The sequence below is a fragment of the Nyctibius grandis genome, chromosome Z, assembly GCF_013368605.1.
Source record: "Nyctibius grandis isolate bNycGra1 chromosome Z, bNycGra1.pri, whole genome shotgun sequence".
Classification (NCBI taxonomy): domain Eukaryota; kingdom Metazoa; phylum Chordata; class Aves; order Nyctibiiformes; family Nyctibiidae; genus Nyctibius; species Nyctibius grandis.
In genome coordinates, this window is record NC_090695.1 from 32421348 (window position 1) to 32493436 (window position 72089).

Consider the following 72089-nt stretch of genomic DNA (forward strand, 5'->3'; position numbering starts at 1 on the left):
ACTGTTAGCATGAAAAGAACTAGTATCACCCAGTGAGACATAAACTCAGTATTAGCTGCTAAATGTTGTTTAATGTGAGATATAAGTTGATATTAAAAAAACACAAACAAAAAAAAAAACAACAACAAAACCCAAAAAAAGGAACCAAAGGACACTTCTCAAGAACAGACAGGTCTCTTCCCTTGCAAGAATCCATATAGAAGTTACACATCATACAGCGAATGGGACAAAGGCCACACTGGGGAGCATCTCACAGAAACACAGGACCACTTAGGTTGGAAGGGATCACTTGATATCATCTAGTCCAACTCCCCTACTCAAGGAAGGACAGCCAGAAGAGATTATTCAGTATCATATCCAGTCAAGTTTTAAACATCTTCAAGAATGGTGACTCCACAACTTCTCAGGCAACCTGTTCCAATGTTTGACCACCTTCACAGTTAAAAAAAAAATTGTGTTCAGAGGGAACTTCATGTGTTTCAGTTTGTGCTGTCTCTTGTCCAGTCAGTTGGGCATTAAGAAGAAGAGTCTGGCTTCCCGTTCTTCGAGGCTCAGATCCCCTTGAGCCTTCTCTTTTCCTGGCTGAAGAGAGCTTCCCCAGCTCTCTCAGCATGAAAGATACTCCAGTCCTTTAATCATCTTTGTAGCCCTGCATCACTCTAACTCCAGAACATCTGTAATGCTCTTGTTCAGGAGAGCCCAAAACTGGACACAGCACTCCAGATGTGTCATCACCAGTGCTGAGTAGAGGGTAAGGATCGTTTCCCTCAACCTGCTAGCAAAGGCCTGTGTCTAGCGGAGTCCCTCAAGGGTCAGTACTGGGACAAGTTCTATTCAATATATTCATTAATGACTTGGATGAGGGAATAGAGTGCACTGTCAGCAAGTTCGCTGATGACACAAAACTGGGAGGAGCGGCTGACACACTGGAAGGCTGCGCAGCCATTCAGAGAGACCTAGACAGGCTGGAGAGTTGGGTGGGGAGAAACTTAATGAAATATAACAAGGGCAAGTGTAGAGTCCTGCATCTGGGCAAGAACAACCCCATGTACCAGTACAAGTTGGGGACAGAGCTGTTGGAGAGCAGCGCAGGGGAAAGGGACCTGGGGGTCCTAGTGGACAACAGGATGACCATGAGCCAGCAGTGTGCCCTTGTGGCCAAGAAGGCCAATGGCATCCTGGGGTGTATTAGAAGCAGTGTGGTCAGCAGGTCGAGAGAGGTTCTCCTCCCCCTCTACTCTGCCCTGGTGAGGCCGCATCTGGAATATTGTGTCCAGTTCTGGGCCCCTCAGTTCAAGAAGGACAGGGAACTGCTAGAGAGAGTCCAGCGCAGAGCCACGAAGATGATCAAGTGAGTGGAACATCTCCCTTCTGAGGAGAGGCTGAGGGAGCTGGGTCTCTTTAGCTTAGAGAAGAGGAGACTGAGGGGTGACCTCATTAATGTTTATAAATATGGAAAGGGCAAGTGTCAAGAGGATGGAGCCAGGCTCTTCTCAGTGACATCCCTTGACAGGACAAGGGGCAATGGGTGCAAGCTGGAACACAGGAGGTTCCGCATAAAAATGAGGAAAAACTTCTTTACGGTGAGGGTGACTGAACACTGGAACAGGCTGCCCAGAGAGGTTGTGGCGTCTCCTTCTCTGGAGACATTCAAAACCCGCCTGGACGTGTTCCTATGTGATATGGTCTAGGTAATCCTGCTCCAGCAGGGGGATTGGACTAGATGATCTTTTGAGGTCCCTTCCAATCCCTAACATTCTGTGATTCTGTGATGCTTTGCCTCATGCAGGCCAGGATGCTATTAACTTTTTTTGAAGAAAGAGTGTATTGCTGCTTTGTGGTCAGCTTGTCCACCATGAACCCAAGGGCTTTCTCTGAAGAGCTGCTTTCTAGCTGGGTGGCCCCCTGCATGTTACTGGTGCATGAGGTTATTTGTCCCTGGGCATGCAGGTCTTTGCACTTCCCCTTGTTGAACTTCATGAGGTTCCCATCTGCCCCTTTCTCACTCTTGTCAAAGTCCCTCTGGATGGCAGCACAACCATCTGGTCTATCACCCACTCCTCCAGAGCACAATCTATCCCCTCATTCAGGTCATTAAGGTAGAGGATGAACTGGATTGGCCCCAGTATTGATCTGTAGGGTACAGCACTAGTGATTTGACTCACACTGGACTTTATGCTTTGACCCTCTGGGCCCAGTCATTTGGGCAGTTTTTAATCCACCCTTCCTGTTCAAATACCTAACACACACTTGTTCAGGTTTTCTGTGATGTTCACCTTTACTTAGTAAAACCTTTGACACAACATCTACTGCTTTCCACTATCCCCTGCTATATCTATTAATTTAACATTGCCATGACACAAGGTAAATGGGTAAACTTACCCAGTTCTAAATATTTTGTCTCTCTTCTAATCATTGTACTGCTCCTGCTAAACTAGAGAGTGTGATCTTTAAGAAGTCATAGGCTAGATTATAAATTGCAACAGCCTTTAGCATTAACTGCAGTTTCACACCATAGCAATACTTACTTCCTTCTCCACCCAAATAACCACTCCAGTGCAACTAAGAGTGCTGATAACTTCCTCAGAAGAGGAAGCTCCTGTTGCTCTGCCCCACAAGTTTTGTAATCTACACAATCACATTAAGCAGCAGAAACTGTAAACTACGATCTCACAGCCTAAGACAGAACAAGAGAAGCAAGTTTACCAGTTTACTAAAAGACATGCAGTATGGTAGCGATGATTAAGTGATTTGCTATACCCCAGACAGACCATGTCAGAGCTGGAAAATGAATTCACAGTTTTAGGCCATATTCCCAAACTTCATGGAAGACGTGTATTTAGTTCTTTCAAGGGAAGTTATCGACCTTGCTATGAGCCCATTTATCAGGAAACTATGTTATCAGGAGACATTCAGCCAAACAGATCAAGCATAAATTCATTTGTTGTATTCTGCCCCTTTCCTCCTCTGCCTCAAAAGCCATAAAAGGGTTTTCAGGAGGTATAGTCTATTTTATTTCTGCTTTATTTCCTGAATAGTTCTTTCTAAATAGTTAGAGGATCCTCTTCTTGAGTTGTATACTTAACCTCTACCTAGTTTAATAGCTGCATTTAAAGAACTAGATGAAACATGACCCATACACCACAGTCCTTTGCTGTAGCACTTGTTTAAAAATTTTGATGAAAGTCAATGAGTAGAGTCCATATAACCAGATGAAAAGGGCACACACTTATATGACTACATTCATCATAAGTGACATGCACAGCCAGTGCAACAGAAAGGAAAGCAAGTGCAGAGGATATGCTGCTCATTAAAAATTTCCAGTCAACACTGAATAATATTTCAGTAGCAGGCAATATAGTTTAACATCTGGTAAGAGTGACAAATTTGTATAGCACATCTGTTGTGCTATACAAATACAGTTTTAACAGAATGCAGTGTTATGTCAAAAGGAACAACTAAAGCTATATTTTACTACTTCTGATGCTTACATACATATTCCTTGCTAGCTTTCAGCATTGTGCTTCTTGGAGTTGAGAACCCTAGAACTCAGTCACTTAGAAAGAAATGACATAGCATACACAAGTAGTAAGAAAATATGTTTTATTTTCAAATTTTATAGAAAAATGTTAACAATGCCCAAAGAAAGCAGCTGGACAGCAACTTCCTGGATATATTCCAGATAGAAACTCAGGCACTTAAACATTTTGCTGTTACAAATCCAGCTGTACTATAGTAACTATTTACATTTTTCTACAAATACTAAAAAGTGAACTTATGCCATTAAATAACATGTAAAAATATTTTTAAAACATGTCAATACTTGCACATTCCATAGTATATCTATATTCAAAATCCCCAACTCAGGCATTAGCCCAGATTATGTGCACATCAAAATAAGCCCATTTCAAACATCCACAGTTCCCTTTAACATACCAAGGTACATGTTTTCACTCACTACAGTCTCACTTATAAGTAGGGGGATATGGGGCTCACAGTGCAGTTCAGCTCATCTTTCCTCTTTTTTTTGATCAGAGTATTCCATCTTCTTTCACTTAAGTTATAAATTAGACATTTAAAATTAGACTGCAAATTTAAGTGTCACTTCTTTGAATATACACAATGGAATACTAAAAAGTAGGTTTATCAAGTTAGAAAACACTACACATTCACAAATATTTTAAGTTGTTCAAGAATTGAATATGATCTTTTATATTTAGGTAATGGTGTAGAAGAACTTTGGTACAACTGTTGTAACAGTGCTTATTCTTACTGACTTCTTTTTCAAAAGCCCCCTATTTTCTCATTATTTATGTGTGTATAGCAGATACCATTTCTGAATCCTTTTGTGATAGGACTGCACTTGCTGGTGGAGGCTTATACAAACATACTGCCATGACCACAAAGATGATCGAGATGATTTTGCAAGCAGCACCTGAATGCAAAGAATAGAAGAGTGCTTGTTGCAGTCACCTTCAATAGTAGACAAGAGTATTTCAGTCATTTATAAAGTTTCACATGTTGAGTTACACTATAAGACTTTCAAATGGATGCTATGAATTTCAATGTATTTTACATGAACTGCAAAGGGCAGGTAAAGGCAGTCTGTTAGTTGTTGTTTGCAGCAGCTATTGCCATTACTTCAGTTCTCTATTTCTTCATCCCATTCTAGCCTGAAGCGCAAGTCTTCTTTATGTCTTGTTTCAGTGCTGTTCCTTGCATCAATATTCTCTTTGCCACAAACTAAAACTCCCCATGTACAAACCTGTTAAGTATTTTCTCCTCAGCTACCTTAAAACGTTGTTCCATTTACTCATTACGGGTATATAGTGGTGCTTGTGCAACTTGGGGGGTAAGGAGAGGTGGAAAAGAGGAGGGATTGTATTTTATCATGAATATGCCTGAGATACTGAAAACTGAAGTTGTGACTCCTGCTTTTTCAGTTTCAAGATTAGATGTTAGCAGTTCAGTTTATTCACTGTAAGTATCACAGTTACTAGAAGACAGGACAACAGCAGTTATCACAGATGCAAGCTTAGCCTGCCTTCCCTCCCCTAGACATACATACCTCACACACCTGAAGGGAACAGATTGTCAAAAAAGTTGGCAAAAAATTTGACTAGTGTTTAGAGATACTTTCAAGATCTTTATATTAATTTAGGGAAAAGAACTGAAATATGACAAGAGGAAGAAAGCTCCTCAGACCTTAATCTGCCAACAGACCAAGCCAGATAAGACTGAAATGTGTGTAAATCCCTTAAAATTCAGGAAATAAAGTGTGACAGTGAAGAAAGACCAAAGAACAAAACTATTTTGTACTATTGTTATTAAAAAAAAAGTTTTCTAGGTCATTTTTAAGAGCCCTTAATGTGGTCTTGCTCTTTCCATGATATTTTGCTTTTTAGTATTTATGAAAAAAATAATTTTTTTTTAAAAAAATACTGCTGCTAAAAAATAAAAGTTTAAGATTCTATTTTAAATTAATTCCCATCTAACAGTCAAGGTCAGTATATCTATTATCTTGTAAATGTAGTTAGTATGAAGAAGTCACTTACTTATGCCCATCAGTAGATATGCCATTCTTTCATTGTCATAAACCCAACAAGCTCCTTTAGTTTTACATTCATTAATATCCCACAGAGTACAACTGTTGTCTATAGCAACACCAAACAAAATTGGACCAGGAATAGTACCTAAAAACCACAGTAACATGTTAGAAACGTTTTGAGTTACTTGGAACAGTCTTACCTAGTCTTAATGCACACAGTGAAATGCCAAGCTGGTGGGGAAGATAAAATGGGATAGCTACACACTAGACATAACATTTTAATCAGTCATTGGGCTCATATTACATAGCAAATGCACTTTTTCCATTGCTCTTAATTAATAGGTAGGATGCATAGAGTGTCAGTTAATTTTTTATACAGCCCTCACTTTATCAAGCAAGAAGTTTGTTCAAAGACGAGCTTCTCTTAACTTCCTCAGTTTTCATTGCAAAATAAAAGCATTATTAAAATTACAGGGAAAAACAGCTAATCAAGGAAGCAGGATTTTAACTGAAGGAAAAGAAGTCCCTTTCCTCAGATCATATACACTAACCTGTTCCAAATGCAGAGAACTAAAATGTTATGATATTAACATGTTTAATTATACATTTTTTCCATCCCTTAGATGTAGCCAAGCTTCTAGGAAAAATTTCACATTAAGTGAGTAGTGTTTAAAGTTATTCTTGCAAAGAATTTATTAGATTTGTGTGATTTTTGTTATAACAGTGCTTTATAAAGCACAAGTGTTTTGCATCCAGGTATAGCCAATTTTATTATAAACACTCTAGGTACCTGACTGAATGTCTACCTAACCTACTCAAGGCCTGAACTGTTCTTAAGCTAAGAAGCAACTATGTCCTCACTACAGCTCTTCTATCTAGGATCTCTGTGTGATTCCTCAAGTCTACAGCATAAATATCTTGTTGGTAGTAATGCTGTTAGTTGCTGCCTTCTTCAGCCACAGTTAGTACAGGCAGTGCAAGAAGTTCTCCTACCCTCTGCTCCACAATGAAGTAAAGAGTTAAGACTCTGCCATAGATATCTTAACTTGGAGTAAAATGAAACAGAGAAGCCCTCATACAACACTTAATGCTACCTCCTAGCTCACTTCTACCTGCAAGGATGTTTACTCTTGTTATGCTTTATTGGTAGAATGTCTTAGATTAATTAGTTTCAATAGGTACAGCAAAGCAGAACTCACACTGCTAGATACTTGATCTCAAATGGCAGGGAATGGCTGCAGTACTAAATATTGACATAAAAGTCTACTCAGTAACTGAGCCTTGACCCAGGCTTGAATTACACATACCATTTAAAAAGTGTCTAAGATAAAAACAAGAGTTTAAAATATGTCTGAGAAAATTCAAATGAGTGGTTCAGAGAATACCTACATTTAGCTTTATATTCTATTTAAGGTGATTCACCTGTCTTACTGAGAACCTAGAGAAGCTTAGATTTAGAATTTAAGTAGATATTCCTACATAAACACTCAGTCATTTATGCAAGAGTGTCTACAATGTCAATAAAGGCTAAAATTAGTCAAAGGAATTGAAAGGGAAGGGAGAAGATGGAAGACTCCACCTACCCACTTTAAAATATACTGGCATGGCCAATAAGGGTACAACTGTATGAGACAGCATCACTTCCTTTTAACTTCTGGAACTTGAGATGGTTAACTACATGAAGCTGTTTTCTATTCATCACTTTCTTGTATCTCAACTTTCACAATAGGCCTCCTTCTGGGGGAAGTGACAGCAGGTGCCTTTTGTTGAAAGAATGACAGTTACCTGTATTTTGTTTGTGCCAATAAGAACAAGAAAGGCTAAAATGAGCACACATGCCCTATTTAAAGAGGAATTTGAACCCAGATGGCATCTGCCTTATAACAAGTATATTCTATAAAGCAATGACAAGTTGCTTCAATCTCCGCTGAAAGCTCTTAATCCATTATTTTTAAGTCTAGAAAAACATAAAATAAGTAGATCATTCAGAGGCAAGTGTTTCAACAACAAAGTCATACCTAGTAGTCGTAGAAACACTGACTGTACTCCAAGAGCAAATGAGCGCTGTTTATCCGGCACACACCTGTAAACAAGATTTGCAGTTTAAGACTTTCTAAACAGGTTTTAACTGTTCCATTTCTCTGCTTTGTCCCTCACTGAATATACTTTGTCTTTATATACTCTTTTAACCTGTTAATTGCAGAGGGTTTTAGAAATCCAGTATGCAGAAGTAACCTAAGAACTTCAAGAGATGTTTTGACAAAAGGTAGAATCATAGAATGGTTGGGGTTGGAAGGGACCTTAAAGATCATCTAGTTCCAATCCCCCCGCCACTGGCAGGGACACCTTTTCACCAGACCAGGATGCTCAAAGCCCCATCTAATCTGGCCTTAAACAATATCAGGGAGGGGGCATCCACAACTTCTCTGGGCAACCTGTTCCAATGCCTCACTACCCTCACAGGAAAAAACTTCTTCCTAATATCTAATCTAAATCTACCCTCTTTCAGTTTAAAACCACTACCACTCGTCCTATCACTACATGCCCTTGTAAAAAGTCCCTCTCCTGCTTTCCTGTAGGCCCCCTTCAGGTACTGGAATGCTGCTATGAGGTCTCCCCAGAGCCTTCTCTTCTCCAGGCTGAATAGCCCCAACTCTCTCAGCCTGTCTTCATAGGAGAGGTGCTCCAACCCTCTCACCATCTTCGTGGCCCTCCTCTGGACTCGCTCCAACAGCTCCATGTGCTTCTTATGTTGGGGCCCCCAGAGCTGGACACCGGGGGGGGGTCTCAGGAGAGCAGAGTAGAGGGGGACAATCACCTCCCTCAACCTGCTGGCCACACTCCTTTTGATGCGGCCCAGGATATGGTTGGCCTTCTGGGCTGCAAGCACACATTGCCAGCTCATGTTGAGCTGCTTGTCAACCATCCATGTCTTCATTCTTGTCAACCAAGAAGCAACTCCTATAGCTCAAAGAATTTTAGATTGAACTAGTCCAATGAAACAGCATAAATAAAAAGCTACCTTACCAGCAACACTGATATACTGTTCAACATTTTTTCACAGAACCAAGGGTTTAAGGACAGTGCTAGACTGCAATCCTGAGCTACTATTCCTAAAGCATCAATGCATGAATTGAGACTAGGCTTCAGCACAGCACAAGGTGTTGTACTTACCATAACCTTTACATATAGTCACCTGACCTTACAGTTAATCAGTTCTGGCCTATGCTCTACAAACCAATATATTGATTTAACAACTAGCAGAATTTACCTCTTTACCTCCTACTCATTTCTTTCAGATACTTCTCTAGCAACAAGCATTTTATCCTGACAGTGTCTTAGAGATACTACCATAGAGATTAAATACAACCTAACTTAATTTATACTATTTCATTTCAGCAGTGTTTTCTTTAATAAACTGTATCACTGAAGCACTGTCAGTGCTAAAAATTACAGTATTTAAATATTCAGGCATTATTCCCCGATTCTGAAGTACATATGAGGATTAGCCATAGAAAAACAGCAACATGAGCAGTTATCAGCAGTCACTGTTAGGATCTCCCTACCCATAAAGGCAAGTAGAAGGAGAGTGAGTTTTGCATAGTGGAGGTGCTTATTTCTAACACTAGGACACTGCCACGAACACGTGGGTTTATGCTTGAAGTTGCACAAAATAGGCCCGCTGAAAAGATATCAGGTTACACTGTAGTAGCTTACCTCACGTTTAGCTATTTAAATTAGTTTTTGCACATTCAAGCTGCCCTACAGTCCTCTCTTCCATAAAAAACTGTTTCACCATTTCAGTTGAAGTGTACAAAGATTCGAAATTACAAATGTTATTGCTTAGAATTATTTAAGTAAAACTGTGTCAGCTCAGTTTTGAAGATAACTCAACACTTGACATTATTCTGCTCCCACACTAATATGACAAACTGTTAGTTACAGATTTACATCAACCCTGAACAGGAGGCTACTACAAAGCACTGTTACAGCACATCACTCCCCTCCTCAACACCCTGCCTAGAAAGTCAGAAAAAGAGCATCTAACCACACCCTCCCAAAGCATCATGTGTATAGTGCATGTATGCCCATGCATCATGGAACATTTTTCCTGTAGAAGTATTAGATGTACAAGTCAGATTTCAACATAAAGTGAAACAGCTCTACTTTCAGAATGAGGACCACGTATTAAAAAAATATATGCATGAAAGCTATATATATATATAAGTTTCAGTGATTTGAAAGACAGTCAAACCACTGGTTAACAGCCACATACATGCTGTCACATTTTATAATAATAACTACCGTACATAAAACATCAATATCACTTGAAAGGTAGTATGCAGTTCTTGACAGACTACAATTTTGCATGTCAGAACTCTGAACTGAGACAGAAGTTAAAGGCTGAGAATGAGACTGATTGCTGTTTTGCTCTTTTCTTGGTACAAATTGAAATCCTGGCACTAGCAATACACAGGCTAGTTGAGTATTTTCTTCATCCAAGCATACGACACATTTATTCCTTCTTGCTTTGACTAAACTAATGAGGAGTGCTCCCATAAATGAGGGAGTTTGCTACAAGTATGAAAGATTATTTTTTAATAGATTCAAACAGTAACCAAATGTAATTACAGACACAGTGAAGAGTGGTATGACTGTCCTCTGCTTCAAGTACTGCCTGCTTACCACAAAGCACTACAACAGGAAATCCCTTGCACATTGGTTTAAGTCCACATTCTAAAGCAAAACAAATTAGAGTATTTCACTAACCTGAGTTTTCACACGAATGCTACCTACTTCTCAGCCCAAAAAGCATACCTGAGAATGGCGACAGTTGTTGGAGTAACAGCCATAAATGTAAAAACAATAGCAAAAAAGAAGAAGGTCAGGAATAAAGGTAAAAATTTGCACTGTGTTGGACATTTCCCATGGACAGCTTCATAGAGAAAGTCTTCTGAACCATTTTCTCTTTTTGGTTTCCCAATACAGGAACAGTTGTGGTACACCTACAAATAATTTATAAAACAAAATTTAGCTCTAAGAATGACACTAATATGATAGATGTTCATTGGGTCTTCATCACACTGAATATAAGAATAAACCCTGACTTCACACTATGGGAAACTGTCCATTTCCAGATGATCATATGACACTGTAACCCTCATTTTTAAAACTGGTTCAGCAGAACTTGACTGATCCAGCTGACCTGAACAAAAATTATTTTTGTTTTTGTGATCTAAAGAGACAGTGATAGTCTTCATTTGTGTGGAGCAAATTTTTAAGTATAAGCATAAACTTAAAAGTAAAAAAGATCTTAGAGTTAGAGGAACAACCATATGCAGTACATAATATCATACAAAACCACCAACTGAGTAAGCCTTGAAATACTAACTTTGGCACTCAAATGTTATAAAGAATCAATAAAAATAACACCACTTACTGTATACAATTAAGAAAGGGCAAGCTACAGTGTTCAAAACAAGATTTTTTTTTAATATCTATATATAGATATAAAAAATTCTGAAGAGATGTAATTTTCAAACAAATCACCTCTCTGAAAACATTCAACACCATGGAGGGTGTCAAGGGTTGGAGGAAGGGAGGAAATGTCCCTTTTGTCTTTCCCCATGAGACTGGTTTCATTTGCAAAGTGTAACTTCTGAACAAAGTGTGGCCAAAAACTTCAGTTCCCTTACAGCAGAAGATACCTTGCATGGTTCTCAAAAGTCATTTTTCCAATACTGAAATAAGCTCATGTTAACTGTTACCTAGTTTATTAACCAAAACTGCTAATTATTTCTGTACAATTCAAAAGTTACACTCTGAAGAACTTTAACTGTCTTTACTGCTAAAAACTGTTACTTGAATAGGGTTCATTCTTTAGATTCACATCTGCTTGTGTCACTATTCCTCAAGCCTTATTCTTCAAGCTTATATAATACATATCCAGTTACAGCAGCAGCAGAACAAACTGGAAACCACAACAGTTCACATTCTTCAGAGATGTTGGCATGTCCCAGATCACCTAACTTGACACTCTTGGATATAAACAGGATGGTTCTTACACTGGGTTGTACTTGACAGGAAGAAAGGTGAGCTCTACTCACTTAAGCAGGAAAGACTTAAGCAGGAAAGAACAGAAGCAATGTTGGACTTCTTTTGTAAGCAGGTGAACAAATAAAATAGTTTTATGCTCTTCATTTAAATCCACCCAAGTTTGTTTTCAAAGAAAAAAATATCAGTGAAGTGTGAATTTTTCACAGCAAGAAGTAGTCAGCCTCCTACATTTTCTTCTAGATAACACCTCCTCTCATTTACCATTGTCCCTTTCTGATATATAAAGTCCCCAAAGGCACCTCCTGGTTCAGTTTGTCTACCTTTAGGATCTTCTTACACTCCTCCTACATCCCTGCTCAAGAGTTTGTGGTACTAGTAGAGACAAGCACAGAAAGTCTCTCAGTTCTGGGAAGGCTTGATAACAAACAGCCAGTTTCATGGCTTACCACTTCTACATCAGGGGCAACCGACATTCAAGGTTTAGAAACTCACAGAAGCAGGCTGCCATGCATACAAACATTCAATCATGCTTAAAGATCTAGATAACTGCAGTTTAATGTCAAAGCAGTTGCTGATTTCTACTTTTCTGATTGTCAATCCTATTTAAAGTGCATACAGGTGTAGTGTATTGTCAGCATTATAAAGTTTAGTAGAAGTAGCATTTGCAACGTGACACTGCAGAAGCGAGAAACATACTGTGACTGACGAACAAACCCCTATAATGGAAGAAGGCTCAGACGAGATGCGGGCTCACAGAACAACACAGGCTGTGAGTGACCTCCGCTGTTGCAAAGAAAGCTATGCAGAAAAGAAACAGCTGTGTCAGCTGAGTGGATCAACTGGTGGCATACATATTTCTCCCCAAGTTCATTAAGACAGTGTAAAAGTCTCCCTAAGTTAGCCAGACCAGCATGGGGTGGAGTGTGGCTCAGCTCAACAGAGTATAAAAAGCCAGACAACTATCAGAAGAATTTCAAAGACAGCAATAGGCTTGAGCTGGCTTCAACCTACGTATACCTTCCCAGGAACTGGCAAGGCCCAGCATCATGATGGTTAGCATGTTACAGAGACCAGTAATGGGAATCACACTGGTATTGTGATTGAACTGTGCGTATTGCAATTGCTCTATTTCGCTAAGCATAACTTACATTTGCATTGTGTTTTCAGTATATTTTGTTACTCTCTGGTAGATCAGAAATCTTGTGTAATATCAACTGTCATCAAATAAGTAAATTTGATATTAAACACTATATCCTCCACAAGCAGAATATCTAAAAGCACCTGGTCAGAGAGTATTGGACTCTGACGCGTACCAACATTCATCCTCCTTAGACGTGTGCTTCCAATCCACACCAATTTTTGCTGTAGTAAGTACCACTTAGATTCGGAAATACTGCGATTTCCTGTCATAGTAAGGGAAGGATATTTTTGATATAGAATGCATTTTGTAGGAAAACAGAACAGACCATGCCAGCTATCTTCATAGCATAAAGTTACCTTTTTCATGTTGTTAAAAAGATGTGATGCACATCCTGCGAAACAGGGAGAAAAGTACTGGACTTCATCTCTGCCACAAACTGGGTAGTACATAGAGCGCAAACATCTGCAATCAGCATTGCATGGAGCTGTTAAGTTGTATAGTGTGCCTGTTCTGAAAGGCAAAAATTAATAGGCTTTTAATAAGGTAATTTAAAAACAGCAGACATGTAAATAAGTAACACAGTATTTACAGGATAATAAATCTCACAATATTTAATTCAGGTGATTTATGCACTTAATTGTTTAAAAATAAGCCACATTCCTAGTAGTTACAACTCTAGAGGGAATTCCCATTTATTCTGTACCTAGCTATTTTTGTGCTATGATTACTTCCATAGGTTATTTCTCTAACTTCTATTCACAAAACAGATGAAATTCTGTGACCCAACCCAATTCTTATCTTAAATCATCTCCTCTCTCCCACACACTTATACACTTGAATTTGTTCAATTTACAGTTTTAAGAAAAAAATGCAATAAGATTAAAAGCAGTGTTTGGTGTTGTTTATTCTACTGATCACATTCTAAGGAATTTTTCTGTTTTGGAGTCAAGTCCAGTTGCAAAGCCACTGCATTTTTACTACTTCTAACACTGCTATACAGACATCTAGATTGTTCCAGCACCAAGACGACTGCACATGCTAAATGCAGAGTGCCATGACATACAAAGTCTTATTACACCCAAAAGGACATTAAAGATTTTCTCTGGCTGTTTAGGGAATAAATTAAACTCTGTTCCTCCTTAGTTAACTCTTGCTTACTATAACTACTCTCAATTTAGGCATTTACTTCCAGTATAGCCATAGTATAGCTGTATTTGAAGTAGTCTCACTATATTATTAGTACAAAAAATCAGTTTGAGATGTAAGGGGACCTTCTTAAGATAGAATTGGGGAGAATAAAACCATCCTTTGATTTTTTTAATAGTAGTGCATGTAATAAGTAAAGAAGCTTCACAGGTTAAGAGTTCAGTCAGCTGAAACTAGGATACGGTAGTATGCTAGTATAGCAGTAGTTTAAATATTGTACTGTAAACTGGAAGTTCCAGATTCATTACCTAAAGGGCAGGTTTCTTCAAGAGAATTTAAGATGGTCACAAATACTAAGAGGAGAAATTATTTATCTAGGAATTAAGCTGATCACTTATATAGAATTCAAACTGCACGTAGAATATTAGGGACATCATAACTACCTACATATTTCATTTGTTTGTAGTACAGTTGAACCCTACTGAGTTACATTAGCTCATTCTTGATACATAGAAGAATCAAAGTTAGTTTGCTCTGACTTAAAGCACTACACTGCACCACAAGCAAATCCACTAATCACAGCTTTGTTCATACAGTGCCTTGTTAGTCCATGAGGCATGTCAAGCCTGGAAGTGTTTAATCAATTCAATAGCAACATTTGTCCTGTTTACATGTGCAGGCAATGTCTCTCTTCCCTGGCCTACAAAGAGGGACTGAACTTTTAGTTACACATGGTCAGAGAAATATTAAAATACAGAAGAAATACAGTTTAGTGTACATAGGTTCTTAAGAAATGGATCTTCTTGTTCTAACATCACTTTTCTAAAGAAGCCTAGTAGACCAGGCCATTACATGGTCTTTAAAAGCTCTACAGGTTAGGAATTTTTTCACAGCAAAACAAAAGGAGTCTGAGACTTGTGGGAATGAACAGAACTACAGAAATCATTACTGCATTTCTGTTCCTTCAAGTTTTCAAGGAAATACTGGGCAAAAGATTTTGGCAAAAACAATTCTTTAAAGTGTTTACTATGTGAAGTAAACCACATTAGTTCTGCTTATAGCCCAATTTAGTAATTAACAGAGTTACTACAAACAATATACTTTGTTCATTAACATATGAACTCAAAAGTGATCCTGTACTCCTGTGGTTCTGGTACTAAACTTACAAAAGCTTTCCCCACCCCACCACATCCAGGTTATTTTTCAATAGAAAGAGAATGTTTGCCATGAAGGATTTCTTCAAAATCTCCACAAAAATGAATCTGCACCAATTTCCAAGTCAACTCTGAGAGCACTCTCACAATTTATTCTTTCAGAAGCATTTGTTCAATAGCATAAGCAGGAGTCACACTTTGCTGTTCTTCCACAAGCTTATAAATTTGTTAAAGCTACTAGTACATATTTTAATTGCTTATTCCTTCATGGAAAGCAGTTTCAGGACAGGCACTATATTAGTGCCACTAACTATTCTGATGCAAGTCACATGTCCAACAAACTACAGTCCAGCATGTAACAATGAATTAGATAAAGCTAAACCATTTTTTATAACAGATAACTGGTTGGAGAGTGTTATTTCAGGAGTGGTTAACTCCAAATTGTTGTAGATAAGAGGTCTTCAGCAAAAGTTAAACTCCACAACTGTCAAAGTTACACAAAACTTTTAAATAAAAGTTAACTGCATTTAACTTAGGATGAAAATCAATTCAGCTGTGCCTTTTGTCAGCTGCTCATTATCATAGGACCTGGTATAGAAATATGAACATCTTCACATACTATTTTCTATACAACCTCTTCAGTATTCAATTACTACATACTGATTCTCTTGCTCAATATGTAACCACAATCAAAGTCTGCATCCTAGTTTTCACAGTTCTGAAGTGTCCACAGTAATCTTACAGCTAGCATTTTTTTCAGACACTGAAGCAGTGCCATGGTATGAGTGTCAAATGTCAACACTGGACTTTGAATATATTGTCAATTGATACAGCAAGTTGTAAAGATGGAATCAGAATGAGTGGTAACTTGAGCTTTAAGGATTTTTTTTTTTTTCCAGTCAGCAGTGTATGAAATTTGGTTTATTCATTTTGTATGCCTTCTGGAAAAGGAAATACAAATGAATGGTTAAGGTATCATGGCATTAAATTTCTACACTGTTAGCGAACTGGAAGCCTGACTGCCTTCAATCACTACTGTCCCCAAGCCCTCTGAATTTCTGTCCCGTTAACCTAACGTTATCTATTTTGTTGTTTTCACATCTACCTAAATGAGAGACCTGAAAAATATCTGGTTAGTCTTTCATGTCACTCTTTGCATTTTTGGGAAAACTTTGTAATATTTGTCAGTTATGTTTATGTCAATGATTCCCTTAAAGGACCTAGGAAAATTAGTAGCCTTCGTATTCTGTGGTATTTGTACACTTAGTTGCCTCCATGAGGAGGACGTGATTTTTCTGCATTCTTCTACTTGTGATATGTTCATTTTAAGTCAGTCAAAAAGCATGATAAATATCAAGTGAAGAAACCATATAAGCCTAACTGTTGATTAGATGTTTATCATTTTTTCCTAGAAGTATTACCAACTTGCATGTGCATTAGAGGCTACAAAATCAATTTCCCCCCAACCCATCTTCTGCATTGTCATGGTGCACTTCATGCTGTTGTGTCAGTAAAGTGCAAAGATTCTCTTCCCCATCCTATTTAGGTTCAAATGCCTTTTTATGCATTGGAGCATAACTTACAAATTCTGCTTTCATACCAGAGAGTGGTACCCAACCCTTTTCTAAAGTGAGGGATTTGGGGAAAACAAAAAAGTATTGATAAATTATTCACCCACTTGCATAGCATGCTGCTCATGCTTATGATTTTTTCAAATGGCAGCTAGCAGTCCCTAGCTATCAGCCTACTAGAGTTATTTTGCGCAACAGCATCTGACTCTCTGGCAGACCCTCCAACAGCTGGAGTTGCCCCTAGCTCTGTCAATTCATGACAGAGTAACCAGCTACTTGAAAGCATGATTTTGGCACAGCTAGCTGCTCTCCTTCTGCTTTTAAACACTGCTCATGCTACAGAAATGTATACTACCTAAAGCTATAAGAATTGAAATATTATAATCTTATAGTTAATTCCTTAGTATTGATTGGACATTTTACACAACATAATGCCTCTGCTGGTGATTTGATCACATACACTCAATGCTGAAGTTTTAAAAGTGGATCTGGAAATCCATTCTCTAAAGACTGCTTATCCTTGCAGATATTTATTTTTAATCTTGCTTTTACTGTCACTTTTCTGACTTTTTTCTTCACTGCTGTATGGGTTTCCAGAGTAAGTTTTGTTCACAGCAACAGGAAGAACATTCATCTTAGAATTTTTATTACAATTACTATAAATACCTAAAAACTGTGATAAACTGTATTGTTTAAGAGAAAGAAAAGTCATATTGTTTAGGGAAGTCTTTCCTATACATGTTAACCAAAATATTTTGAATTATGTTTCAGTTAACCACAGTACTCTACACATTTTATTCTTCAACTTGGGTCACTGAGCTATGCTCTCTTTGAATTAAATTTCTACCTCTATCAGCCATTTTACCAGCAAAAAAGAAAGCCTCCTTTGTAGATGGAGGCTAGTTGTGCTAGAACCTGGTGCTACACTAATGTCTTTGTTTTTTCTAGGGAAAAATCTGCAGTTTAAGTTGCAGTGCACCTCAGTGCTCTTGCATGAAATTGTTGCAAATGGCAGACTCCTTCCAAGAACAAACTGCCCAGATTGTCAAGAGTTGGTTAATAAAACAAGATACAAAATACATGCTACTTCTACAAAGATACAAAATTAGCTGTAGGCAATACCATGGCTGCTACATCTAGAATGGTTACAGAAGCTGGGATTTTTTTTGTCAAAGAGGTCCAGTCTGCTCAGAACATTTTGCAGGCAATGTATCATTATATTTTCTTAATCGCCTATTACAATGATTCCAAAAACAAGGTTTTAGAGTTCCATAAAACATTTCGGTTTCCTAGGCATCAAGGAAAAAGGCAAAATATGACATTTTGCCTTTACATCAAGGCAAAATATGACATTTTAAAATGTTTTGTATTCTGTGATGCTACTTATTCATTTTAAACATCAACATCAAACCCGAGAGCATTAAAATATATTTACCCATTATATGTTTCTGAGACACCTGCGAAAGGTTCATTCCCACATTTAGCAAATAAAAACACTGTGTTTAACAGCAGGGCCACTGAACAAGTGCCTATCATGAACTTGATTATGCTTTTGCAATCCATTTCGCACTTGGAAACCAAGATGCCACTTATGATTTGGCCTAGTGCTGCTGCTGGAATTAATACAAGCCCTAGAGAAAAACAAGACACCAGCAATTACACAAAAATGCAAGATATAATTAGTGAAGTAATTCAGAGCACAATTTTATGTTAAGAAAAAAAAAAAATCACAGTTACATGGATCTTATGATGCAGTCCATGTGATGTCACTTTCAAACCATCGTACCAGAATCTGTTGGCATGAGTAATTTATTCTACCCTTACATTATCTTTAGCCTTTCCAGAAGTTCAGGTTGACTGCGTAAGTTCCACACAGCAAAATTAGACTATTCAAGAGTACTCATACTGGGCAGGAATCTCTGAACACCAGTAGGCCACCTCATGAAAACAGAAAATGCTCTTTCATTGCTTCAGTGGTTTTGTTTTTGTTTGTTTGTTTGTTTTTTGTTTTGTTTTGTTTTTTCCACATGTCCATGTTTTGTTATACAGTTGCATTGTGAACTTTTTTTAATAAGAGACCATAATCACTATTATACAAGAGACAGCACAAGATACAGTAAGGCATCTACAGAAAGATTAAAAAAGTCTAGAACAGTGGGTCAGTTTTGCTGTCATAGTCCATAACGATTTATCCTCTTTGCACTATGAGGACTCCAGATACATAAGTGAGTATTCTTATATGGCTAATCTACAACACAACACAGAACTCACTGTAACTTGCACTGACCCAAGACAGATAACTTTAAAGCTGGTTTAGGTACAGTGGCAGAACTGCACAGGCTGCAGATGCCCACAATCAAAGGTAGTTTAAATAGTTAACATTGTCATTGGTAACACTTAGACTAGCTAGCTCAACATTAGTTCCGGTACAGCGATCTTTCAACATTAGTGTAGGCATTTCTTTAAAGCTGTTTCATTTGATTAACTCTACCCATATTTTCAACTCAATGAGAAATTCTGACAAGGTTTAGAGATAAAAAAGGAACGTTCAGTTTTCCACTTCACTGCTGATTACTGTTCAACAATTAGACATACATTGGAATACATGCTCACGTAAAACTTGCAGATACTTTGTTTTGAAGCAATGACATCTGAATAGTGATAGTACTTTCTAGTTATCCAGGGGAGTAAGTCATTCAGAAAGTCTCTCCCAAACATGTTTCAGTTGGAGAAAGAACACTTCACCTAGCCTATGCTTATATTGCAGAACTATACAGCTGAAGTAATTTCGCAAGACATGTTCCAGAAATATTGTCTGCCACATTGCAAGCATGTGTTGTGTCAGAGTTAATCATGTGACCCTACCTAAAGCAGCTCTTGCATCAGATTTTTTTATTTGTTTCTCCAATACTCAGCTTTTCACAGCCTTCCCCTGTTCCACCTACTATTTTGGAGTATCAGATAATAGGAATAAGTTAACAGTAAGCCAACTGTAGAAGCAGTTACACAATAGTTTTATAATATATCCTGATCAGTCGTTTTATTGTAAGCTATCTCACTGTAACGTTACAGTGGAATTGAAGAAGGGAAAGGCCAAGTCAACCCCTTACTTGCAGTAAGCACTGCTTTTTTTCCAGCTGCCATTCTTCTTCTTTCTTCAGTCGGGATTAAGGCTTAATGTTCCTTCAGCTAATTTTAAATGAGGAAAATTAAATCTTTTTCACCAAGAAAAAGAAAGGAATAAATTACAGCTTCAGCAGCGCACAAAATTCTCATTCTACTTTGAATATGAGTATCAAATCTTCCGAACTTACAGACAACAAGTAGCTTTGCACCCTTCATTAATTAAGTACCAGAGTTTTAATAGGGCAGGCAAGAATAACAAAAATACTGTTTCTGCTGTAAGAACTGCATTTCATGGAAGAACATTCACAAATATGTCAGACAAACACAAGATGCCTATATAAGCTTCCACCTATAATGTTAATGAGGTGTTCAGCACAATATATTTAAGATTTAAAAATGAAAAGCCATATTACCTCCAAGAGTTGCTGAAAAACTCGATGTCTTTCCAAACTGATTTTCTATAAACTTTGGTAGAAATGTGGCAAAGCCAGTGGCAACTAAAGCTTCTGAAGAACTGGCTATTATTAGACTCATAAGCACTGGATTCTTCAACAGTATCTATGGGGGGAAATTAGCATAACACTCAGGAAATTATTTCGTTGTAGTACCATGTAAGCTAGAAGTCACTATACTTTAAAGTAGATACACTCACATGGAACTTCACTAATATGCTTTTCTTGCTTTAAGAATCTTAAGCATCAACAAAATTAATATGCATTAAATTATCAGTAGCACTGGAGACTTCCCTATCATAACACGATAAAGAAGCAATTACCTTTCTAAACATTTATGTATTACCTGAAAAATAATTTAATTTCTCAGAATATATCAGTTTTAGTAAATTCAAGTTTTCCTTACCAGGAGAGCCACAGGAAAGTCTTTAAAACTTTTTCCAATATTCTTGGTCTCAAGAAGTGCCTCACTTCCATCATTATGAGTTTCAGAGATTTTTTCAGCCTGTATTTTTGCTGTTCCTACAAGTGGGCATATTTATTGACAATGAAAACATTGAACACCTGTACTCTTGAAGTCAGAAAAAGCATCAAAATAAGTGTTTCCTTTCCTTGGGAAAACTAGCTCAGACATTCTAATTCTTCAGCATTCTATTAGTACAGAACCATAAAAAGACCAATAATGTATTGCTGCGGAAAGAAGAATTTGGCTGAAAGCATCATGCTTCCATTGGAAGGCCTTGGCTATAAGAAGATACTATCAGGGATATCTAAGAATTTCAGACTATCCTGAAACCCATTCAATTTTTAATTTTTTTAAAATTGTCCTCACATTCTCCCCAGGTCCCTACTTCATTGTTTCTTTTCCTCCATCATTCCTCTTTTCAGATAAGCATAGTAAGTTCCTTTAGATGCTCTTCCAAGGGACCCCTAGATATCTGCCTGAACAGAAATGATATTAAAATTATTCTTTTTAGAAGACTGCTCTGGGATACTTTGATTCATGCTTTATTATTCCACCCAAAATAATACGGCAATAGAGTCAAAGACAACAATGCATAAGTTAAGTCAATAGAATTTCCTTATGGTTCTTGCTGGGTAACATAGCAGCTTTAAATACAGTCCTGGGTGGTTAGCTGAAGGCATCTTCCAAACTTTGACCATCAGTTTCCATGCTCTACCTGTTTCCAGTCCTACCATACATCATTATGTACACAAGATCCACACTCTAGCCCATTCTCCTTGTTTGAAAGGCTGCATATTGGAAACAAGGTATTTATCATCAGGTTTTAGCCAAAGACAGTTAGTTAACTGAGAATCAAAGAGGAACCACCCACTCTGACCAGCAGTCTATAACCCACAAGTATAAACAAATCTCTCTTCCAAAGTAGCTCATTATTGTTAAACGTTTACCTGGTAGGTGTTTCGGAAAGCATGAAAAAGGTATTATAAGAAGCCAAACTGCAAAAAAGCATGCAAGAAATGCGATCCACCAAGCCCCAAGCCAACGTGGGTCATCTTGATCCATCTTTGTACTGGAAAAATCATTTGGAAAAAGCAGGTTTACCATTCATGAATTAAAATCGACAATTATTTTTTTTTTAATATTGATTTAACAGAAAGCCTTTGAATATCGTCATTTTCTTGTTTTCTACATGTATTAAATTTATTGTTTGCTTGTTTAAAGCACATTCATCAGGTCTATTATAATAATATTGCATTCTATTAAACATAGCTTTCTACTTATTAGTGAAATTCATTCTGATTTAAAGGCCACTATTTGTCCCTGATTTCAAGATCTAGCATTATTAAGATACTGAAAAAGCTGGTTTTAGAAAGAATCTTCATAACCAATGAGTTATGTGAAAGCCAATACAGAAGTTCAGAATGCCACTGCATTGATCTGAAGTCCCTAAAACACAGGAAGTAAGAGTGTAAATGAAATTGTTGGTTTGGACAGTAGTATAATTCATAACATTATTTTCTGAATAGTAGACTATTACTCAACTTCTGTATTTTCTAGCAAGCTCTTCCTCAGGAAGTTAAGAGGCAGTATCCTATCCCTCATATCCCACTTCAGGGAAGCTTTTTGCACAAGAAATCAATAGTTGCATTCTAACCCTGAATGAGCAACTAATCAAGAGACAAAGCATTTTTTGTTAATCAGCTTTAAAATAGCTAATATCTCAAAAAGCTAGAACTAAGTATTTGCACTACAGATAAACTTTCACACACAATGGAGTGACTACTCAGTGACGGAAGTAACTCACTTGCTACAAGCCCTTGTGAATGCAACTTGTTACAAGTTAAAGAAGTTTTGAAAATGCAGTATTTTCCAAACAAAAATACTCTTCACAATTTCTACCCCCTACATGGAGAAAAGCTGAAGATTTTAATAAGAATTATTAGGAAAAGAAAATAGAAAGCAAAAGACTAAGTTGTATCTTGCCTTTCTGGGATCTGGATATCAATATAAATATTAAGTAGCTGCCCTCCTAAGACATAGCCAATAGCAGGACCCAGTAGTGACATGGCATAGCCAATTCCTAGAAGAGAAAATATATCAAGTTCACCATATCTTTTTAAAGTTTTCTTCTAAAAAAAATCCTAAAATGACTTCAGACCAAATGGATTCTATAATTCAACCTGTTCTTTCACTATCATTACTTTGACTATAGCACGTAAAAGACAAAATTTGTACTTGTCCCTCACAAGAAAATTCGCAGCTCTCGTTAAAAGTGCAACTCAGAGGTTCAGCAAAACACTTCACTGACAGCATCTTTATGCATTATTAGATTGACTTTTGCATATATTGTGCCTACAAACATGAGCTAGCTTGTGAAAAAGTTTCTGAAGTGAGGTTGTTACAAGCATGTTGGTGATAGTACATGCCCACAATCTTTAAGAACCTACATATTTATGAGTCTTAAGTTGGTTTTTAGATCTGCCAAGACCAGAAGTCAGTGTTTCGTTAAAACTTTTGACTGGAGTAATATCTGCCACTTGTGTTCATTGGGAAATCAATCATATGCACTTCCACTTATTGATACAAGCCTTAAAATACAAAGCCAGGGCTCTTAACAGCTGCTGAAAGTTCTAAAAAAAAAAATATCCTACTGAAGAGCACTCTTAGGTCTATCCATTTTTTTTTGGCCTTAGGACAAGATTTTCTCAATGTTATAAGAGTCTCCCTGGCCTACCAGCCAGATTTCTGTGGCACTAGCACTGCGGGCAGGAGCACTGTCTCTGCAGATAAAGGCTTGCAACTAATAGTAACTAGATCTGTCTAAATAATTTGTAAGATATGCATCCTTACTGCTGATATTCTATGCTTTTCCCCAGCTTGAAGAATCTGGATTTCTCATTTGTTTCCAAAGTGCCTGGATCCTGAGTATTTACTATTATTTCACTCTCTTTAGACAGCAAGAAGGAATGATGGGGGGTGGGGTGTGCAAGAGGGAGAAGGGACACCAAAGGCGACATTCAAGTATCACTTAAGTCAAAATAAATATTGAGTTGATGTATCCCAGGTTTTCCTGTATTTTGGAAATAATTACATGCTCATAGGATCTTTGAGTTAATTCCACATTCATCCTACAGAACTTCAAACCTAGCTTAGAAGGTGCCTATTTCCTCCTACAGACCATTCTGTTTAAATTATCATTTGCAATTGCTTAACTTTTCATTGGCTTTAGATGTAGATGCCTCAGTTCAGCAAGAGAACAGTCCTCATGAAAACACACTCAGTTTCAGAAGAGAAAGAAACTACCAGCTTATGAGTTCAACCTCATAGTCTAAGATGCTAGCAGCTATTTACAGACACTAGCAGAAAGCTTTAGGGCTTTTTTGCTGCCTTGCACAAGTCTTCCTGCATTACGCAAAGCAATGCAATATATTTTAAATCCTCAATACATTGCATTGGACATGTTGTATTGGTCTGTTATGTTTTAAGTAGGAACACTGACACCATTCTCCTGAGTTTTCAGGCCACTTCTTTATCCCCCAGTCATGCAGACAGCCCTAATTCTGCTCTATTTATTTCACTGGCCTCAGAGAAAAGTGTAATAATCTTCTCTCTCAGTATAAAGAAACAGCAAAAATAAAAGCTGCCTTTGTTATTTAACATATGCAACTATTCTATTTGTTGGCATCAAATGAAGTGGCTTGCCTGGAACAATTAAGCAAGAATTGTATGCAAATAGATGATTATTTCAATTTTACCCCCTAAAATATTGATTTAGTCTGGAAAATAGTCCAGGAAGCTAAGATGCTTTGAATTCTTCCTGCAAGTTACCAGTATAGCCAACATGCTTTTATCAGTTTACACCTAAAATGGGGAAACATCTCCATACCCATAGAAAACATACTTAGACTGCAATGAACTTGGCAGTAAAAATGCACATGACCCAGAGACCGCTGACTAGAAAGATTAAGAACTACTGTTAAGAATTAGTATTCCTTAGCTTTCAAACAGCCCCACAGTAAGACAAACACATTCTCCATGTTTCTAGGCAATCCCTCTACTTTCAACTAAGGAAAGATACTTCCAGTATTTCCTCCTGAAGTGCCAAATTTGTACGTGGCTAGAGCACTGCACTGATCACATGATGCACAGGAGTATCCCTGCACTGAGAGAACAGCCTACTGTTAGAAGGTAAATAAAACAAACTGTTCAAGGATACAGTAAGGTGCGGCTACTGACCTGATATACGGTAGTTTTCAACACTTGTGACAGTAAAAAGCAAATTTTTGCTACAACTTATTCTGTTGTTAACAGACAGGCTATATTAACCACTTAATTACTTTCAGTTACTGACACGAAAAAACAGCACAAGAGGTGCACAAAGTAGCCTTACCATGCTCTGCAAAATAACTATTGAAAATACTTGACACATAGCAGACTAATACCTAACTTGCACAGTAACTGATATAGAAACACTTTATGCACATTAGTAAACAATTACAAGATTGGTTTAATTAGAGGAATTCATAAAAGCATGTGTAAGGCATTGCAGTCTATGATCTATCCAGACAATGTGTTATAAAGTTTTAAAAGTTACCTATATAAAGAGAAGACTTGTGTTTTGGGACACTATCATCAATAAAAGATGTCCCCAAAGTATATAGTGGAGTTCCTCCAACTCCCAGCAGCAGCTGTCCCAGGATGAAGACATACAGATAGTTGGGAAGTGAAGACTTTGTGCTGGCACTGCAAGTGAAGTTAGTATAGCTTGTTCCTGGAATTTCACACGTGTCTGAAAGACAGAGACAGCAAGACTTTAAAATTCTGTTACACAGCTCACAGTCCAACTGAAGAAAAACCTGTACTGGAAGCTAAACTACATATGGAGTGCTGTTAGTGCCAGGCTCCCATTTTAATTTTCAGGCCTACTACTATATCCTATATGAAAGTGCCCTAACCTTCTATGATATCATATCCCCCAAAAGAAATATTATCATAGCTTGGTTTTTGTTTCCTTACCAGGAAGCAAAGACAGACGAAATAGCCTTATTAAAATGTTTTGGCTTGTTGAAAGCATTATTGACCAGATTTATGCAAAAAACTGTCAAACTGTAAAAGGTTAGTGAATTCTCCTAGGTAACACAGACTTCATTTTGTTCTTGTACCTTACCATGATTCTGTAGAGCACTAACAACAACTTCCATTCCTAAGTGACAAAGCAGCCTGAACAACCTGAGGAAAGCTGGACTTCTAGAGAGGAAAGCACCGTGGTCAGAGTCACAAGCAAAGATAATCCTCCCTTATAATATACTGTTTTGAGAAGCATTCCCCTAAAAAGTAACTTTAAAAACCACACTACTCTCTCTCATAGAGCACACGCTGCCATATCTCCAGAATGAGAAGTTAATGTAAAGCCTCTCTACTTGTCCACACACACACACACACACAGAGGAAAGCAGAGGTAGGACAGACTAAGGTTGTGCCTGCTCCTGTAATTTTTGGCACTGTGAGGAATTAAGAGAAAAGAGGAAGTGACGACAGGGAATATGTTTTCTCTTCTCCTTCCTCTTGCTATCATTGCATTTTTAGTAACAGACAGTCCCAAGTTCAAAAAGAGGAGCATGGTTCTTCACAGGTTTTTCAACAGAAGGACATACAACCCTAAGGGAGAAGATAAACCCATCAGTTTGGTGGAACAAGCCATGCTGAGCAAATACATGAAAACATCCTTCAGATCAGATGAGTAAACTGATTAACTCTCAATACTTCGCTACAAAATTATTACATCATTTTTCTCAGGCCCTTTTACATTTGAGAACACTTTTTTCTTAAGTAAACAAAGGGCAACCCTGTCCACACTTTGGGCTCACAGGACACAAAACACAAGGAAGTGCTTGCCACACAGTTGATATTTAAAGAGAACTATCTACACTGGTGTCATCATAAATGCATCCCTGGGTTTTATCCCGCCTTTCTCCAGAAGGAATGGCACCATAATGGTGGTGGAGTCATGTAGCACACAACAGGTGATTCAGTGCTGTTGCACAGAAACCAGCCAACACAGAATGATGGGAAAACTTCACTTGAAGAGGAGAAGTCATTGAAATTTTCCTTCCTTTCCACTTTGGAACAATCCTCATTTTAATGCTATACTGAAGCCATGTAGGGAACATTTTATTATGAATAAAGTATATCTTCCATTTATTGTCTATCTGCTTTCTTCAGCAATATTCCTCTTCTCTGCAGGAAATTAAGTCTTAAGTCAGGTTAACTTTGTACTATTTACATGCACAGCATCTAAGACTGACTACAGAAGACACCATGTCCTACAATATCTTGTTAAGTATACATACTCACGTATAGCACATATATAGAATATACCTGCAGTTATAAGTTAGCCTCTAATATCTATTGGGCAAGTCTAAACAGCATTTAGCTAGTTATTTTACATAATACACAAATAATAGTATCTTGTTAAAATATACACATCAGAAAACAAGTAATGCAGAGCAAGAAAATGCCATGAACTATGTTAAATGCCAAAAGTATAGCCTAATTTGAGATTTAGAAATAGCTTCATGAAGTAAGCAGATTACAATGGTAATGACAATCAAACTCTGATAGGCTGTGGTTCTTCATGAATCCCTGTCCCCACTCCCAATATCTCAGTTCATCTCAATCCAAAAGCCTGTTCCATTGTGTAATTAACTGATTACAGCCCCTCTCCTTCAGTTTTCTAGCTATTCTGTTTATATGCCCAAGGAAATTCATCCCAACACGGAGATGAGAAAAGCTTATCATACTAGTTTGTTTTCAGAAACACATAATCAGGTCTGACTACAAAATTAAGAGAACCATCAATATGCACTTTAATACAATTATAATCCTTTTATTTGCATCAGCTATCAGAACTTTTTTTTTCTTAAGTCAGCAAGTACACATGCACTTGCTGAGTGAAGTCATGGACGATATTTCATGTTTCCATGAAACAGTTTAAAAGCAAAGACAATTTACCACAAAACTATGAGACTGGTTTAAAGCAGCACAAGTCAAAACTGCCACGAAACAATAGTTTACTCACTCTACCTCACCATTCATGTCATCCCCTTCTTACATCAGTCCAAGGTTTAAGCAGATTGGTACAGCAACACAGGTTAAATCTAACATGAATTAGATCCACAAGCCTGTTCACTGCTGCTGTAAGAATGGTGTAGAGAGAAGGCACTGGCTTTTACACAATCAAGAAAGTCTAACTGAGATAAGCCAAGCTCTGGGAGAAGTTTAAGATGTGTGGTGGACCATTTTTAACCACCTTTCCTCATTAAACTTGTTTTCCCTTCTAAAAGTCAGTGGATTAGACTTGCATTTTAAAGAGCAGACCTGCATTAAAGGCAAAGCCATTCAACACAATTAGCCATTATAAACCTTCTTGCATGCTTTAATCTACCACATCTACTTGAATCCAAGCTATGTAAAGGCCAAAATATTCCCAAATATCTAAAGCAACATACTAGCCAAGAAGGCAGAACAAACCGCGAGATGCTTTAGCAATTATGTTAATTAGAAGACAGGTCAAGACTAGTTTTACTTACATCTTAAACTGCAGCCAGTAGGTGTAGGGGGTTTTTGTCTTTTTGGGGGCAGGGAATAGTTTAAAGAGAGTTGTGAGGAGTAAGAAATAAAACAACAGCTTGGTTTCTATTCCTTTTCATACTTAAAAATCTGTCTCCTCTAGTTCTTGAATGGGAAAGTCACCCAAAGCTTCAATCACAGAATAACATGTTGGAAGGGACCTCAAGGATCATCTGGTCCAACCTTTCTTGGCAAACGCATGGTCTAGACAAGATGGCCCAGCACCCTGTCCAGCTGAATCTTAAGGAGTGTCCAGTGTTGAGGAATCCACCACTTCCCTGGGAAGATTATTTCAATGGCTGATTGTTCTCATTGTGAAAAACTTTCCTCTTGTGTTCAATCAATTAGAATCTCCCCAGGAGTAACTTGTACCCATTACTCTCTTTTCCATGTGAAACCTTGTAAAAAGAGAATCTCCATCTTTGTAGTCACTCTAAGTACTGGAACATGGTGATAAAGTCTCCCCTAATCCTTCTTTTCTCAAGTCTGAACAAACCCAATTCTCATAGCCTTTCCTCATGTGGCAGGCTTCCCAGTCCTTTGATTATCTTAGTGGCCCTTCTCTGGACCCTCTCCAGCCTGTCCACATCTTTTAATGACAAACATGCTGAATGAAGACTAAGTTCTTCCTTTCTAAAGGCAGATGTTACAGTATTACAGAATATCTAAGTGGTATAGAGAAATATATCAATTACTGTAGAGAACAGCAGCACTATCCATTATTCTACTAATCAGACAGTCTCTTCAGAGAGCAATACCAACAGAAAAACCACAGACATACTGATGGTGCAAGACAAAACAGTGAAATTAGAGGCTAGCATCACACATTCTGTTGCCATTAGTACCCAAATGCCACAGTCTTCAATCTTTAATTGTCCTTGGCATGTTTTGGGAAGGAAGATTAATTAATACGCTTCTGAGAAGATTCACTAACTCTCAGACCCTAAATGATTTATCTACCACCTGAGTTTCCAGTAGGACATAGAAATGAAGAAAGGTGTTCAAGTCATTCTCCCTCTTCTCAAATCACACCACACACATTTCAACTCAAATGGCTAAGACTTGTTACTAACAAAGATATTTCTTTTTTCCAGAGACATCACTCATATCATGTTATTGAAGAGACTCATGGAATAACTCAGGTTGGTAGAGGAATCAGGGAGTCATGTAGTCCAGCCTCCTAATCCAAACAGTGTCAAAACTGAATGCAGACCAAGTTGCTCAGGACTCTACTCAGCAGGGTCTTCAAAGCCCCCAGAGATATAGACTGCATAGTCTTCCCAGGTAATCTGTTCCAGTGCTTGACTGTCCTCACAATAGTTATCTTCCTTGTCTCAAACGAAGATCTACATTTCACATTTGCTGTGACAGATATCTTTTACAAATGTAAACATGGTCCAATAAGAACTGAGATGGAAGTTTAAAAGTACATTGCTTATATCATATGCAGTTTTTACAGTTCTCTGTACTGTCTAAGGGTAATCAAATACAGAATGGTTTCATTACAGACAAACCACTAGATGGAGCTCCTGACTGCAAATATCAGAGCCAGCTGACACACTGAAGACCCTATGTAACCCAAAACAGCTATCAGAACAAACAGCTGGTTTCATCTAGGTTACAAATTTGAGTCTGAAGCCCTTCTGGAGATTTGACAAGACATGTTTTCTGTGCTTCAAAATTTCTGTAAATAGGTATACCTATTGGTTAGCTACTCTTTCAATATAAAATGGATTAAACTGTTTCTAAAGAGTGTTATTATGATAAATATTTCCAGTGGAACAGTTTTGTAGAGTAGGATATGTATACACACAAAGTAAATTAATATCTCAAGGTAAAACAGTAAGTTCCAGGAAGTCTGTAAGCCTTAAACTGGAGGCTAGATGTATTTTGTATTCCAGACTAGATCTATTAACCTGGCAGCCATATGAAACATTGCACTCAACTATACATTGAAGTTGCCCTGCAGATGAAACTCACTGTACTTACATATAACAGATGAACATAAATAATCAAGTAACCAACTAGGAACGTTCAAAAGTAAATTAGATGGTAGATTTTAATACCAAGCATCAAATAAAAGACTTTACACCCGATACATTAAAATCCCTATAAACTACTCATCCAAACAAATAAGCAGCAAGGAAGGTTTTTTGGGGTGTGGTGCTACTAAATTCTGCAACTAAATGTATAGTTAAGATGCTTCATCAACATCAGAACTTGCTAAACCACACATCCTACACAATCACGTACCATGGTTAACTTACTGTTCAAGGATGTTGCACAGCACCTGCAGATTAACATAGAGTCTGTCACAGTGCAGACATTCCCTGCACTCTGTAGTCATTTATATTTGATAGTGGTTTTTTTTTAAGTCAGCTTAAATCCTTAAATCTGCTCGCTACAGTCACAGCATAGGTACCTGCATTACAGCAGTCAAAATTGCATGAATTCAGTCAGCTTACAGTGCCATGGAGAAGAAAGCACACATTCCATTTAAAATTTTCCCTACAGCTTTTAGATTTCAAAAGTCCATGTAGAACATGAGCCCTAATAAGGTATCAACACCTACAGCATCTTTAATGGCAGATGAAGTTGCAGGCATTTGATGAAATAGGAACAGATTCTTTGAGATTTCAACCAAAATTGGTAGGAGGGGAGAGATCAGTTGCAATAGTTGGCCATCTCCCTTCACACTCCCACCCTGTCAGTATCTTGTTTCAATTAAAAAAAAAACCCTACAATCAGGTTGGAACTTTCTTTGTATTAAATTCAGCTTCCTTTCTATACTAGTGAAGTAGGGAGGGTAATAACTGAAACAGAAATTGTAGAGAAACAGGACTGTAATAGAGCCAGGAGCAAGTAAGTTGTTGCCCCTCTAACTAAGGGGTAACAAGTAATGATCTGCTCATAACCTCTTGTCACGGTTTAAAGCTGGGCTGGCGATTAAACCTGCAGCAGACGCTCTCTGTTAACCCTCCCCCCCCACCCGAAGGGAAAGGGAAAAGGGAGAGAGACTTACGGGTTGGAAAGTTAAAACAGTTTTAATAAACCTATAATAATGAAAAAGAGTATAATAATAATATTGGAATAATCAAATATATACAAATATATATACAAAACCAAGATCGAGCTCCCCCGATGTCGGCAACGTCACCACCGGCACTGCAGGGCAGGCTCCGGGAAGGCCCAGGCTGGGCCTAGCGACGGTCGAGAGCTGGATTCAGGGATGCACAGATCGGGATCGGGGGCAGCAGGAAAAACAGTCGGAGTCCTCCTTGGACACCGGCCATAGCAGAAAGAGCAAGAGCGAGCAAGCGCGAGACCCTCGTGATCCCCCCGCTTTATACCGAGAATGACGTGTGTGGGATGGAATACCCTCGTTGGTCAATTTTGGGTCACCTGCCCTGTCTGCTCCCCCCTGCAGCTGCGACCCCCCTTCGGCTTTTCACTTGTAAGCAGTGAGGAATTCAGCGGTGACCTTGGTTTCTCTAAGAAAAAAGTACAGCAAGAGCCTTACTGCACAACATCCCTACCGGTGCCTCAGCAATAACTACAAACTTCGAGCGTTATCAGTCCTGGAAGCAGACACTGTCTGCAAAAACATGCAGTTAGTTTCAGAAAGTGCAGTTATTTAGAGGAGACTTAGCTGAAAGTAAAAATCACTGAAAGGAAAATCGGCCTGGTTTAGGCCAAACCAGGACACCTCTTCAGTGTTTGGAGGCTTTCTTTTTGGCCTTGTTCAGTTAAAAGTTCAATTAAATTCTGCCTCAGATCCTCATTTATTAGATGGGGAACAATAGCTTACCAAAGCTATTTAACTAATGGTCCATGTCTGGAGAGCTCATGGAAGTGTGTGACATGATTAACACTTAAAAGCTAATTTGAGAATCAACAACCAGGAGACTGAGAACCTTCCATCAGATTGCTTAATAGCTACTGATTATTTTTTTTTTTTTTTAGTGAGCACTCTAATACGCTTAGTCATTGAAGGCATAAATCTGATTTAACACTGCAATTAAAACTAAGACAATCCTAAAAGATTAAGTCATCCTGCTTTAAAGATATCTGGATGTTTCTTTATTAGTTACAGGTGTGCCATTAAGTTAAGATGCAAATAGTTGGCATTAAGCACACTGCACTTAAAGTCTTGTTTTATGAGAAAAGATATGAGATCTGGAGCTTGCGATTTCAGTACTGCTTTGTTCAGTATAGTTCAGTACTGCTTGTTCCCTCTTTATTTCAAAAAAGCCCACAAGCTTTAATGAACATTTTAGAAGAACTTAGTGAAACTTGTTAATGAATTACTCAATATACCTTTAATAGTTCAAAACCTGAGAACTGCAACATGAAGTTACCCTTCAGCAAGAAGACAGTAGAGTCTAGCAACTTTCCTTTAACATTTATTCTACATGACTGACCTAACTTGCATTGCTATTCACAAAGAAATGCCAGATCATTTTTTTTGCTCAAAGTGAATTTTAATTGCATTCATCAATGCAAGTCAAAAAAGCATTTCATTCAAATGTTGCTTATGAACAAGAACTGATATTGATATTCAATCTGCTGAAAAAGAAAGTTCACTGTGCAGAGAGACAGCTCTTGAACTTACAGATTTCACAGAATCATTTTATTTTCAGTGTTAGATATAATAACCTATTTTCAGGACTTTGACAGAGATTAACTATGTTGTACCAAATTAAGAGTTGCACCAAGTCGCTACAGAGAACTTTTTTTTAAATAATTTTCAAAACATAAGGATAAACTTACCTTCAAGTTTAGCTCCATACTGGTATTTTCCACTACTGAAGTGTGGTAAGGAAAATACAAGTGAGCCCAATCCTAGCATAAATGCTGAGAAAGCAAGCCATCGTGGTTTGTGCCCTCTTTCTCCAAAGAAAGATACAAACAGTGACAATACACAAAAAGCAATGTCATAGCTTGCAGAGATTAAGCCAGTGAGGGAACTGTTCAACTCGTAACGCTTCTCAATTGTTGAAATACTAACGTTAATCAGGCCATTTACCACAATACCTACAAAAAAAAAAAAAGATTAGTCAAAGATACTTTACTTTGGTAGGGTTGCAAGGGTAAACTTACCATGTGATGGAAGAGTTAAAATGCATATATTTACAAAGCTACATTGTAAGGTATTTATTAGCTTTAAAATCCAGGTAGATAGTGGACTGATACAGTGCCAACTTAAGCCAGCCAAACTGCACAGGACCTATTCAATTTTCTTCTCTCCTGTGGATATTAAAGAATCAACACTCAAGCATTCAAGTATTAAGCCAGCAAAATACCATGCCTCAAACTCTCAACTAATGTATTAAGATTCCAGATTCAGTTTGACACACAGATTACAAACAGAATGCATTACAGTGTCAAAAGATAGTGTACAAACTAAAAGGAAATTAGTCAAGGCTGTGATTTGCGTTAGAATACAGGCTATGACTGAAGAAAGTTCAGGACATAGATTTCAAATCATGACTGCCAAACAAATATCATTTCCTCTCTGCCATCATGAAGTGAAGATACAAGAAGGCTTTTGAACAGACACCCTTCCCTATACTACAAAGAAGTGTAAAGCTATTTAAAAATACTTTGCAACTCTTTCAGAGCAACTGAGGTGATTTATTTTAACTGAGAGAAAAAGTTTGCCCTCTGTATCTTGAAAGTTCCCTGAAGCAGAAGTGTTAGACAACCTGGAGAAAAGGCCTTGCACAAGTTGCTGCAATCACCAGTGCATGCTATACACACTGTCCATTTTTACAAGTGTTGTTTGTAGTTACTAACTTGAATTTCCCATCCTGCCTCACATTCTGTTTGTATGTGAAACACCAAGTAGTCTAACCTACAGGAGCTTACTTTTAACAGTCCCAGAATAGGATTCTGTTACGAGTGAGATGAACAGCTGTACTTCATAACAGTGTCAGATAACTTCATGGTAGTCTAATTAAACTGTGCCCATAATAAAATATATACCCTGGAAAAAAGTTAGGAAGTCTTGGAGTCACAGTTGCAAATAAGATTAAGAGCTCTGTAACTTCACAGATGACTGATGAGCATCTCTTATGACACAGGCCCTACAGTTATCCTTCCCCTTTCTAAAATTCAAATTCTCTACTGTCATTCCAAGAACAGAACAGAAGGACAGATATCTGGGGACAGCAACGGATTTAAGTTAGTTTTCAACAAGCACCGAACCATCCAGAAATACAACCATACAGGCTGAACTTCAACAGATCTGCCTGAGAGTGCTCTACATATTAAAAAAATATTACTCCGAATCTGTGACCAACCAGCTGTTTTCTTATCAGCACAATCCCCACCATAACTAAACACTTCAGCTTTTTATAAGGAGGCAGCTCTTGGCACAGTCTTAATGTTCTAATACCCTACTATGGCCTCTTTATTAAGGATGACAACTTCACCTGTCATTCTGACCACCACACTTAAATTGGTATGGGATTAACAGCAGTATTCAGGTGTTACTCCACTGCCATTATTTACACACTTGGCAGCTTTCTTCTTTTCTTCTTAAGGAGCATTGACCAAAGAACAATACTAGCATGAAGGAATGAACAAACAAGTTTTTCCCATTTGCTAGCATTTCAAACATTTACTAAGGCCTTAAAACATTCACATGAAGTAGCTGTGCTATGCGGCAAGTTGGTTATAGAAATAGAAGATATTATCTTTTACTTGTAGTTTAAGTTGCCACCTTTAATTTACAACCTAAAAGCCATAAAACCATGCAGTTAATTTTATCGGATAATTAGATTTATCTGTAATAATGTAGATGTGATAAACGGCAGCATAACTTCTCCAATGCCATCGTCTAGGGATTAATCACTGAAGTCTCTTCAGGAAAGATGGAACCTGGCTGATACTAACTTGATCTGAAAAAAGAAATTCTACAAGGACATCTCAACACTTAAATACCAGTACAGAAATCATTTTTTAACTATTCTCATCCAAAACCTTGTTGTCCTGCCACATCTGTTAGACATTTAGGTACAGTGTGTACTGACCCACAAAATCCAGTTTAATCATAAACCGACTTCATTTGCTCTAACAAAAACAAAAAGTATTTTTTCTTCATTCATCTAAAAAAATGTGCTCTGGAGTTGTTCTAAGTATGGTGGCTTTGTTTGCAGACACCCAATTAAAAAAAAAAAGCCAAAAATAATTCAAAAGTCCTTCCAGTAACAAATCTCATCAGGGTAGTTCTATCCAAAGTTTTCAGACAGATTAGACTAGACCATTCTTTAACAGTGGTTCTGCTGTTTTGTTTAATAAAATCATTACTGACATGAGGAATAAATAGTCCTTGTACTTAAAATAGCAAGATAACTTCTACCTTGTTTGCTACTAGAGCTATGAACTGCAGTATATCTGGTTATTGTATTACAAGATGCAATTATATATTTATGCAACTCTAAGTGCCATACAGAAAGTAGGTATTAGTCACCTAACCGTGCTTTACGCAAAGAAGTGTTTCTATTCTGGAAATACAGGTTTCACATGTACTTGAAACAGAAACAGCCAGAAATGAAAAGTTTCACCTGGAATCTTCTGAGAAGATGAAATACAGCAAATCAGGTGCTAATGATAACAATAATCTCTTTTCTACGGCAGCTAGAAAATAACCTAATACATACATGCCTTCAGTTACACACACACAAAAATCTGCACACATGTAGCAAGTAACTGCAGATAACAATCTACCAAGTTCACCCATTGTGTAAAACGTCTTGTATAACAACTTATATACATCAAAAGTGTGTTAAGGATTACTTCATTATTCTTCAGCACATTAGGAAATAAACTTTCCCAGAAGTACACTAGCAAGTTTTATAGATGTATTTTATCTTCCTCAGCAATGGTTTCTGAAATTTGGAGGGTAAATTAAATAATTAGACCCAAAGCTAGAGTAAAGCAGAGTAAAGCAGAGTAAAGCAGAGTAAAGCAGAGTAAAGCAGAGTAAAGCAGAGTAAAGCAGAGTAAAGCAGAGTAAAGCAGAGTAAAGCAGAGTAAAGCAGAGTAAAGCAGAGTAAAGCAGAGTAAAGCAGCTCACAACTTCAAAATCCCAGTTGTGTTTCATATGATTTTATCTAAACTCTGAAGCTGGAAGACTTGAGTATTTTTGCAAAGTTTCACATGCAGCACTGATTTCTTGTCTGAAAATGATTCTTGTTTTTTCTGCTTCTCAAAAAGACTTGCAACTTGAATCTTCAGTGCCCCATTTCCTTTCTACAATCTAGCCAAAGGAAAGCTACTTGTTCAGAAAACCTGGGTAACATATCATTAAGAACGCCACAAGGTCTATAATAGCCATGCCTACATCAGCTTTCAAAAGAAGCATCAGAAGTTTCCTTACATTAAGGCCCTAAATCTGAACTCGATTAGATAGGTGCCTCTGTGAGGTCTGGCACACATCTAACATTAAGTAACAGGACCAAGACCTGGATAGGTGGCATAACCAACACCCACAGCATCCTAAAGGGACAGATTCTTATGATACAAGACCTTTTTATGATTGGGAACCTATCCACACTACTAATAAAAGATAAATTTTAAGTGACACTGAATTTATTATTCAGCTGAGCAGATGATCAGGTAAGCATGGCAAACTGGATTCTAAGAAATATTGCTATAGCAAATTTAGAAATGCTGTAAATATCCAATGTGCTTTGTCTAGTGTAATACAATCTGAAACTTTTCAGTATCACAATCAGGGCATTTTTTGTTGTCTGTCCATATTCTTAAGCTACAAAAATATAGATGCACGATCTAAAAGTCTTCTACTACTCAGCTGCCATTAAAATCTGCTATGTAAGAAGTTCTTCCACCCCTGCCTTTCTTTTTACTATGTTAGGAAAATAAATTTCAGCTAACAGCAGGATAACTGCAACAGTAATCACCTCCTACCAGCTGTAGCATGACCTTTCAAATACAAGCAAGGAACAACAGGGTCTGCCCAAAACTCTCTAGGTACTTCTTTTCTAGCATAACACTTGTATGCTCAGAAAAGATCAGATTCTAAACAGGTTGAAATCACGAGTTCGTGGAAACACATATTGGGAGACACTGGTTCTTCTAAGGATTTTCCAAGCAACACAAGTAGCAGACAAATCCTTTGGTTTTAAGCAGAACCTCCTGCTCAGTTCTATTCAGCCCATCCCAGTTATCTCTGTGTAGTTCCAGGCAGGAACACAGCCATCCATATCCCACAGCTCTTTGGCATATGCCACCTGCTCTTCTAGCACTGAATCTCTTCTTCAACTCTCCGCACCTCTCTACAGCACTCCCATTCTTTATAAGCAAAAAGGATGACCTTTAAAGACTCATAATTTTTCAGGAAACAGTTCTCTTTTCTAGCTAGTCCAATAAGGTTGAAGAGTTCTGAACATTAATCCAATAGCTCCATTTGATGGACAAATATCTAAGCTTTACAAACCTCAAGTTTGTACATTTGATACACTAATGCTTGCCTTCCCTTCAGCCATTATTACTACTTTCTAAGCCTAAGGCTTGCCAAGGCCCTAACAAATCTTGTTACAGAAAACCAAAAATATGGACAAGAATATCTGAAGCTGAACAGCAGAAATTAAGAGCAACCTAAACTTCACATTCCCCCCAATGCTAAATTAAGCTGTTAATTGTTAGAAAGATAGCTGCACTCGGATCCACAGAACAAAAACAGATTTTTTTAAATCCATCTTAATTACCCGAAGTCCCATCCAACCATGCCAAGGTACTTTTTTAATTGGCAGGCAGGTAACAAAATACATGCTAGGGCACTACAGTTTTGTCTATTAGTTTATATCGTGTGTTTCATTCTTTGGCTCATATGTCTCAACCTGTGAGGCACATACAAAACACTACTTCCCTGTGAGCAACAGGGTTGCAGTACAGACAAGCACGAAGCACAGAGCTGAGACCATGAACTCAGCAGCAGTCAAAGAGGTAGGCAGGAAGAGAAGAAAAGGAGGAACAGAGAGAAATACAGAGTAATACTGTGTGAGCAACTTCCCTATCCAGGGCACTAGGGTACTTTCTTCCCCTAGTGAAGCCACTACGGTCACTCTTCAGAAACAGCACCGGAGTCGGGCAGCTGGAGGAACCCTGCCTCCCCTCACCCGCCGCCCAAATCACCACCACTCTTCCCCTGCCTTCCCTAGCCCAGGCTCCCGCCTGGCTTCCCCCGCAGCTTCAGGTTGGGGAGCATGATGTGCCCAGGGCAGCATAACGCCTGCAGGGACCTGCAGGGAAGGTGGAAAGGAGGGCAACAGGCCTGTGGCTCAGGGCAAGGTGGTGGGGACGGGTTACCTTGGAAGATGGCCAGGAGGCTGTAGGCAGCCAGGTAGCCCTCAGGGTTGTTGCAGAGCTGCAGAGCCTTAGGGGTGCAGCGGCCCCACCCGCAGGGCCCCTCCCCAGCCTCTGCCGCAGGAACGCCGGCACCTGCCCCGGCGGGGCTCGCCTGGCGCTGCCGGCCGACGTCGGGGCTGGGTGGCTCAAACACCGGGTTCTCGATACCACCGCCCTTCATGGCGCTAAGAAGCCGCTGCTCGGCCCCAGCTGCAAGCGACACCCAGGCGCAACGCTTCTCTAAATACTACGAGGGCAGGCCGGCCCCCACGGGGGCAGGTGGCGGCGCTCTCCCCCTCCTCCCGAGGAGGGCGGCCCGGCCCGGCCCGGCCCGGCCCGGCCCCGCCCCGCCGCTACCGGGCCGCGGAGGGCCGTGTCCAGCCGCTCCCGCCGCCGGACGAGACCCCTGCGTCGGTGGTGTCGCCGCTGAGCCCACGCCGGGGAAGGGGCTGCAGCGGCCGCTGCCGCTGTCTCGCCGCCCGCCCCCCTCACCTGCCCCTCGGCCGCTCGGTGGAACGGCCTCTAGCCCCGCCGGGCCGTGGCCCACGTCTCTGCCAGCCGGGACAGTCCGCGTCGGCGCCGCGCTCTCTGTGAACGAACAAGCCCCGCAGCGGGCGCCACGTAACGTTAATAGCAACAATTAACGTCGGCCGGATCAGCCCGGGGTGCAGTGCGGGCTGGGCTGTGTTTTGTTTCAAGTTCATGCGTCCAGATCAAGTTTAGCTTTAAACTTGCAGCTAGCGACGGGTGGAAGCGTGCAGAGCCCCGCACGGCCGGCGAGGGGAGGTAGTGGGGTGGCGGTCAGCGGGCGCGAGCGGCACGTACCCAGCAGCGGCAGCAAAAACGGCGCACCGATTTTATCTAGCAACATTCGCTCTAAAGAAAGTAAAAAATAAAAAGTCAAGCACCTGAAAAAAGTCCTCAGGGATGTTTCTTCTGAGAAGCCAAAAAATTCAAAATGTCCTGTGTAAGTGTTGCCAAAAGGGATGTTTTTCCAGATACAGTACTTTCCCACTTCAGTCAAGTGAGTTGGCACGTGACCCACTGGAGTGTGGAAACCCATCTCCAACAAAAAAAAACCCTGGACATTTGCAAATGTCATCCTTTGGAAATATTACTCCCCTACTGTACCACAGAAAGTTTCCACCTGCAGGAGCTTCCAGTCATTGAACAAGTTATTCAGTTGCAGACATCGACCATGTGAATTTGTCAAGTGTACAAGGAAGTACCAAGGTTGTTTACATATAGTGGGAATTATTTCACTCATCTGCACAAGAACAACTGGGAAGGAGTCCAGGGATCAATTAACCGTCACCACTGGCGTTAATCTCTGGGCAGTACTGGTTTGTCCTGAAGAGTCCTTCCCCTTTCAAGAGTCAAAAACATTTTGGAGACAAGTGAAATAAGACTGAAACTGGAGACATCAGCAGTGAATTTGGTTTCACAGTGAAAGCCAGGGCACCCTCCTTAATTCCCAACCATCCTCTCTTCCGCTGGTGTCACAGCTTTTCAGAGAGAAGCACACATTTTCAAGTATTCATTAGCAGAACAGAAACTACGTGGAAATGACATTCTGGAAAAAAAAAACAAAACAAAACAGTAGGTTAGAGAAGAGAATATGTGTCTATATATTTGTATAGATAAATCCTGCTGCTGCTGCAGCTTGCAGGGGCGGTGGGTGATGGCTGGAGCTGTAGGTCCATGGGCCTCCCTGGCAGTTGGGCCTCCCTGGCAGTTGGGCCTTCCCCACCCTCCAGCTCGGCCACCTCGGGGACCCTCCTAGGCACTGCCCCAACCCCACAGCCAGCAGTGACCTTCCCAAGCCCGCAGGAACTCAGATAGCTGCTTCCCAGTGAAGCGTTCCTCTGATGATCACTGATGGCTCTCCAAACCCTGAAATTAGCTTATTATTATTTCAGGCTATAGTCTGGAATGTTTTTTCCTCAACTGGTTATCAAGATATATCTCAGTTAACAGTCTCATGAGAGGTCTTGGGGTGTGCCTAAACCAACTGGCATAATAAACTGTTTCAGAATAGCATGTTAGTAAAGTCTTCTTTTGCCTGTGTTTGTTTGCTTTTTATTGATTTCTTTTTTCTTCCCCATAATTAAAACTAAGTAGGACATATCTTTTGAAATAATATCCTGATTTTCACTAGAGTGCCTCATACTAGAGTAGTAAGAATAATCAACAAAATTGCTAAATTATTATCCTGCTAGTGAGACATAAAAACCTCCTTTGATCTGCCAGGTCAGCTAAGTCTGTTGTTATCTTCATTTAGTTGTCACCCTCCCAACTGATGGTTTTGGTTTTATCATCACAGGAAGGTGACAGAAGGGAAGGGAAAAAGAGAAGTGGGTGGAGCTCACTATGAAAAAATAGTGTGTTCAGCTGAAGCCAACAACATTTTTAAGAAAATTGAGGAGGGTAGCATTGTGGTGTCTGGTCTAGGCTTGGTTTGGGAATTAAATAGGGAATTGAATAATCTAGGGAATTAAATAGGAGTGAACTCTGGAGAGTTTATACCGTGCTAGAGGAATACAGATTTCAGGAGATGGCCACAAAGATAGGGAGAGAGAGAGGGAATACAATATGATGTATTTTTGCACTGGTTGTGTTGCCTGAGTGACACTGTTGTTCCTCAACAAGCAATTTGCAGAGAAATGCAGTAGATCCAACCAGCTTTTATATATGGCTTTAATATGAGACATTACTTAAAGCTATTAAAGAGGTTTAAATTCCTGACTTTCAAGACTGGATACACAACCTTCCTGAAAATGACAAAATACAACTGGTTTCTAGGAAAGTATCTAAAATGGTCAAATAAAAATGGTAATAGACTGTGAGGTGAATAATCTGTTGGACTAGATGGAGGTTGCTCATGGAGAAGGCAAATGTGACCTTCAATTTATGCTAGTATTGCTATTAGAGCTAATGGAGACCTGCTAAAGTTGTTCTACAAGCTTCTATCTGCCATACTGTGTACCATTTGAATCCTCAGCTTCCCAGAAATCACTTTTAAAGAAGAAAATATGCAGAAAGATTACTAGAGAAGTTTATTTTCCAACAGAGAATTCAAAGAAACAGGCTTATTCAGTCAAGCAAAGTGAAGTGCTCCATGGAATAATAAGCAACCGTAAGAAGGACAAAAGGCAACAGAAAATTTTAGAACAAATGAGCAAGCTGACCATAATTAGTTTTCTCTTAGAAGTTAGAAGGCTTTTAATCTTCAGTAGAGGAGAGTTTTGGAACAAACTTCTAATGGATTTAGTGAATTCTAAAACTTTGGATGGAGCTTGATCAAATTATGACTAGAATAAGGACATGACAACTGATTAACTAAGGAGGTCTTTTTCTGATGCAAAGATCCTGTGAAGTGGGAACAGGAAATTGTGTTCTAGGAAAAAAATGATGGTTAACTCAGAAGAATATAATAAAATTCATAGTGGAATACCTTGCAGAGAGACAAACAAGTATTTTAAAGAAAAAATTGCTAAATTTGTGGAAGGATTATAAAATGTAGCTGCCTTCTAACTTCACAGTATTTTATCTGATCAGCTGCAGCTTCTGCAGTCTCACAAGTCATAGGAGTTCTCCTGTTGCATGGTATCACGGTGTGTCACGTTTTTGATCAGACACAAACCAACCATAGAAATGCTAGATAAGAACTGTGGAATTTTTTTGAGAAATAGAGTTGCGTTTTAAAAAATCTGAGAACCGTCATTCTCTGAATTGCAAAAGTGATTGAGTTTTTGCCACCAGATAAGGCAGATAAGGCAAAAAAATGCATACTTAAAACATTTTTTTCCAAGGATCTCAAAGCCATCCCCTCCTATTTAAAGGCCAAGTGGTGCACAGACCCACTCTCACCTTGTGAAAAGATTATCTCCCAGAAACATGGCACAGCATTTTGCCAGTACAATAGTCCCTTTGACTCTACCACCTATAAAATCAAATGCAAAGCAGATTACCTGGGTTCCTTACAATACATTTTCCAGGCAGCTTTTCAGTGTTTGCTGAGTGCTTCAGATGTCAGATTTCTCCACAACTTTATTTCTGATACTTTGGCACTCTGAATAAAATACTCCTCCTCTGTGGATTATTTTACCTCTACTGTGTTAGCGCTCTCCACATCATTTTCTGTTATTAGGCCTAGGTCAGAATTCACTCAAAGGAAGTTCTGAAAAAACAGTGTTCCTTTTTTAATGAAGAATCTTCCTTTGTGTCTGCTTTTTTCTCCAGTGAAGAAAAGCCTTGGGTCTTGAATTTTCATTTACTTTATAGTATTTAAAGATGCAGTTAACATCTCTACCACATACATTTCCCTGCTTTGAAGAGGCATGTGGATTGGGATATATTAGCAGCCAGAGAGAGTCATAATAGAGCAGAAATTACCTGCCTGCTTGATTTGCAGAACCAGAAATCTAATACATTAGTTGCCTTTTCTCTTGACTATATTCATTATTTCATATTTCTAGTAAAATCTTAATTCCATTTAAGTGCTGATGATGTGTTTATTTTGGAAACAATGTAAAATCAGCATTTTGCTTGTCTGTGTGTAGTTTTCTAGTTATTTACGCAAAAATGGTCTGATTTTGTTTCTTTTTGAACACATTTATTCTTTTGAAAGTGAACAAAACAAACCTACAGCAGTGTGCTTTTCTGCTGTAGGATCTGAACTAGCTCAAGGTATCTCCAAATTACATTCTGCCTCAGGGCAGTCATATGCTTCTGCCAACACTGCATTAACGTCTCTGCTTGTGTGGGGTCTTGTATCTATGTTAGTTAAGGTAATGTAGCTCTTAATCTGCCCTGCGTCTAATTCTGCCACCAGTATAGGCCCAAAGAAGCAACATCAACTTTGTCCCTATTTTAAATATATGGGAAAAGAAACATTTCCTGGAATTATTATCTTTATTAAGACATTAGCAATGGATCTTCTATTCTTACTTTTGTGCCATTTTCATCCTTTGGAAGTCCAACCAACTTATCCTGCAGTGAAATACATTTAAGTGTATGCAGGTTTGTTTACTAGGTTAGTGATAGTAAAGGGGCAAACTACAATTAATTAATTAGTTATTAATTACAATAACTAATTCCTATAATTCCTATTAATGCCTATAATTCCTATTAATTCCTACAATTAATTCCTATAGTTAGTCCCATCATTTGTTAAACTAATGACTATGCCTCAATGTGAAAACTCAAGGCATCTCCCGTTTTTATTGCAATGCTGTAATCTTTTACCTCTAACCAAACCTTGCCTGTTTTCTGTAAACTTCATTTGACCTACAAACATATTCAGAGCTAATGTGACAAATCCCTTACCACAGTCATTGATTTTTCACATAGTAAGTTCCACGGGTTCTTTGCTACCCTTGGAATCTAATCAGTAGATGAATAGAGAAGAACTAATTATTTAATTTCTTTTCAGAAACATGAGTTTCGGTGTTTTCTAGAACTGGGCAGTCTCTTCTGTTTTCTTTCTGCCTGGTTCCCAGTTTGAACAAAAACAAAGGAAATTTGATCTGCCTCATAGTTTGTTTCATCAGCAAATACCTGACCTCTAGTGGCAGGCAGTTAGTAGTGATTTATGCTGTATGATGTAAAGTACATTCTGCATATACAGAGCAGGAACAGGTAAATCTGGAAAATTTCTCCTTAAATGCTATGCTTACCATGATGGCAACTCCTTTTTTTAGCAATGAATTTAATCTATTTGTAACATTCATATGGCAGGTGAAAATGCACACCCCCTCTGCTTCACTGGCTTCATCCTCAGATCCCTTCTACTCAGCACTGGTGAGGCCACAGCTAGAGTAGTGTGACCAGTTCTCCTCAGAACAAGAGAGAAATGGAGCTAATGGAGAGTCCAGCAAAGGGCCAGTATGATGATGAAGGGACTGGAGCACCTCTCCTATGAGGAAAGGCTGGGAGAGCTGGGACTGTTCAGCCTGGAGAAGTGCAGACTCTGGGGGCTGGGGGGATCTCATTAATGTCTATAAATACCTGAAGGAAGGGTGCAAAGAAGACAAAGCCAGGCTCTTTTTAGTGGCACCCAGTGACAGGATCAGAGGCAACGGACACAAACTGAAACACAGGAGGTGCCATCAGAACATCAGGAAACAATTCTTCACTGTGAGGGTGATCGAGCTCTGGGACAGGTTACCCAGAGAGGTTGTGGATTCTCTATCCTTGGCCATATTCGAGAGCCACCTGGATATGGTCTTGGGCACCTGGCTGTAGGTGGTGCTTGAGCAGGAGGTTAGACCAGATGACTTCCAGAGGACCCTGCCAACCTTGAGCACTATGTGATTCTGTGATCTGCCACAAAAAAAGATTTCAGCAGCAGAAAAAAAGTGCCTTTTTTGGGGTGGGATGGTATAATTCTCTCATGTCACAGTTTTAGTTACTATTGAATTTTCATCTTTACTAACAGAGAATGCTGCTATGAATGTGCATCTAGAAAGAGATTATATCAAGACTCTCCATTTTGGGCTTTTAAAAAAATCCATGAAAGAAATGTGAACAGAAAGAAACTTGGTAGTATGTTAGAGATGCCACTGCAAAAGAAGTTCAATCAATATTAAAGCTGTACACTGTATCGTTTCAAAAATAGGTTGACAAAATCATATGATTGTTTGATTTGCGCAGCTTTATTGCAATACTTGATGTCTTCTGTCTTAAAAACTGACAGAAGAATACCAGAATTTTCTCAGGGACCTCAGATTTTTCTGAGAAAAGGATGGTTTCAGTTTTGGAAAATCCATTGTGTTTTAAGGGATGGATCAATTGATATGATATTCTTTGCAATTCAAGGGATCAAGATCATATGGGTTTTGTAGCAATTTTGCAAATTATAACCACACAGTGCATGAACAAGGCTCCATATTAGCTAGATGTCTGTCTAGATATCAGGTATATTTTCAGATAAATACATAAATCCTGTATTTGTTGTTTTGATTTTCAGAAGTGTCTTAATGTCAAATATTTCAAACTGTTCTAGCCTTTTACAGGAACTTTTTACCACTAAGTGTAGTAAAGCTGAAATTACACAATTCTATTCTATGTTTTTATTGGTGCAGCATAAACTTGCCCAGGGTTTTTCAAGGACTTTCCCTCTTTCTAAATATGTAAATCTTCTCTTTGTTTAGGAGGCTTAAGTCTGATTTCATTCACTATTATTCTCCTGAACAAAAATAATGATTTTGTGAATGATTCTTGGACAGGTTCTTTTTTAATTGATGTGCTTAGTCATGATAATAATATATGTGAAATATAAAAGCTGGAAAGTATTAATATGCATTACAAAATAGAGAATTTGTGCATGAAATTTGTTCAGCTGGTGAACTCCTGGAATATTTCTATCAAAAAAATAAGCTATTAACAAATTAAGCTTTAAAAAATCATTTTGCACAGACAAAACTCTGAAAATGAAGCTTTTCAGTTGATAATTGCCTTTTACATTTCTCTTAACCTAGAAAAACTACAAAATACTCATATTAACTTTAAAAAGCAAATATAAAAATTAAAAGCTGCAATTGCAAAAACAAAAATTGAAAACTCAAAGTCAATTGCACTGGAGTTTAAAACATTTTTAGCTGCAAATTAAGCAAAATTCAGTGGACTGCTCAGCAGTCCACTGAATATCAGGTTGATCAAGTAGATCTAATTCACAGGGTACATAAAAAATAGATGTAAGGAAAAAAAATCAAACCCTTTGTATCTTAGCTCTTACCAAATACAGTAGCCATTTGTATTTGGCTACTGTTAAATCCTGTTAAGCCATAACAGGATTTTTTTTTTTTTAAAGATTCTCTAGCAATTAAGTGATTTATTTGACTGGAAAAGAAAAGTTGATCTTCATTAAATGGTTTATTTTCAAGGGGAAGTTATAAAGAAAATGATCATTTTAGAGGTCCATAGCGCAATAATTTAAATTACATTTTAGTTTATCCATAGAATCATAAAATAGGAGTTGTTCAGGAGAAAACTTAATAATACATTTCCATTTCACAGAATCACAGAATCACAGAATGTTAGGGATTGGAAGGGACCTCAAAAGATCATCTAGTCCAATCCCCCTGCCGGGGCAGGATTGCCTAGACCATATCACACAGGAACGCGTCCAGGCGGGTTTTGAATGTCTCCAGAGAAGGAGACTCCACAACCTCTCTGGGCAGCCTGTTCCAGTGTTCAGTCACCCTCACCGTAAAGAAGTTTTTCCTCAAATTTAAGTGGAACCTCCTGTGCTCCAGCTTGCACCCATTGCCCCTTGTCCTGTCAAGGGATGTCACTGAGAAGAGCCTGACTCCATCCTCTTGACACTTACCCTTTACATATTTATAAACATTAATGAGGTCACCCCTCAGTCTCCTCTTCTCCAAGCTAAAGAGACCCAGCTCCCTCAGCCTCTCCTCAGAAGGGAGATGTTCCACTCCCTTAATCATCTTCGTGGCTCTGCGCTGGACTCTCTCTAGCAGTTCCCTGTCCTTCTTGAACTGAGGGGCCCAGAACTGGACACAATACTCCAGATGCGGCCTCACCAGGGCAGAGTAGAGGGGAAGGAGAACCTCTCTCGACCTGCTGACCACACCCCTTCTAATACACCCCAGGATGCCATTGGCCTTCTTGGCCACAAGGGCACACTGCTGGCTCATGGTCATCCTGTTGTCCACTAGGACCCCCAGGTCCCTTTCCCCTACGCTGCTCTCCAACAGGTCTGCCCCCAACTTGTACTGGTACATGGGGTTGTTCTTGCCCAGATGCAGGACTCTACACTTGCCCTTGTTATATTTCATTAAATTTCTCCCCGCCCAACTCTCCAGCCTGTCCAGGTCTCTCTGAATGGCTGCACAGCCTTCCGGCACATCAGCCACTCCTCCCAGTTTTGTGTCATCAGCGAACTTGCTGACAGCGCACTCTAATCCCTCATCCAAGTCATTAATGAATATATTGAATAGAACTGGTCCCAGAACCGACCCTTGCGGAACTCCGCTAGACACAGACCTCCAACTGGACTCTGTCCCGCTGACCACTACTCTCTGGCTTCTTTCCTTCAGCCACTTCACAATCCACCTCACTACCCGATCATCCAGACCACACTTCCCCAGTTTAGCTGCGAGGATGCTGTGGGAGACTGTGTCAAACGCTTTACTGAAATCGAGATAGACCACATCCACAGCTTTACCATCATCTATCCACCGGGTAACATCCTCATAAAAGGCTATCAAGTTGGTTGAGCAAGACTTCCCGTTGGTGAAGCCAACTGAGTGCCCCTAATGATCCCCCTATCCTTGATGTGCCTAGAGACAGCACCAAGAACAAGTTGCTCCATCACCTTTCCGGGGATGGAGGTGAGGCTGACCGGTCTATAGTTACCCGGGTCCTCCTTCCTGCCCTTTTTGAAGACTGGAGTGACATTCGCTTTCCTCCAGTCCTCAGGCACCTCTCCCGTTGCCCACGACTTAGCAAAGATGATGGAGAGTGGCCTAGCAATGACTTCCGCCAGCTCCCTCAGCACCCACGGGTGCATCCCATCAGGGCCCATGGATTTATGGACGTCCAGGTTGCTTAATTGGTCCCTGACCCAGCCCTCATCTACCAAGACAGATTCCTCCTCTATCCTGACTTCTTCTGAGGCCTCAGGGGTCCGGGGCTCCTCAGGACAGCCTCCAACAGTATAGACAGAGGCAAAGAAGGCATTCAGTAACTCCGCCTTCTTTTTATCCTCTGTCTCCAGGACCCCCACCTCATTCATCAGTGGGCCTACATTGCCTCTAGTGTTGGCTTTACCTGCAATGTATTTGAAGAAGCCCTTTTTGTTGTCCTTGACCTCTCTTGCAAGGTTTAATTCCAAGGAGGCCTTAGCTTTCCTAGTTGCCTCCCTACATCCTCTGACAACAGACTTATATTCCTCCCAAGTGGCCAGCCCCTCCTTCCACGATCTGTACACACTCTTCTTCCACTTGAGTTTGCCCAGCAGTTCCCTGTTCAACCATGCAGGTCTCCTGCTACCCTTCCTTGACTTCCTACCTGTTGGGATGCTCTGATCTTGAGCTCGGAAGAAGCAGTCCTTGAATGCTAACCAACTATCTTGAGCCCCCTTACCTTCTAGTACCCTGTCCCATGGGATTTCCCCTAGCAATTGCTTGAAAAGGCCAAAGTTGGCCCTCCTGAAGTTCAGAGTTGCGATTCTGCTAGCTATTCTGTTCCTGCCACATGAGATCCTGAACTCTACCATCTCATGGTCGCTACAACCAAGGCTGCCCTCAACCTTCACCTCTTCAACCAGACCCTCCTTGTTAGTGAGGATCAGATCCAGCAGCGCTCCTCTCCTAGTTGGCTCATTTCTTAATTTCTGATTGAGGGATTTTATCTACCAGTTCTCAGAAGTTTCTTCATATACAGTTTAGTTTTGTTCTAGATTTTTGTTTAGACTTTTGTAAAGAATAATGTAATGGAACAAGAAGATTTCTTCTTTGAGGCACGTAACTAAAATATCCCAGTCGTCATTACCTATTTTACCAAATATGATAACCTGGTAGGGAAGCTGAAGCTCTCAGAAAACAGAAGTAAGCCGAACTGATGGCCTTCCATCAACTAAATCACATTCATACTTTTACATCATACACTAAGTTACCAAAGTAGGTGGTGTTAAAGAAGTCTTGCAGAAAGAAAGGGCTGCATTCAGCATAAGATTGAAAAAAAAAACCCTTGTACTAAAATCTATGTAACAGCCAAACCACAGTGACAGAAGGTGAAAAAGGATCAGAGGATTTCCGGACATTAGTAAATTACTGAATACAACAGGGGAGGGTATAGCATACCCATCAGAAGTGGCAGGAGATGTATCACCAACAGCAATGCATGGTAAGATTTTGACAGATCTAAAGGCACTTCATGCTGTCACCAGTTTATGGAATCCAAGTTAGAGCAGCTTGCCTGAATTCCCAATAGTTTTTTAAGCTCAGTCTTGTTCTGGGCAAAACAAACACAGTCTTAGCAGTCTAATCAAGGAATTGTTGTTAGTCCAGTTACCATGGGTTTATCATTTATAGTTCAGGTTGTATACAGTTAAAATGACATGCACTAACTTCTAGTGTCCACCCCTTTCTTTGGTGTTATATTCACACTTCCAGAGATCCTCTGGGTCTCAAGTTTGATGGCTTCAGTTTGGATTGTGAGGGAGAGTGTAGCAAGCTATTAGCATCCTGCATCTCCAGGCGGGCCAAGTGAAGTCCGTAAAAAGCCTAACAGGTCCTGAAGCCTGTCTCATCAGCTAGACACAAAGCCTGCAACTTGTTACAAGCAATGGCAAGCACATTTACTGGGCTAGAAGGCTGCTATGCTGTTTTCACCTGTGCAACTCAGAAAAGGATATAGTAAAGGCAGGTCCAGGAGAACAAGACAGCCTATGAACCTATCTGCTACTAGTCAGCACCTCTCAACAGGTGTGGTTCAGCTGAGGAATGAGCTAGGAGTCTGTTTCTGGCGTGCTCAGATTTTCCAATAAAAACTCTCTCCAGGCTGAGATATCAGCACTGACACATTGAGGCTGTGAAACCTCAGGAGGCCTGAGGGAGAAAAACTCGTGTCCAGACTAGCAGCAAGCCTTGAAGGAATCAATGGCACTAGATAGGACTGTTAAGGGGTAACAGTTGTTTGAGAGACCAGGTAGCATAACTCTTGACCTAAGGTTAGGGAGCAAAAAGGGTCAGTGGCTGCATAAGGGACAGGGAGCCAGGAGCAAAGGGCAACAACATGGCCAGCAGGGCAGGGGCCTCATCAGCCATGGCAGCCTCCCTCTGCACCCTCCCCTGCAGCCCCAGGCCCGTGGACAGGAGTGTGGGTGGAAACCCCACATGAGGCTGGTCAGGGCCTGTTAGTGCCCTACTGGCTCTCAGACCTGAGATGCCTTAGGATGCATCACCAAAAGAAAGTCAAAGTCTCAGGAATAACTGTATATCACAGAATCACAGAATCACAGAATCAATCAGGTTGGAAGAGACCTCGGGGATCATCGAGTCCAACTGTTGCCCTGACACCACCATGTCAACTAGACCATGGCACTAAGTGCCATGTCCAGTCTTGTCTTAAACACATCCAGAGATGGTGACTCCACCACCTCCCTGGGCAGCCCATTCCAATGTCTAATGTCCCTTTCTGAAAAGAAATGCTTCCTAATGTCCAACCTGAACCACCCCTGGCAAAGCTTGAGGCTGTGTCTTCTTGTCCTATCGCTAGTTGCCCGGGAGAAGAGGCCGACTCCCACTCCACTACAACCTCCCTTCAGGTAGTTGTAGACTGCACTAAGGTCACCTCGGAGCCTCCTCTTCTCCAGGCTAAACAACCCCAGCTCCCTCAGCCGTTCCTCGTAGGTCAGACCCTCCAGACCCTTCACCAGCTTGGTCGCCTTCCTCTGGACTCACTCCAACACCTCAACATCTTTCTTGAAGTGCGGGGCCCACAACTGGACACAGTGCCGAGTACAGAGGGACAATCACTTCCCTAGACAGGCTGGCTACACTGTTCCTAATAGAGGCCAGGATGCCATTGGCCTTCTTGGCCACCTGGGCACACTGCTGGCTCATGTTTAGCCAGCTGTCGATCAGCATCCCCAGGTCTCTTTCCACCGGGCCGCTTTCTAACCACTCTTCCCCCAGCCTGTAGCGCTGCATGGGGTTGTTGTGGTCAAAGTGTAAGACCCGGCACTTGTTCTTGTTGAACCTCATGCCGTTGGTCTCGGCCCATCTATCTAACCTGTCCAGATCCCTCTGTAGGGCCTTCCTACCCTCCAGCAGATCGACACTCCCACCCAGCTTGGTGTCATCTGCAAATTTACTGAGGGTGCACTCAATCCCTACGTCTAGATCATCTGTAAAGATATTGAACAGCACCGGCCCCAGAACTGAGCCCTGGAGAACACCGCTAGTGACCGGCCGCCAGTTGGACTTTGCCCCATTCACCACCACTCTCTGGGCTCGGCCATCCAGCCAGTTTTTAACCCATTTAAGAGTCCACCCATCCAAGCCCCGGGCAGCTAATTTATCTAGGAGGATGCTGTGGGAGACAGTGTTGAAAACTCTTGAGAGAGTTTGTCTGAAACATATGTCTGAAAACTCTGAGAGAACATTCCTAGTGCTTTCTGTTTGGTGTCAGAAATAGAGGATGGACTTTTGTAACCTGGCTGAGGGACTGTCATAAGAAAAAGAATAGGGAAGATCATAGAAACTGTTACAGAGGGGAAGAAAGTGAGCAGTGGATGAGGTTTGGAGACAGCATAGATATATCTCTGTTAGACTCATGGTCATGATGGAAGTAACATTCATGATTGCTTTTGTCAGGGAGCTGTGCAAGGGCTGGGGAGAAAGGCGCTGAGCGTATCAGCAAAGCAAGCAGGGGGACCTGAGCTTGATGCAGCTCCCAGGGGAAGCAGGGGCAGCCCCTCACGAGGCTTCTCCCAGCTCCTGCTCACACAGCTCTGCTCCCAGAGGCCTGATACAGGGCAGCACATCTGCACCTTGTCAGAGTTGGCATGAGCACAGGCAGGCAAACCCAGAGGAGAGATGGATGGATGGGAGGAAGGAGGTTGGTGCACTGGATACCCTGACTGGTCTGATTAAGAAGTAGCTCATGAGTATTTGTTCAAATTTTTGTGGACTACATCATATTAAATAGCATAGGATGTGCATCTCTCCCACTTGTTATTTCTTTAGTTACTATTATGTGTTTTCTTTTTTTGTTTCACATCATTGCATAGATGGAAATGACAAACAGCTGCAGGGACACAATTTTTTAACTGTGTCTGTTTCAATGTTCTATTATTTTACCTCCAACTATAAGCTATTAGCAGTCTTAATTGATCCTTAGATAGTCTTTTAGTTGTTCCATGCACACAGCTTACACCCATGCAGATGCAGGTTTAAGTAGTTGTTAAAATTCATTCTGACTTTAAAAATTCAGAATACTAGATTACTACTAAGAAGAAAGTGACAAACTGATTCCATTAGAGTGTATTCTCTTTGTAAGAGTGCTAGTCATCCAAAGGAAACTTTGAGGAGAAATTAAACAGAATGGAAAGCATTCTAAATATGTGAAGACTGGCACGTAATCCAACAGATGTATGTCACAACCTGGGTGGAAAGGAAAGAAAATGAACTGAGCTTGTTTAAATATAGCAGCTCAAACTACTTTATAGAGACAACACATCAGGAACTTTCTGACAAATCTGGTGCCATCTTAACTTATCCTTGCCATGATTCCATTATTTTTGCTACTGATGCTAGCTGTCACAATTACAAGTTATGCTAACACATGCCCCAGCTGACATTTGGAACAGGTGTGACACCAAACATTTTTCACTAAACAATTATCTAACTCTTCACAAGCAAAGACTTTTAAATCAAATCTTGCTGAGGGATGTGTTCCCTCGAGGAACTATTAATATACCTTAATGCACCAGTTTCTGAGAAGAGCATTTAAAAGCATATGAAAACCAGAATATAACTATGATGTAACTGTGCATTTGAAATATGTGTTTAAGTGTGTAAATCCCAAAAGAGAAGTTTAAATTGTCCAGAAGAAGGGAAAAGGAAGATTTCAAGAAGGTTTTTCGGGTAGAATTACAAATGCTGATTCTCAACTGAAGTATGCCAAAAGTAGGTATCCCTGACTGGAGTTATTTCAAAAGCTTGATGTAAGAAAGAATATAATCAGAATGAAAACGTGACACTACTGAAGCTGAAAGTTATCCTGACATTTACATCATTTAGCAAGGATTTTTTTTCCTTTGACTATACCCATTTCATACACTTTATTCACTCTCACCTTGACATCAATGGGACACCTGTGTGAGTAGGAACACTACAATGTGTATTCACCATCAAGAATGTACGAACTCTCAGTGACTGCAATATTCTTCCATAAGTGTAGGTGAAACTGCTTAGGAAATACTTTTCAGAGGATGTAAATGGACAATATCCTTACTAATCCTGACTAATAAAATATTTGTGTGCCTCTAGTAGGGTATGATGTGAGTGAGGGATAAATTCATTATGTGGAAAGGAGAAAGTAAGATAGTCCTAAAAATTTGGTAATTTTCAGGATATGTTATTTTAAGCCAGGTAAAATGCATAAATATTTAAGATTAAAATATAAGTATAAAATTTTACAAAATAGAAAATAATATACAAATATTAAAAATTAATATAAAACTTTTTTACCTTAAAACACTCTCATTATTGAAATGTTTTTATGGGATGAAACAAAAAAAGGTGCTGGATATTTTTTTGAAACTCTTTATGGCATTTATTTTTCAGGGGCAGCATTACTGTAAGCTATGTTACATATGAAATCTTTTAAAATTCAGTTCATAAATACAGTCTGCCCAGTTTATAAGTTATGTGGCAATACGTAAATTGTTCTTACATCACGTTTAATTGATTTAGCCATAAACATTAACCTAAATCCACAGCACTAAACCCAGCAATGCAGTGAATATTTGAAATGTTCACGAGAAAGTAAGAACTAAATACAGTAGTAGTTATGAAAAATAAATTTCTATCCAATCAGTCATCCCATATGTTTACTACTAACATCTAGTCTGAATAAAATTTGAAGGAAGTGTCCACCCAAGCATCACCCTGCATGTCAATATTATTCCACACAGACTCAGGTTCTCTTTCAGAACCAGATTAAGCATTCAAAAATTCTGTCTTTGACCTTCAGAAATAATCTGATCAGTCAAATCTGTAGGACACGTCTGCTGCCAATAGCGAACGTGTATGTGGAGAGGATGAGGAAGGAGAAGGGGAGAACAAAAAAACAGTTTTAAAGGAAGGGGTTATTCATATCCCATCCCATACTTGTACTATTGTTAACTTTCTCAATTCATCCTTTATGTTGAGATGGTTGTGAAGACAGGTCCAGCCACCTTTACCTGTTAAATACTTTAATTTTTTTTATAAATATATATTATTGACATAATTCACACAACATTTTCCTGTCTAATATTTCAAACTCACTTTAATTCACTTTTATTTAATTTCTCCTTTGAGAAAGGAAAAATTATAAAGGCAGCTTTATTTCAAATCTACATATGTGAATGAGAACTTTTCAAAAAATTTCTGTAACAGTAAGTTTGGACTCCATGTTTTAAGTATTAAATTCAATTCAAATCTTGAAGCAATAAGCTTTTATCTTTAATTAATTAAATACATGGCTATCACTTCACAATTCCGATATTTAAAAATGGAAGTGTGAGAAAGCAGTCTACTATTTTTCCATAATCCCATTTTTGTTCAAAAATTGAAATTAAAATTAGAATTGTGTTTATATCAAGTATAACATTTTAGGAAATATAAATTAGTAGCATGTCTCAAGCTTCCAATTTTCTGTCTTTCTAAAACAGTTAATGGATGGAGAATTTTCTAAGTTCCTGTTTCAAGTAATACAACTGTTGTTGTGTCTGGCTATTTGAGATAGAAGATCTGGTATAAAAATGTGACTCACATAAAGTAAAAGAACTAAAGAAACACTGATTTTGAGAGACAACAGTGGCAGCATGAGGTTTCAAGTGTACAAAGTTAACTGGAATTTCACTTGGCCTTCCTGATGCTTGGAAGTTCAAGGGAAGTGCTCTAAATTGGACTGCTAAGATGAGAAAAAGAGAAAAAAAACAACTTTTGGCAGGCATTTATTATCCTTTCCACATTCTGTCCGATAGGATGAATCTAGATTTTGAAATAATTGGTTTATTTCACTACTATTTTGCTCAGCTTTATATTCACAGACATTGGTATACTCTGGAAATACCTAACTTGCTGCTACTGCTTTGGTCTTTATCTGCTTGCATGCTAGCACTTGATTAGCCAGTTTGGTTCATTTAGACTGCAATTTTTTTCTTAATAATGTATTTAGGAAAGTATTTACTTATTTCATAAAACAAATACTTTATAATCTATGTTTCTCTTCTTCCCATCTTGTTTATTTAACAGTATTTTTTTTCAATAACAAAATTGAAAGTGCAAGTTTGTCTTACAAAAAGTTCTTACAAAAAGGAGGAGTTCAATGCATAAAATATCTTTCAGTTAGCTATTTTTTGAATTTAATATCTAGCTTTTAAAGGCCTAGGAACACCTGATAGCTAAAGGTGAATAATGCAATTATAGCAGTGGTCATTACACCATGATTTCAACATAAATTGAAGGCACAGGCAACAGGTCTAGTCTGCACTACAAGTCAGTAGAGCGTAGATCGGTGTCTGTGTTTCAGCCAGCTGCAAAGCAATTTCCCTGTTAAACTTGCAGCGGTGTGTTAAGAACTTCCCTGTACCCCAGAAATCTGAGTGATGCGATCAAAAGGAAAAACTGGCCTTTTCAGTGCATGTCTCTAGAGAAGACAACTTCACCACAACTTCATAAAATGTGCGACAATGAGAAGGGATAGCAAGCAAGGGTGGGTTGTCTAACACCTGCCAGTGACAGAGCAGTTTGGGACATTCTGTTCTAAGGCACAAGCCAAAAGGAAGCCTGAGCATGTTGCTGTATCAAGTCACTGGGGGAGGACAAAGAGTTTAGTTGTTTGCTTATTGGTCAGTCAGGATATTGGTATTGGAACTTAGGTTAAAAAAACTGTTACTGGTATTAGAACATACCTTTAGTCCTCAATAAAGAAAAGGAATGTAATAAGCAATGGATGTGAGCAAATTTATATATCTGTGGTCATATAAGTGAGGAGAGAACTGCATATTGTGTTCTCATCCACATACCAAATCAACTTTATTTGGGCATAAAGGAATGAAATTTATTCTTTCTCAGCTTTGACATTTGTGTTTTTAGAATAAGTAAATATTGTTGAGAATTGGGTGAACTGCCAAAATGCCAAAAATCTAAAGCAATCTGCACAACGGCTAGAAGTTCCAACAATGTTCATGGCTCCAGCTTCAGCAAGTATTGCAGCTCCTCTTCAGAACATCAGGGCCTTCTGGACACTATGACAGTCTGTATTATGGTAATTCCTTTATTACTATACTTCACACTTGGTGCCTACAATAAAATTAGTCATATATTTTACTGTCCTAATGGTATCTTACCTTAATGATAAAGGTTGGGGATTTTTTTGGCGGGGGTGCGTGGGGTGCTATATTTCAACTGACTGTAAGAATGCCACTTTTAAAGATATTATTTCTGGAATTATGTTGCAGTGTGAAATCAATAGTGTCACTGAAACCTCTTGCATAACCGAATACCTGAAAAATTCCTATGTTCATATTATTCAACAGAAACTAGCAGGTACCTAGTCCTCAGCTGCATTTTGGGAGAACTCAAAGGAACTAATTAGCAAGAAACACAAAGGAATTCATTGGCAAGAAAGAATTTTTTCTTCCAACTATGACTTTCTAGCATTGTCTCTTTCTGGGCAACATTTTATTCTTAGGGCCAACTGTGCCTCTATGACAGGACTCATGCTGGAACGAAAAAGAGGTGTCCAGTTCCAGTGAGAGTTGCAGAAGAGGGACATTTCCTAATTTGCCATTGGAAACACAGAGAGGAAGTTATGAGACTCTGAGTCACCCCTGCTGCACTTTATTTTACAGTCATTTATACATATTAAACTAGCACATTTTTTTGCCCAGGCATGGGCCATTACCAGAAATAATCTATTGCACTGACTGTATGAGCACTGCATGAATATTTCAAAAGCTGTGTTTGTGCTAGCAGGTGTGGAAAAGCAGAGACCAGCTCTTTAGCTGTCATTGCATGTCTCTCTAAGAGAAGCTTAGACCAGTGATGTATCAGCCAGGGACAGCTGGGGAGGTAGGCTGTCGGAGAAGTTCCTTATACCTCTTCCATTTCCCTCTAGCTTCTCCTACCTCCCATTTCTTCTTCCAGAGTTTGGCAGAATCTTTATCTCTGAAAAAACAATAAACACACAAAGCTTTCTATATTCCTAAATTTGCAGATGACACCAAGTTGGGTGGGAGTGTCGATCTGCTGGAGGGTAGGAAGGCCCTACAGAGGGATCTGGACAGGTTAGATAGATGGGCCGAGACCAACAGCATGAGGTTCAACAAGAACAAGTGCCAGGTCTTACACTTCAGCCACAACAACCCCATGCAGCGCTCCAGGCTGGGGGAAGAGTGGTTAGAAAGCGGCCCGGTGGAAAGAGACCTGGGGATGCTGATCGACAGCCGGCTAAACATGAGCCAGCAGTGTGCCCAGGTGGCCAAGAAGGCCAATGGCATCCTGGCCTCTATTAGGAACAGTGTAGCCAGCCTGTCTAGGGAAGTGATCGTTCCTCTGTACTCGGCACTGTGTCCAGTTGTGGGCCCCGCACTTCAAGAAAGATGTTGAGGTGTTGGAGCGAGTCCAAAGGAGGGCAACCAAGCTGGTGAAGGGTCTGGAGGGTCTGACCTATGAGGAACGGCTGAGGGAGCTGGGGTTGTTTAGCCTGGAGAAGAGGAGGCTCCGAGGTGACCTTAGTGCAGTCTACAACTACCTGAAGGGAGGTTGTAGTGGAGTGGGAGTCGGCCTCTTCTCCCAGGCAACTAGCAATAGGACAAGAGGACACAGCCTCAAGCTTCGCCAGGGGAGGTTCAGGTTGGACATTAGGAAGAATTTCTTTTCAGAAAGGGACATTAGACATTGGAATGGGCTGCCCAGGGAGGTGGTGGAGTCACCATCTCTGGATGTGTTTAAGAAAAGACTGGACACGGCACTTAGTGCCATGGTCTAGTTGACATGGTGGTGTCAGGGCAATGGTTGGACTTGATGATCCCTGAGGTCTCTTCCAACCTGATTGATTCTGTGATTCTGTGATTCTGTGATATTAACCAATACAATTGTAGACAAAGGAAAAGAAGAGTTAATCAGTAAACTGCCCATGACTACTTTTTCAATGCAAAGCCCTCAAAAGGCAGGCTGGCTGCAGTTGTTTCTGTCAAGAGAGAAACTGAGATGTCAGGCATGGCAACTACTGCAAGATCACCAAATCCTCCCATCACCAGCACACGTGCCATCATGTCCCCCACCTTCTTAGTGGCCTGACTCTTCAAGGCTTTCAATCTCTGCTCTGGCAGGTTCCTGGCTCTGTACTCTTCACATTTTTGCTGCAGAAAAGTTTTGACCTGGATCTTGTTAATGCTTACTAACACTAACAGAAATATTGATTGTATTTTTTTAATTGGATTCTCTTTTTAAGTGTGTACAAGCAATAAAGTCAGTAAAACATTGTAGAAAGTAGAGATGCTGTTGTTACTTGAATAAAAATTATTTTACACCAAGACTAAAACCCAGTCATTACACAGGCTATGAAATCTTCAGCAGTGGTTTTTAAATGCTATTCATGCTATTCATACAAGTGTCTTTGAATTTCCCAAATTATGAATAGTGCTGCATTTCATTTATTTTCTTCCTTTATGCCAGTCTTGGCTCAGCCAAATTTTTTTAGCCTCAATGAAGTAATTTTCTCCTGTTTCAACATTCCATGCCTTTTCTCAGAAGTCTCTTTGGGTTTTAGTTGGCTTGCAACTGGAGGTAAGGCTGAGTAGTTTTGTTCCAACTTAGCCAGTGAAATTTTACAAGAGCTACTTGGGTAGCAGCCAGAAGTGGAGAATGTAAATATTAAAAGATCAAAACCACTGCCTGGAACACTGTTTTACATATAAGTTATTATGTTGGTGTCCAGTTAAAACAATTACCTAAAGATTTAAAGGCAGTAAATCATAGTAAAGCTAGGGTAAATGGAGTATCTCAATGGCACTATCTTCATTTGTATCCTCTGACACTCTGGCAAATAGCATTGTCAAAACAGACAATAAGCTGACTCAAATTCAGGGCAGAGGAAATTTAGTATAGGTATAATTTACATATTTAATGTATTACTTCAGAATACATTCCTGACCAGGTGTTGCAGGACAGGATGCTAGTCATTTGTTAGTGGGTTTAAGTTACTAATACCCTGAGTTCAAAAAACAGGCAGACTTTATTTGTATTACCAAGAATTAATCATAGTTAGCAAAGATAAGGTTCTAAAGAAACACACAAGGAAGTCTGAGTTTGGCTAAGTTTCTGAAATAATTTCTCTTCCGATCCTAAAGCACAGCAATTAGAGCTCATGTGCTGGTTTCTCAATGTGCTTTAGGCATTACCTGTACTTAACAGAATCTAACTAACAGAATTACCATCTTTGGGGAAGGTTCCTGTTCAGATTGGAGGTTCCCAGGACAGGTATTATAGTGAGACTGGCAATAATTTTCTCCTCAGTATCTAGGCAATGCATTTGTTAAAATACATGCCTTTCTGCCACTGCATGCAAATTAAACTTCTAGAAGGTTTTGTTTAGCAGTTTGATATAAACTGTACAGCTGTAACAAATATTTTACATTTATTATTGCCATTGTTTCATTTAACATTTTGTTTCATTTCACATTTTGCATTTATTATTGTCATTATTTCAATTGACAGGTACTACTTTGCTACCATTGTATATTTTGCCATGGTACACAAAAAGTGATTAATTAACTGGCAGTTTCTAATAAGCGTGGTTTTTAAAAACACAAAGAACAACTGTGCAACACGTAACAATGCCTTAATTAAAAGTAAGAAAAAGGGCATGAGAACTTTGGGCATGACCCCAAATTTCTTTATTAAAACAAAGCACAGCAGCTTAACAGAAGCATTTTCTCTTCTACTACTGCTTTCTGCTGCTTTTGTCCTTTTCTGCTGCTGCTTGAATTTTGAAATTAATTTCTTGATGGAGACCCTTCCAGGGAGAGAATGGGGCAGCATGGGACAATGCAACGGCCATGGGAAGAAAAGGTCTGGCAAGGCTCTGCCAGCAGCAGAGGGTAACTCATCCACAGCATCTGGGCTCACCTGCATCCTCTTCCTCCTCCCTCCTCCTACAGTTCTTCCTCCATGCCAGGGCCAAGTGAGGGCCAGTGATTCCCATGGGATAGGAGTTGAGGACAATACCAGGCAGGGCCTGGAAGCCAGCGCCTGTCCCACCACCCCAGTCAGGAGTAGGGGGCACCATGGGCAGCCCCAGCCCTGGGCATCAGGCACCTCCCTGGGGGTGGGGATGACTGTGGCAGGGATCATGGGTGGGCAAGGCAGGGCTGTGGGGAACTGGAGAAGGTCTCTGCTGTGGCATCACTGGGGCAGGGTCTGATGGCACCAGGGGGGCCCCAGGGGGCTGAGATGGGGTCCTTGGGCCATGGGCAGGTGAGAGGAGCACCAAAGAGGCCGTGCAGGAACAGTCAGGGCTGCCAGTGCCCTCAGGACACTGGCAGCTGGTATAGAGAGTAATAATACATAGCTCTTTTCGATAAAAGTCACTTATGATTACTTAAGGCTTTTTGAAGACCATCGTTATGGGAAAGCAAAAATTCAAGTGCCATGTCTGCTCCATCTTTGTTGTGCATGTCTTGGATCTTTACCAATTTGTGGAAGCATAAGCTCCTCCACTGAACAGAATTTGAGTTAAATTCAGGTTTGTATGTGGGCCCCTCTATTTTCTGTTTTCAGGAATTAGTAATTGCACAGGAACTAGAACGTTAAAATAGCTGTGAGACCAGACGACTGATTTCAGATGGCCTAGTAGCAAGGGAAACCTTACTTTTTTATGTTGGCTTTTGCATGGATGGAAACTCATTTTGTGAGTATAATGGAGTTTCCATTCACAAACAGAATTTCTATCCTCAGTGATTTCAATGGCAACTGAGAAAAAAGATGAAAATGGAGAAACTAAATACTAGATGTTATAAATGTTTCCCAAATTTCATAATCTGAAGTCTTCCACACAGCTGTTAATTTTTCTTACAATCTTTTAGCAAAATAAATATTAATGTTTTGTTAAGCAATAATTCATTGAGGAAGCTCTATTGACATCATAAACTGCTCCTTGTTGCTAGCAGGATTAGAACTGAAGCCATTTAGTTTACTGCAGGACAAGTTACTTTCCGGATACAAGGAAACTGTAAAAGCTGTGTTGCTAAATTGGTTGCACTTAAAACAGGATTTCACTCCAGAACTAAGAAACTATATTCCTGCACTTCATTTTGTCTCTCTAACACCCCCTCCTGTATGTCCACATAGCATGGACAAAAGAAAATTCCCCATCTTTTCTCTAAAATCCTCCCTGCTCCCATTCCAAGTTACACTGTCATTCTCACTTTCATCCAAAACTGCGAGGAAATGGTTGTTAATTCATCTCCTGTCTTTCTCACATTTGTGGATCCATTGACCGTAGTCCTTAGGAAATGTTGACAAGATAATTTTCTGGCCTGTCAGTTAGACTGTCACCTTTATCTGAATAGCTCTACTTGATTCTTCTTCTCTTCCCCACCAAACCGGAGGTCTCCTTTTATTTTTTTTCTTTTCTATTTATTTGTTCTGATCTATACTATACTCCAGTCCTTCTTTGTGTCTTTATACTTCAGCAATCTCTAAATTTAATTAAGAAGATATGGCACCGTTCTTCTACAAAAAAGGGTTTGCTTAGTGTATCCTCAAATTTTTTGCATGTTGATTTGAACAAATGAACTTCATTAATGAAGTCACATTCTCAGCCTTGGCTCTTCTCTGGGAACACTGCTGCTGTGAAATGGAAAGAACGTACTTTTTAAAAATAATTTACATTCTTTGAGTAGAGAAATTGTATATATTGCTTCTAACTTAAGAAAAGTAGGACATGAGTAAATTTTTAATTAGTGTGTGAAGATTGTAAGACAATCCCTGTGCATTTTTCTCAGTACTCACATGACTAAGTCTATATAGAATTTGGTAACACGCTAAAAACAAAATGCTGGAATAGTCTGCTTAAAGGGATACAGACAATTCTGCTTGTGTCCCGTACCTCTGTATCTGTGATCTCAGAAGTTAGCAAATATCATAGTTTAAGTATTGGTGAGCCAATATAAAAATGTACCAAGGAAAATGCAATGTAAATACTAGGTTTACAGTTAAAAGATTATTTCTGATTCTTAGAAAACAATTAAAAGTGTATTGTTAGGAATAATAATTGTTGGACGCATAAAGGAATGTCTGTTGTTACCATGGCTCTCACAATTTTAGAACTGAAGTGAGAAATACAGAACCCAATATATTTACATAAACAGATTAATTCTGGTCTTCCTTTTATATGAAATAACTGCTGCAAATAGAAGCAGAAGGAGAGGAGAGTCCCACAGACACCACTAATTTACCATTTGCTATCTAATAGTCTGAACCAAAACTAGGTCATTTTTAAAAGAATACTAAGGTGAACATTTCAGAATATACACCTTGCAATGTTGTTGTAAAGGAAGCTAACATAATCTTGATGACTCGCGAAGAAAGAAACATTTTTAGTTTTATATTTAAATAACAATTTTTCAAGATACTATTAGAGAGAGCAGTGAATCATCAAGTACAAAATGATGGGCATGCTACTGAACAGGTTGCTGAGGATGCTCTGTTGTAGGAAATCAATTCTTAGAATAACCCAATAACTGTAAGCACTGGGAATCATTCCTTCAGAACTTGATTGCATTATAAAGAGACGGTCATTAATGCTTGGAATAAATTCTAAGCTGTGTGTTTAGTCAATACAAATATTCTAATATTGGAAAAGTCTGTGTACATTGCAGTTTGACCTTCCACAAAGTTAGGGAACTGACCTTCTACATTGTAAAGGCCAGTATATGCCAGCAGTGGTATCACAAGCAGAGAAACTACCTCTTTTTCTAGACACCTATCCCGGCTGCCCACTACTTCAATTTTTCCACTTTATTCATATGAGTAAAGTGTAATGAACTCAGGCTAGAGATCTCTAGTCTCACATTTACTCTAGTTAACTGGTGCCTTGATCTGTGTAAGGAATTAGAGTCTCATATCACACTCATGTACGTATATCTATTGGCTATTTAGTACTGATCATGAGATTTTAGTCCCTTAGCTAATCCTGAGAGAATATATTCCTTTTCTGAGAACACTGACAAAGAGTATTAGTAGGCAGGTACACCTTCAGGATTTTACAAGGCTCCATCTTGTCATTTTTATTAAATACACATATTATTTTGTTAAAGGCCTAATAAGGACACTTGGACAGACATTTTTATACTCTGGGGTGATAATGTTGTTCCACTCTGCACCTCTAGATATCAGCTATTTCTCCTCAGCTCTGTCTAGCAAAGACTAGTGCTTGGAGACCTCAGTCCAGACAAGCAGTGGTAAGCTAACTGAATTATCAGTAGAAACAATACCCTCTTTATTGAGGAAGAACACCCACAAGTTGTTTTTCATGTTTGTATATGAGTCTTGTCGCATACAAAAATTATTTGCAGGTACGTGCTACAGACAGGAATACGTGATGAAAAAGATGCCTTTCTCTTTACTTTAAAAAAAAAAGATTGTTGCGGCTGTCAGTGTTATTATCATCTAAGGTAAAAATTACAGACCCATATGATTCATGCAACATTTTGAAGACACCTGCAACATGTTATTATGAAGAATTTGCTTCTCCTTTTATTATATGATTATTCACATCAAGTGTTTTGGATTTGTGGTTAAAACAGAGTTTATAACACACCAATGTTTTGGCTGTTTCTAAACAGTGATTGCACAGTGTCAAGGATTTCTCTTTTTCCCACTCTGCACTCCCCCACCAACCCCCGCCAGTGAGCAGGCTAAGGGTGGGCAAGAGATTGGAAGGAGACACAGCCGGGAGAGCTGATGCCAGATGGCCAAAGGGGTATTCCATGTCCTATTATGTCAGGCTCAGCAATGAAAGCTGTAAAATTATCTCTATGAAGATACTTTCTTATTATCCAGATATGAAATTTATTTTGATTACAGTGACTCTGTAGCAAAAGGAGCAGCGTGAAGAGAAAAAAAAGTCCTGTATTTTTTAACACAAGAGACAATCTTTTGGGCAAAATGGTACATTTCTGTCTGAGATAATTCATGAAGTTGTATATTTTTGCCAGACAAAAGATTTACAATAAGGTGGAGTAATTACTTGATGCTGTTTAAAGAACAGAGATAAATCTGTGAAGAAGCAAAATATCTTCAAGACTTTTTTTCTTTGTGTGAATTAAAAGGAACAGGTCGCACTACATTTCTGGAACTGATTTTAGCAGTTAATTCTTCCTCTTCACTTTAGCTGGGGTGAAATTAACTTTTAAACCTAGACTTCTAAAATACTTAGGCAAATTTTTTTTCAGATTTTACTGAAGAAAAAAGAAAGATCCCTAATGGAAATTTTCTTTTTAGGCCAAAATTCATTTAGAGATACCTTAGCAAAAATTAGTATTTATTACAACAAAAAATTATTTAATCACAGGTTCATGTTTCCGTTAGAAGAGTTTTGGTAGAAAAACTTAGCTAGTCCTCAGTTCATTACTGACTTTAATGGGAAATTGTTTCTCTTCAGAATTGTTTCTTTCTTGTTTTCATACTATTAATGAGGAGTTTGTCTGTATGCTTCAAAATGGAAAAATGAAAACATGACATAAAATGATAATGTAAATAGCAAAAAGATTTTAATTTAACTGACTTTCTTTTTGTACTGAAATGATCAGTTATAGTGCATAATCCATGTCAATTTCATGTGTCTTGTTGTTTATTTTATGCTATAGACTATAGTATATATGAGTTCATAATACTTACAAAAACACCGTCTTAGCATTTGATAATAATCGCATTCTTCACAAACCAGCAAGAAAGTTTGTGTCAACCACCCTCCTATCTTCTAGCTGCCTGATCTTTTCACACAAGATACTGTGTGGACCAAGACATGAAAGGGATCAATGATGAATTTCACCTCCTGTGTGTATTGAGTACAGGCTATGTTTGCAAAGTTAGAATGACAAAAAGGGAAACAGTTGTAAAATTTCTAGGATGATTGAAATACTGTTTCTATTGTATTGAAATACTATCACAGATTATCACTACCAGGGGAACGAAGTGACTTACTCTTCTGTATAAAGTCTCATTGTGTGCAGTAGCCAAGGTCAATCTGCCAGGGAAGGTTATGGAGCAGATCATCCTGAGTGCTACACATACAGGACAACCAGGCGATCAGGCCCAGTCAACATGATTTTATGGAAGGCAGATCCTGCTTGACTAACCTGGTCTCCTTCTATGACAAGGTGACCCACTTACTGGATGAGGGGAAGGCTGTGGATGTTATCTACCTAGAATTCAGTAAAGCCTTTGACACCGTTTCCTACAACATTCTCCTGAAGAAACTGACTCCTTATGGCTTGGATAGGCATATGCTTTGCTGGTAAAAAACTGGCTGGATGGCCGAGCCCAAAGTGTTGTTGTGAATGGGGTTAAATCCAGTTCACGACCGGTCACAAGTGGTGTTTTCCAGGGCTCAGTATTGGGGCCAGTTCTCTTTAATATCTTTATTAACAATCTGGATAAGGGGATCAAGTGCACCCTCAGTAAGTTTGCAGATGACACCAAGCTGGGTGGGAGTGTTGATTTGCTTGAAGGTAGGAAGGCTCGGCAGAGGGATCTCGACAGGCTGGATCGACAGGCCGAGGCCAACTGTATGAGGTTCAACAACGCCAAGTGTAGGGTCCTGCACTGGAGGCACAACAACCCCATGCGGCGCTACAGGTTTGGGGGAGAGAGGCTGGAAAGCTGCCTGGCGGAAAAGGACCGGGGCGGGGGCGGGGGATTGGTCAACAGCCAGCTGAATATAAGACAGCGGTGTGCCCAGGTGGCCAAGAAGGCCAACAGCATCCTGGCTTGTATCAGAAATAGTGTGGCCAGCAGGACTAGGGAAGTGATCGTCGCCCCTGTGCTCGGCACTGGTGAGGCCGCTCCTCAAATACTGTGTTCAATTTTGGGCTCCTTACTACAAGAAAGACATTGAGGTGCTGGAGAGAGTCCAAAGAAGGGTAACAAAACTGGTGAAGGGTCTGGAGAACAAGTCTTATGAGGAGCAGCTGAGGGAACTGGGATTGTTTAGCCTGGAAAAGAGGCCCAGGGGAGACTATATCTCTCTCTACAACTCCTTGAAAGGAGGTTGTAGCAAGGCGGGTGTCGGTCTCTTCTCCCCAGTAACAAATGATAGGATGAGAGGAACAATGGCCTCAAGTTGCACCAGGGGAGGTTTAGATTGGATATCAGGAGAAATTTCTCCATGGAAAGGGTTATCAAGCATTGGAACGGGCTGCCCAGGGAAGTGGTTGAGTCACCATCCCTGGAGGTATTTAAAAGTCGTGTACATGTGGTACTTAGGGACATGGTTTAGTGGTGGACTTAGCAGTGCTAGGTGATGGTTGGACTTAATGATCTTAATGGTCCTTTCCAACCAAAACAATTTTATGATTCTATGATTCTAAATGTGATCCTCTCTTCTGCTGATGGATATCTTTTCTCTCACAGGAGACAATGCCATTGTTTTGGCATTGTCCAAAATTCATTGTTTCCTGAATTATGTCAGCAAGTCACTGCATTATTCCAGCATTTTTATTTTGGTTTTGGTTTTGTTTAGTATAATGCCTTTAGATGTGTGTAACTTAACGCTTAATTTTTAAGTATACCACCCTTAAGAGGAGATTTCAGTTATTATCTAAAAACCTCTAAGATGTTCTCAGGGTGTCCTCAGATTGTTTTCATTCATAGAGGATATTTGCTCTCTTAAATCTTATTTTTTCTCTATACAACCTCTGCTAAATATCAGCTTCACTAAAACAACACTGACACAAGGTCTGTCAATCAGTTTCCTTTGGTAAAATTCAAAGGTGCACCCCACACTTATAGGATAAAAGAATTTTATCAGAGGTTGGTTGCTGCTGCTTCTCTGTGAGAATTCCTTCTAGGTGACGAACAAAAATCATGCAGAGAAGTTTATATTGCATTTTCGTATGTAAGCGTAAATGAATGCTACCCATAAAATCAATGGTATATTGATGGTATATAAATCAGTGGTACATAATTCTGTCAGCCATAATGCTATCAATCATGTTTGAATACTGTAAGAATTTATTTGTTTCTGGTTTGTGGTGTGGAATCTCTTCTCATTGTCTTTTTCTTAAAAAAAAAAAAAAAAGAGAGAGAGAAATTGTAGACAAAAATATCCCTATGTGACAGAGTGAGCTCTGAAAAAACTAATCATTTTTAGGGTTATGAACTCTTTTGGCAGCACTTCAGTGAGGTATGTTATTTCTTGAACAGTTTCATCTGTATTTCCTAAGACTATACACAGATCTCTTTTCATTTAAAAATATGAATGGGAGCCAGAAAAGAAAACAGCCTTTCATGTAGATAATTCCATTTTCCAATTACTTTTCATGTTAGATTTCCCTCTTTTTATCCTGTGTTACAAGATAAAAAAGAGATTCAAGCTTTAACTGGTTATGTATACAATGAAATATTGTATATTGTGTGTATTGTGTATTCAACAGTTGAATATGACATGAAACATTTCTTTACAAGGATATGCTTTTCACTGGTCTGTCTTTGAAAGATTTTTCATCAAACATACTGTGTTTTGATTACTGAAAGAGGTGACTATGCAGAAAACCTTGGCGTGATGATTCATACTACAAGGATAAGTAGATGTTTCCACAGGCCATCTGCTGTTCTCTACCTAGAAATAGTGTTTATATATAGAAATGAAATTCTACTCATTCAGCTTCTTATTGAGTATTTCAAAACTGGACAAAAATTAACTACAAAGTACATAAACTTTTAGCTCTTTCTAGAAGCATCTTGGAAATACTGAAGAAAATTCTGATATACATTTTTATGTCATTTTCATTATTTTCTAAAACAGATATCAAAGAAATAATGTTCCAATTCCATTGTTTTTTACACCAAAATGGCCTATATGCTATAGATAGTATTTTTTGAGGCACATACATACAACAAAGCATAGAACATGTGTATGCCTATTTGAGGCACATACATACAACAAAGCATAGAACATGTGTATGCCTATACTCACACATACACACGCACTGGGAAACAAGAATGTTTTGTTAGGCTTACGGATACTGAGCCAATTCCAGCTGACTGGACTGGATGTTCTGTGTGCTATGAATGAAATATTTTGTTTATTTACATGCTGCTGTAAGGTATTTCCTCATTGGAAATATTTTGAACGTATCAAACAACCTTTGTATTTTGCGACATGGTGACAAACAATGAATGACGAAGCTAACTGGCTAAGGAAGTTGTACAAAAAATATTCTGCCACCACTAAATCCCAGCTTCTTTCCACCTGCAATGCAATAATATAGTATTCTTGACTATAGCACATAGTCAAGAATGACACTAAGACAGTGAGGCCAAAAAAAAAAGATAACAAGGCCGTATAAATACAATCTACCCTACTGAAAAAAAACAGCAAAAGAGTTTAACTTAGTCCATGTTTTTGAATGAAAAGCCAAATTCAAGAACAGTGTCTGTAGCTGAGGCTGGATACGTCATATGCTTTTATTGAAAAAAGTAACTCCGGCCCTACAAAATACAGCTGAAAGTGATTATGGACTACTGAGTCATGATGTGTGACATGAGTGTTCAATTTTGTAACCCTGAACCCTGTCATAACAAATAGGAGGTAATAATGAAACAGGTCTCTTGCAAACATACTTATAGTACACCAGAAACTTCCTACATTATCTACCCCTTTAAGAGTACAGGATCCCATTTTCAGTTCATAGGGAACAAATTCAGACATTCTCAGAATCATTAGAGTGAAACCTTGCAGTGCAAAGAAGACTCAATTTGAGGAAGCTAAAGAGATCTTAGAGAGTCCCTGCATGCTAACAAGAAGTTTTCGTTATGAGTAGAAATAACTGTCAGGAAGGAAGTTTTGTAAATCTGTATATGGAGACTCCTCTAAATTGTGGGTTCCTTTTTCAGCACCTGAAAAACTGGGGAAAAATTGGTCATTTACAAAGAAAATGTAGTATTTCAGGTTTCATAATCTTTCTGAAAATACTCAGTGCTGTCTTCTGTTTGCAGAGAATATGATCATTATAATTACATGTGACTGAGGTAGAATCTAAAGATTCTAGTATATAGGAGAACTGTGCAAGAATGCAAAATAATCTTGATATATTGGAGAACTGATTTGAAAAAAATAGGATGAAATTCCAAAGCCAGCTACAAAACTTGTAACTTCAAATTTACAAGCCTGTGTCTAGGCTGAAATTGGCAGCTGCACAAATACAGAATGTGAGCCAATTGCTTGGGCAACAGTTTCCTTGAACAGCATGTGAATTCATAGTGGTTTGCAAAGCTGACCATGTAAGCAGTGACATATAGTTGAAAAAAAGAAAGAATACGGGTTCAATAGAAAGAAGCAGAAGCTTTGAGAACATGAAATGGTCTTTTCCTTATGTACTGCAGTAGTAAGGTATTTGGGCATTGATAGGGTATTTTGGCACCATGCTTCAGGGGACATGTGGATCAATAAGGATGAGCGCTACAGAGATGTTCAAAGGCCTAGACAGCATGATCTACAGGGGAAGCTTTAACAGCAGCAGGAAAAGAAAAATGGGGAGGAATATAAATCCCCAAATTTGTAAAGGCTTTTGCTAAAAGGAAAGGGAAAAACTGTTCTACATGTCCAAGCTGAATATAGCACATTTGCTGCAGGGAAGATTTGGGTTAAACAGTGGGATAAATGGGTCAACAATAAAGACTGTAAGGAACTGGAACAGATTTCCTGGTGTCACAGTAGTGTTTCCATCACTGAAGGTCCTTAAGACCAAGTTAAACAAACTTGAGTCAGAAATGCTGAAGGTATAGTTTAACATGACTTAGGGCACAGAGCTAGATCAGGTGACATCTCAAGGTACAGTGAATCCAAGGCTTTATACCATTTTGTGACATGTTGATTAATTTGAAATGAAAAATGCTGTTTGAAATGAAAAATTGAAGGGTTTTACCATTCCAGAACAAATAATCCCCACATTTTTGAAATAATCCATATTTTTTTTCATCCAACTACTTACTACAGTGAATCTCATTTCGTTATTATTTTCAGTGATTTCAGTCATGGGATTTTTCTTTTCAGCATAGACAAAAGAAAGGCAAAACTATTCAATAGGGTTGCATCTTTGATCTTGAGTTTTAAAAAACAGCTGACATACATTTTTTCTTTCCTTCTCCATGATGACCATAGTACCACTAAGCAGATACTCCAGCCATTAATTTTTCGTTATTCAGTTTCCATCTGCACAATTAAGATATCAAGACTAAGGGGTAAATTGGGAATAGGAATTTCATATGCTAGGCACAAAAGAAACACTGGGTATTCAGAATTGTTTCAGCAACCTAAGGCTCTGTCAGAATCTGCTTTAAAATTCTTGAAAGCAAGATGGGATAGTACAGTATGTTTCCAGGTGCAGGGACCTGATTAGAAAATTCCTTGATGAAATGTTGACAATTTGATGACACAGTGGGACTCTTAACTCCACTTCTGGATGCCTGTGAATCACAGATGGAAGGTAGATTTCATTAAATTCTAGAATTGTTTCTAGTCAGTTCATGGTGGCAGTTAGGGAGCAATGCAAATTGGAGTGAAACCGTGTCATAGCTGGGATGGCCAAACTGACATGAAACATTCTAAGGAAAAAATTCTCAACCTCATTCTGATATGAAGTTGGAAGTATGCCAAAGAGCGCTAGAAATTCCAGTTAGTATCAAAGGCAAGTACTTCCACTGAAAATCTAGCATTTGGCTCTTTGCCAGGCTTTGTGCTGCTGCCACAGTGATGCCTACACCAAACAGAACTTTTCCATAATTTTGCTTTTAGTTTACACGTCAAGAAAGCAACCTGTAGCTCAGCCTAGTTTCATAAATGTAACTGTTTGCTCTATATTTCCTATTTTAATTTTATCATAGTAGATATTACAGTTGGACTTGATGATCTTAAACGTCCTTTCCAACCAAAACAAATCTATGATTCTATGATTACAGATTGTTCTCTTTCTGAAGATTGCTTAAATTATTGTTTTAATGTAATGTTTGTCAACTGTACCAGTTGCTCTTCACAGCAGAGGTAGACTTTGAACTGTAACAAAATGGCATGCATGGAGAGGTAGAGAAAAGGAAAGAGAAGAAAAAGGGAATATTTGGTGCACCATTATACAGGATGTGACAAAGAACGTGGTTTGTTTTTGTATTTGCTTTACTTACCACAAGATGGCATCAATTAGTTTTTACTGGCCAGAAACTCTCAACTAAAGAACTACTTTTGTGGTCCACAGGTTTAGGAAATGCATTAAAAGGGGGAAGTTGTGTGTGTTTTTCTAAAAAAAAAAAAAAAAGCAAAAGCTCTCAAAATAAATTGTATACTTAACAATTTAATACGAATAAAATTCTTAGTTAAACAAACTACTTGGAGAGCTCTGTATGTAAACTGGTTCCAAAAATGTGAGCATAAGAACCCTCATGTTAAAAGTTACCAGG

At 39.1% G+C, this 72089-nt stretch overlaps 1 protein-coding gene across 1 annotated transcript; it reads right to left on the reverse strand.

Moving 5' to 3' along the window:
- Window positions 1-4310: 4310 nt before the first annotated feature.
- SLCO4C1 (solute carrier organic anion transporter family member 4C1) lies at window positions 4311-38845 on the reverse strand. The gene is made up of 13 exons (XM_068423714.1): window positions 38626-38845; window positions 33061-33324; window positions 25256-25450; window positions 22645-22741; window positions 21609-21730; window positions 20602-20717; window positions 20157-20301; window positions 18053-18248; window positions 13103-13256; window positions 10367-10554; window positions 7567-7631; window positions 5556-5693; window positions 4311-4435 (listed from the first exon to the last, which is right to left on the reverse strand). Exons 1-13 carry the CDS (start codon window positions 38843-38845, stop codon window positions 4311-4313), a joined length of 2025 nt encoding a protein of 674 aa, XP_068279815.1.
- Between the last annotated feature and the right edge of the window lie 33244 nt (window positions 38846-72089).

What these genes read in the sequence shown, in the direction of transcription:
- SLCO4C1 (XM_068423714.1), bottom strand. Translation starts at nt 38,845, where the DNA reads ATGAAGGGCGGTGGTATCGAGAACCCGGTGTTTGAGCCACCCAGCCCC. An exon ending in GATATCCAGATCCCAGAAAG is followed by an intron (nt 21,731 to 22,644) that starts GCAAGATACAAC and finishes TGATTTTTCCAG; the next exon opens with TACAAAGATGGATCAAGATG. An exon ending in ATATCTACTGATGGGCATAA is followed by an intron (nt 4,436 to 5,555) that starts GTAAGTGACTTC and finishes CTTTGCATTCAG; the next exon opens with GTGCTGCTTGCAAAATCATC.